General features: G+C 39.4%; 2 protein-coding genes and 3 non-coding genes across 7 annotated transcripts; 4 read left to right on the plus strand and 1 right to left on the minus strand.

Annotated features, from left to right (window-relative positions):
• Positions 1 to 280: 280 nt before the first annotated feature.
• On the minus strand, positions 281 to 20,318 carry SLC18B1 (solute carrier family 18 member B1). Of its 2 annotated transcripts, none has more exons than XM_045844253.1 (14): positions 20,098 to 20,318; positions 18,797 to 18,936; positions 16,669 to 16,764; positions 16,086 to 16,159; positions 15,827 to 15,974; positions 12,689 to 12,845; positions 9,573 to 9,709; positions 7,304 to 7,405; positions 5,876 to 5,967; positions 4,382 to 4,477; positions 2,413 to 2,487; positions 1,260 to 1,333; positions 1,091 to 1,143; positions 281 to 867 (listed from the first exon to the last, which is right to left on the minus strand). In XM_045844253.1, the coding sequence occupies exons 1-14, from the start codon at positions 20,138 to 20,140 to the stop codon at positions 811 to 813; spliced, it is 1,344 nt and encodes a 447-aa protein (XP_045700209.1). In that variant the 5' UTR covers positions 20,141 to 20,318; the 3' UTR covers positions 281 to 810. The 2 variants fall into 2 exon arrangements, with proteins under 2 accessions (XP_045700209.1, XP_045700208.1); XM_045844252.1 differs by having other exon boundaries at positions 1,240 to 1,333.
• An 8,536-nt stretch (positions 20,319 to 28,854) lies between these two features.
• Positions 28,855 to 32,494, plus strand: RPS12 (ribosomal protein S12). Of its 2 annotated transcripts, none has more exons than XM_045844114.1 (6): positions 28,855 to 28,994; positions 29,136 to 29,186; positions 29,355 to 29,471; positions 31,365 to 31,467; positions 31,889 to 31,990; positions 32,405 to 32,494. In XM_045844114.1, exons 2-6 carry the CDS (start codon positions 29,173 to 29,175, stop codon positions 32,465 to 32,467), a joined length of 399 nt encoding a protein of 132 aa, XP_045700070.1. In that variant the 5' UTR covers positions 28,855 to 28,994; positions 29,136 to 29,172; the 3' UTR covers positions 32,468 to 32,494. The 2 variants fall into 2 exon arrangements, with proteins under 2 accessions (XP_045700070.1, XP_045700071.1); XM_045844115.1 differs by having other exon boundaries at positions 28,932 to 29,017.
• LOC123822297 lies at positions 29,695 to 29,768 on the plus strand. The gene has a single exon (XR_006786268.1). It is a non-coding gene; the product is annotated as a small nucleolar RNA SNORD101 (small nucleolar RNA).
• LOC123822331 lies at positions 31,732 to 31,808 on the plus strand. Its single transcript, XR_006786299.1, has one exon. It is a non-coding gene; the product is annotated as a small nucleolar RNA SNORD100 (small nucleolar RNA).
• Positions 32,147 to 32,274, plus strand: LOC123822318. The gene has a single exon (XR_006786288.1). It is a non-coding gene; the product is annotated as a small nucleolar RNA SNORA33 (small nucleolar RNA).
• Positions 32,495 to 71,866: the final 39,372 nt, after the last annotated feature.

A 71,866-nucleotide genomic window follows, 5' to 3' on the forward strand; every position in this document is an offset into this window, starting at 1 on the left:
TCTCCCATCGCCAACGCCTTACCCACCTTTCAGGAACCCCTGGGCCCAGCTGCGGCCGGACCGTGGCATGAAACAGAGATTATGGGAAATGAATGTTACACCAAGCATTGTTTATAAATCCAGATCCTACTTGAAAATATGTTGCAAAAATGGAAGTCTCAAGTAATGCTATGCTATCTTACACACAAAATTTTTAGAAAAGCCGAGGGCCAGGGAATGTTAGAGTTTTTTGCATGGTAGGCAGGGATTTTGCCTTTGAGCAAAAACAAAACTCACAGGACACAGATAAAGTATATCTTTTAAAAACTGATTTCATAGTAATTTTTCTACATATATTGAGTTATTTATATTATCTGTAAGCATGTTATCTCTTTCTCTTAAGCACATCATTTGTTTCCTTGTTAATACAAAAAGGTACATGCACAGAATCAGTGCATCAAGTATAAAAAGTAAACAGAGGAAAACAGGAGACCTAGGGTCCAAAACCATCTTCAAGCCCAAGTTCTGTCACTTAAAAAGGCAAAGTTTTGTTGGTTTTCAACTACTCTTTTCATACATAATGCTTCAAATGTGGCTGGTTCTGCAGGCCTGCCTCGCAGGACAACAGTAATGTGCACCCCATCACGGGTCACCCAAAAACACGTGTTCACTTCCAGGATGCCATAGATCGTTTACTGCCAGGACAGTGTTCATGGAGCTCTGTGCGTAAAATCAAGAAACCCCTTCAGACTTTCCGACTTTCATGTTCAAGGTCAGGCACATCCATCTGCCAACCTTGCGTCAATCCAAAATTCTCAAGGCTGGTTTTCATCAGGCAAAAGAGTGCTTCGTTCCTCCTCTGTACCAAGGGTATTCTGAAGTTTTGATCTACATTGATGGCAAGAAAAGAAGAATCTCAATATTCCTCATCTTTAAAAGACTCAATACCTACATCTCTACCCAGCTACCCCCTTAAACGTGTCTACCAAGTCCCGAGGGCCGGAATGCCCAGAAATGTGCTGTCTGGAAGAATGGAGGTAAAATATCATTTCTTCTTCATTCCCTCAGGATGACTTTTAAAGGGAGAAAATAGCTCAAGAGTTGACCATACCTCCTTCTTCTCCTTGAGTACTCCAACAGGTAAAACAAGCCCATCACTAATCCCTTCAACACAATTAAAGGTACTGGTTAATGTCAATTCTCCAAGTAGCATTTCTCCACAAATGCAAGGGAAAGGGGAAAAAAAGACTGACTACTCACACTGGTCAGAGCCCACAGACCTTGCACAGCTGCTGCCCATTCAAAACCAATTTTCTCGTACAGCAATCCACCCAGTGTTGGTCCTACAAAGGCGCTAACAATGGAAAGAAAGGGTATTAAGTAGCGCCAAAAGAGAGAAAATAAGAGTTCCTTCCTAAAGGCTGCATGATCCTTCAGTCATAGGTCTTCATTAAATTGGAACCGAGTACCAAAGAAAAAAGACGATTCCTGGACATAGCATTGGAACTAAGAAAATACTTTTACTTCATAATGATGATGCTTAAATCTTTTAAACAAGTGTAAAATTATAACTGCTTATGAAAAGCTGATGCTTTATACTAAAAAAAAGATGACGGGCATTCAAAAAAATTTGTATAATATTTACATTATTCTCTCTACTCTTCTGAGTATTTGTATTAAAAATAACTTAATTCCAGCCCTGGCTGGTGTGGCTCAGTGGCTGAGTGCCAGCCTGTGAATTAAAGGGTCACCAGTTCTATTCCCAGTCAGGGCACATGCCTGGGTTGCAGGCCAGGTCCCCAGTAGGGGACGTGTGAGAGGCAACCACACATGGATATTTCTCTCCCTTTCTTTCTCCCTCCCTTCCTCTCTAAAAATAAATAAAATCTTTTAAAACAATAAATAAATAGCTTGATTCCATACACATTTATGGAGGATATCTACATTGCCAGCATACATTGGTGCCAGAATGCTTTGGCCCACACATTGATGTTTTTCTCCTTCTCTTTCTCCTTCCCTTTCCCTCGCTCTAAAAATAAACCAGTAAAATCTTAAAAAAAAAAAAAAGAAATACCAGAGGGGTAACTCTACTATACCGGAGTTACTAAAGGGGTAACTATACCAGTTACCCCTCTGGTCTAGTAGAGAGTAAAAGATAAATAAATTTAAAATACTGAGATATGCTCTTGATAAATGAACTTAAAAACATGATCTTTATGTGACAAAGTGCATGGGAACATTTTTATTAGATATTGAAACTTCTGGCATAACCAATGACCTTAGAGTCAGAGGCCATGGGTTAAAATTCTGGTTCTGCCCCAAATGAATTCTGTGCCTTTGGGCAACTCCTCTGGTATCTCAATTCCCTCATCAGTAATTTAGCTGAAGCATTTGCCACCTGGCACATGCAAATGAAATTCAATGGCTACTCACCCAACTGACCACATTGCACCGAAGAGGCCTGACACGAGTGCCAGCGTACTTAACCCTTCTTCAAATCCATTTTCACTGCAAAGAGAGGCAAGGGTGTGTCTGTGATTGAAAGGGGAGCCTCAGTGATACAAAAAGACTGTATAGTAGTTAAAGTAAACCAGGGATAATCTGGACAAAACCAACAGCAAGAACACTCCATTTCTAAGATAAAAAGCTAATCTAATTTGAAGGATTTTCATACTGATGTTTGCTTCATGGTGTTCTAAAAATTAATTTTCTTGCATATATGAGACATGATATTAAGAATCATGACCCATTTGCACTAAATGCTCACAAAAATATATAATTAAGCCCTGGCGGGTGTAACTCAGTGGATTGAGTGAAGGCCTGCAAACCAAAGGGTTGCCAGTTCGATTCCCAGTCAGGGCACATGCCAGGGTTGCCAGCCTGGTCTCCAGGAGAGGGCATGCAAGAGGCAACCACACATTGATGTATGTCTCTCTCTCTCCTTCCCTTCCCCTCTCTCTAAATATAAATCAATAAAATCTTTAAAAAAAAAGAAAAAGAAAAATATATAATGAAGAAATTCTTACAATGAGATGAACATGTAAAGAGAACAATGGGCAACTTTTAGGAAATGCAGGGGCAGCTCCTCATTTCTATGAGAGGCGTTGAATTAACACGGCCTACTACCAATACCTTTCCTGAAGGTCACTTTGAAATGAACTCCTTCAAGTTCCCTTTGTGTTCTACATCATCATGCATACTAAACAAAAGACTGATGGCCAAGTGACAAATTCCTGGTATGATATCGTGACTTATAATAAGAAATATATATTTGATCTTATTCCGTTTCTGGCACAGAGCTCCTAAAGTCCTTGGAATTTCTTAACGGATGGAAAACAATATAAAAGCCTTTTGTTATATTGATAAGTTGACTTTTGGAAAACACCTAAGGATGGTGACTGGTTGCCAAAAGAGCCATTCCTGTGATTAGAGGGTTGAAACTTTCAGTCCCCCCCCACCCTTTTACCCCTTCCACACCATCCACCCCTGAGAGGGGAGCAGGGCTGGAGGTGGAATCAATTGTCGATGGATTTAATTACTTAGCCATGCCTAAGTAATAAAACCTCCATAAACTTCCATAAATAAAACAAAAAGACAGGGTTCGGAGAACTTCCTGGAATGCTTACACATGCCATCATGCAGGGCCCCACACTCCATGAGGACAGAAGAGCCTTTGATCCGGACCTCACCATGTCTATCTCTTCAACTGGCTGTTGATTCATGCCCTTTATTCTTTGTTAGTAAACCATAATCTAGGAAGTAATCTGGTATCTGGAGTTCCATGAGCTGTTCTAGCAAATTAGCCAAGCCCAAGGCAGGGATCATGGGATCATCTGATTTGTAGACAGTCCAGAACAGGTGATAACCTGGGCTTGTGATTAGCATCTGAAGCGTGGCAGTCCTGTGGGACTGAGTGCTTGCTCAGCCTGTGAAATCTGATGCTAACTCTGGGTTGCCCGTGTCAGAACTGAGATGAATTGCAGGCTACCACGCTGATAGGAGAGAACGGCTTGGAAAACTCCCACATGTCAAAATTGGTACTAGAATTATTCTACCAATCACTCCATGCTTTTGCATGAACCTCTTCTATGAGGGAGGAATATGGCTGAGGCTTTTTCCATTTTGCTTTGTTTTTTAAAAGTACATCTGTACAGAGGCATAAACCAAGCTAAGCCTCTATCCACAACTCATTTCAGCTATTACTGTATTAATGTTACTATATATGATCACTCATATTGTATTATTGCACATACTATTTATATCACAATAGTTTGTGAGATGAAATCATAAAGATTTAGCATTGTGAAAAAATCAGAATCTTACAAAATTGAGACATTCAAGAAAACCTGTGATGCTCACAGCTATTCAATATACAGCTCTTCAAGCAATGGAAGTAACTTACTAGGCACAACTGAGAATCTCTGGGAAAGTTGGGATTATGCTCATTCCGGCAGAGACACCATTTATGACCAATACTAGCACCAGGAGCCACAGCTGACTGCAAAGAGGTTTTGGAGAAAAAAAAGTTAGCATTTTAAGAGACAGAAAGCTTCATGATAAGGAGGAGGCAGGATCCCAGAGAAGTTCCTTCCACAGATTCCAGGGCTCTTGTCCTCACTGCCGTCTGATCCCATTTCATTCAGTGACAGCATCATTTAGGTCCTTTTATTGGGGGGGGGGGGGGTGTCAATTATCCTGATATCTCAGTGTCTTTTGTCACATATATCACATGTCTAGAGTCAACCTTCCTTATCATCACCATACAAAATCATTTCAAAATGGGTGAATATGCCAGTACCGATGTTGTTCCATCAATTGCTTGGTTTTGAAATTCAGTTGACTAAAAAATGTCAAAGAAGAGAGGTGGTAAAGTGACAGGAAACTGATACTGGCACCATATTGGGTGCTGTGCCAGTTACTCAACATCCGTTACCTGGCTGAATCCCTCAGCATCCCTGTGATGTAAGGACTGTTTGAAAATGATTAAAGAAGACAATTTGGGTGATCCAAACAGTCTCCTTTCGGAGACTGCAAAAATGGGGTAGAAGGCAGGAAGCTTCGATAGGATAAAGTACAAAGAACATGGAAGAAACAACTAGAAAATATCTGATTGGCTGGTGCTACATAGCCAAAGCCATTTGTGGTGAGAAGGGCCAGGACTGGCTTGGCATTTGGGATTGGCTGACTGGCTAGCCTGTGCTTCTGGTTAAGGACACAAAAGTTATCTAAGTTTCAGTTTGATGGTGTGGGACCCCAGGCAGGAGCGGCTTCTTGAGCAAAAAAAGTTATTTCAACAATACTATTATTGACTCTTTTTTGTAGATTTGAAAACTGCAGTCTTGGCAGTTAAGTGGTTTGCCCAAGTTCACATAGCTAGTAAGTGGCAAAGCCAGGGTGTAATCTCAACCTGTAGGACTCTGAAATCCTTGCTTTTTCCACATTGTGCTCTATCCCAGAAGTAATGTGTTCACTGTATTCAGCAAATAAATTATATTAAACAAGTTTTAACGAGCAGCTACTACATGCTAAAGATGATACAGGAAATAAAAAGAGTTGGGCTCTGCCTTAAGGAGTCAGGAGAAGTAGCAAAAACAACAACATATTCCAAGAACTGTCAACCAAAGGAAGACAACAACAAACAAGCATATAATTGAAACACAAAGGGAAAATAAGCATATTTATCATTTGATACAGATCTTATGGATTCCTGTTTGTACCACTGCTAGCTTCTAGTAAGGTAAAATACTGTTAGTCTAACAATTTGATACAGTCATAAATCAAGGTAATTATTTCAATAACAAGGCTCAAAATACTAAGCTATATCCATATTACATCAATTTTTAAAAATAATTCTTAACCCTATTTGACAAAAAAATAGAGAAGAAGAAAAAATTACCTTTTAATGGGCAAGACTGGGACAGGTCCTAATAGCATGTAGCACCCTGCTGTGATTAAGTTTCCAGAAACCAGAAACCATTTCCTTAGATGCTGGTGAAGAAAGGGACCAAAGGAACTCTTAAAACCTGCTATGAACAAAGAATCTTAAAACAAATCACTGATGAACACAAGTCATGATATTAAGAAATCCAAATGCATTGAAGAAAACAAACCTCCACATTTGAGAGAAAATAGGTAGACAGTAGACACAAAAGCAAGGACAACACACCCCAAGACGGGGAGTATGCATAAACAAGGATTCCTCGGAAAGGGAGGGAGTGGATGGCAGATTTTGTGCACGATGAACTCTTCCAAATATAACAATTTAAAAAGTAGTAACTACAAGGAAAAGGAACCACCTAGCAGGGAAACATCTAGAAAATTTACATCATTAAAAAAGTACCCACTAAAAGTAGTCCTTATAAACTACTTGAATGCAGCCTAAACATTATAGGAGTATAATAGCTGCTTAGTTATATAAGACTATGTCTTAAAACCAAGTTTCAAACACTGTTTAAGACACTTGCTTTTCTTAATAATCTCCATGTGTGGTAGTTTACATCTGATAAATGTATATGCAAATCTAATGAAGAAGGGAAATGGGTAAATAAGCACTGAAGTCATAGAAGCTAAAGATCTGGTTAACAGCACTCACTAGTTCTGTACACTAGTTATCTGGACTGGGTGCCTTTAGATCTAGCAAAAGAAGAATAGAAGGGACTTCCTATCAGGATGGCTATGGGACCACCAATGCATATTGACACAGCGAAGCCTTTCACTCCCATAGAAAAACTAAACTATCTTCTCTCAGTTTGATCAAGTCCTAATACCTCTGGGACTCTGCTCTAATTACTAAAGTCAACCCTTTCTCATTAAGGGAGCTTTTTCCTTTAGAAAGTTTAATCCAGTAGTTTTTCAACAAGACTCCTCTTTTCCCAGATGGAGAAATTAACAGTGAACCTGCTCAGGGTGCTGGCAGGTTGGAAGTCACTAGAGCCTCACACTGGAACCTCTTCATAAGCTCAAAAACTTAACATATTAGAACTTAAATGTTCTCACCTCCCCCCAAAAAGATAAATACATGAGGTGATGGCTGTGTTAATCAGTAGACAGAAGGACTTCTTTCACAATGTGTGTATGCATACATATATACACATTATATTACAACATTATATATAATAACATATATATAGCAATTCACTATGTTGTACACTTTAAATATCTTACAGTTTTGTCAGTTATACCTCAATAAAGCTGAAGTTTAAAAAAATGAATATGCCAACTCTAATCAGTGGACCTCTAGAGCTCTAATCTAGATGTACAGTTCGAAAACCACTGGTCTAAACATACAAAAAGCAATTCTTAAATATAAGTTAAGTGTACGTACTGGCATTTTATCACTTAGTAGACCAAAGAGTGGTGAAGAAATGGCATAGGACAGTGCCAAACCCAGGAATACCAGTCCCACATATCCAGCTGGTAAATTAAACTGTAAAAGAAATCTTGTATTAAAGTTATACAATTCAGTCATTTTGGAAATACACATCTATTTTCTACCATCCCTTCAGATCTTGTTATCTACCATCAGTCTATTAATAATACTCAGCATCCTTCCTAATTTTTGTCTTGATTTTGAGAATGGATTACTTTTTCTCTGTGGCGGGAAACCTAACCAGAGGTCAAATGTCCTAGATTTTTTGCTTTGTAGCATTTGACATTAAACATATAATTTTGCTCCTACAAATCATAGCTTTGTATATGTAAATGAATGCTTTGCAAACTTTAGTGTGCATAAAAAATTACCTGGAGAACTTATTAAAAGAAGTTCTTGGTCCATCACCCTAGAATGTTTTATTCAAAAATTTCTAACAAGCTATTAGGTGGCTCTTATTATCCACAGACTGAGTGCACAGGTGTAAAAATCACTGATGATATCGTCTATTTAACCCATCTAGAAAGGGATATTAATATCTATTTAAATAACTCAGTGGTATGATATGTTAAAAGGCTTTTCAAACAATAACCTACCACATAACTTTGATACTGTTACTAACATAATATAAATACCTTTTTTTTTTGCTTATCTGAGTTGTTCTCATTTTCCTCAATTCCTTTAACTAATTTTTTTAATGAAGCCCATAAGATTTATTTACAAGTCAGTGTAAATTTTAACAGTGCTTATAATGGATATTAACTCATGCTAAAAATTAGTACTTTAAAGACAGGAGCAAGATACAAATGTCAGATGTGTCTTCTTCTGACATTACAACATGGCGGAGACAGGGTCGAGCCTCCTACCCTGAAAGGCTAGGCAACCACGACCCCATGGCAAATCACCAATTCAAACAATGGATAAGAAGTCAGAGGACAAAAGAATTCATAGTAAAAAAGGAAAATACATTCCTAAAGATGTCTTTTTTTATAAAAGGTTAAATGAGTTTCTTTACATATTTTTTATTTTTTATTATTGTTCAAGTACAATTGTCTCCATTTTCCCCCGACTCCCTAGTCCCCCACCCAACCCATCCCCACCTCCCACCCTTGATCCTATCCCCCTTTGGCTCTGTCCATGTGTTCTTTTTACATGTTACTTGATGATCCTTCCCCTTTTCCCCATTACCCCCACCTCCCTCCCCTCTCGACATGCATAACTTGGGTTTACTAGAGAATGGTTACACATTTTTCCATTTTCTTAGATACCACTTCTTGTGGACAGAAAAATGATTCTCACAGAGATACACTGTTGATGTGAGTGGAATGTGTCACCATAAACATAACATATTTTTCTTATATGGTACCACCTGAATGCTCATTGCTTAAGTGTGATATTCTATTTATTCTTTACACCTTGGGCCATACATTAAAATTATAGTCTCCAAGTGCATCATTATGGGTAGTTACACACTCAAAACTGTCTTTAGTGACTTCAAGGGGTATGTTTCTAGTAACTGTGCTTTTCTAATTCTACTGTTTCACCTATAGTCAGTGTGGGCTGCAACTGATACATTTCTGTCTTACACACACATATTAATTCTCCAATATAATTAACCACCAGGCTTGGTAATATACCTTATTGCATTATTCATAATCCTTTTTACAAATATCTAAAAACAAAATCCTATGATAACAAACTTTTAGAATTCAGCATTTATTTCTCAGCACTAAAAAATGGAGAGGCTCTGGGTTTCTCTCTTCCATCTGATTAATATAGTCCGTAGTCATTCAATTACATGCAATAGCCTAAAAAGTAAGTGGACTCAGAGGGGATCTGTCTGAGAAGGACACCTGCATTAAATGACACTGGGTGCCCCACACTCCCCACTGAAATTCAAACAAACAGGAAAAGTGTCCTTGTTAAGCAGCTGGGATGAAACACAAGCCAGACCTATGATAACTCGAGCTTGGCATCAGAGAGAAAAAAGGGGACAAATGTTGGGACCACTAAGTGAAAGGTTTGTTTCATTTACACTGAATCAGGCCCCTCCCTAGTTATAGAGACATCAATCAGATTGAGGTACAGACTACCTTGGTGTGCAGTTCTCACCTGGCTGCCACCTCACTGCCCCTCAGAGAACTTCCCACCCAGCAGGGCCCAAGAGCAAACTATTATGTCCACGTCCTACAATGCAGAGCTCTTCATCTATCAGGCTACTCACTTTCTTCAAAACAAAGAGAGACAGGGTGGGATCAAGGAAGCCGAAACACGCGCTGAGTGAGTTGATGACGAAGGATATAAGGGCAACCTTGGGCAAACTGATGAGTTTCCAGAATGAATGTTCACTTGGATCCGACTCTTCGGGGTAAAAATGAAAAAGGAATTAGAGTAATTAAAATCACTTAACTATCATTTAACCTATGTTGAAAAGTAAAATTGGAAAGGCAATCATTATATGGTAATCAAAGTAACTGCACCTCTGAGTTTGCCTAAATTGCTTATTACCTATATTTGCAGAAGTTATTCAAACCTAGAGGCCACATTCAGTTTTCCTAAAAATAGTGTCTCAGATTCAAAAAATGTCAACCAGAATGAGAGTATCATGAGAAGAAGTCATAGGTTCTAGGTTATAACCTAGAAGCATGTGTGGCCTTCCCCAGGTGGAATCCGAATCTGTAAGGTTTAATTTGGTGAGTGGGAAAAGCCAGATGCTTTATCAAGGAACAAAGTGTGTATGCTGAGGAGGAATCTGAGTTCATCATAGAACACAAGACAATTCTTTTCTCTATTAGCAAAGAAAACACTATTGAAAGGGGTGCTACTACTGAATCATGTGGGAAGTGCACTTGGCATTCATGGTCAGCTGAGCGCCAGCCTCCCTTCCCACCATTGCCTCAGCTGCTTCACTGTTTCCAAGCCTCTGGTCACACTCTATGCCTCCTTTCATTTCTCCTCTGCTAATTTTTCCAATTCTATTCCCTTTGTAAAGTCTAGCTCTGGCCCTAATTATTCTACAGATTTTACCTCTCTCTGGTTTCCTGCTGTACTTCAAAGTCTATACATTTTATTTATTATATTGTATTTATTTTATTTTATTTTATTTTATTTTATTTTATTTTAATCTTTATTGTATTTTCCCATTACCAATTAGTCCCCTTATATCCCCCTTCCCCTAGCAGTACCCACACTGCTGTCCATGTCTGTGAGGCCTTTTTCCTTTTTGCTCAGTCCCTCCACCCTAACCTCCGCCCCCACCACCACTAGCTGTCATCTGTCCTCCACCTATGAATCTGTTTCTGTTTCGTTCTTAGATCAGTTTATTCATTAGATTCCACATATGAGTGAAATCATATGGTATTTGTCATTCTTTGACTGGCTTATTTCACTTAGCATAATGTTCTCCAGGTCCATCCTTGCTGTTGTAAAGGGTAAAATTTTCTTCTTTTTTATACAGCCGAGTAGAATTCCATTTATACCATATATTTTAGAACCTAAGCTATATTTACTTTTTCACAGTTAACTGTTGTTTGATGGCTTTTCTAGCTTTCAATTAATTTACTAAACAAAATCTTTGCTGAGCCAGGTACCATACAAAATGCTGGGCATGCAAAGGCAAAGAGAACCAACTCAGACCCTGTCTTCAGAGAGATGTGGAGGAAGGTAAGATGGAGCTAGGAGGATGCCTACTGGGGCACATGAGAACATTTTCTTAAAACAAACAAACAAACAAACAAAAAACAAGGAAGACTATATAGAAAAGTCTTTCCAAAAGTAATATCTAAGTTGATGCCTAAAGATAAGTTTGCGATGAGCAAGCTAAGAGGAGGAAAGCATACTCCAGGCATACGGTTCCAGGGATGGCACAGTGCAAGACTCAGAAGTGAGGAAACTATTCTGTGTTTGCAGAAATGAAAGAAGAGAAAGTTGGAGGAGGAGACTGGGGCGGGGGATGTCTCTGCAGTGGGGAGAGATTGTACTGCAGGAGAATGTAGAGATGTGATTATGCAGGACTTTGCAAAATACGTTAAGAAACCCGAGAAACTCTAGGGATTTCGAACAAGGGCTGAGAATAAGATCTGTGGTTCAGAGAGAACTTTCTGTGGCCTTGTGGAGAATGGAGACAGGCACCAGTCAGGAGCTTTTGGCAGCGGCCCCGGCCACAGGTGGAACTGGCCAAGTCTGGACAAGGAAGGTCTCTGAGAGCCAGGATCAGCACTTGTATATCCTCATTTCTCCACTGGCACCCAGCACGGTTCATTACTCAATCAATGCTTGTTGAATAATGATCCAGTATGGAGCAAAGTACAAAAAACACAAAGAGTGGTTCAACTATTTTAAGTGCTTCGTTTAGACTTTGTCAGAAAATGCAGGATAAAGTTAAACCGTAGTGTTAGTTTCTTAATTATCGGCCAAATATTCAATGGTAAACCAAATCTGAGCACAGCCCAGGACACTCAACTGCTGAAGGAGCTTGTGTAGTTAGACTATAAAGAGGCCAAGCACCACCGTGTGGCTCAGTGGGGTAGTGTCAGCAGGGAGACTACTTCGTGTGGATTTTGAATTGTACATTAAAGATGTTTATTAGTCACCTTTAAGATATAAATTATAAAAGATCAACTTTAACCAGTTATATTTACTGTGCATATAAAAGGCATTATAGATTTATGGAATAAGACAAAATGATCTGGCATAAATGGTTCCCTTCTCTAAATCCAAAGTATGAAAAGGGGTCATCAAAATAGTAAGAATGTCCGTGAAAACAAACATACAATGAGTTTAATTAAGCTGTTGAAGAAACTTGGGTAATGGGAACTTAGGGTGATATCTGCTTCAACAGACACACAGTGGAATCTCCTGGGAAGCTCTTCCCAGCTACTTGGGTATTCTCTCTGCTCTCCTCAATTCGGATGCATTCCTCTTAGAAGACCAAGCTGCACAGATGGTTGCAAGGACAGTGGGGAGGAAGGTGGGCCATGCCCTCCTGCCTTCACAGCCTTCTGAGAAGACAGAGCCATGTTTGGTGTATGGTAATTTGTCATGCTGAATATTTAAGTCCACAGTGACCTTTGAGCACACTGCATATGGTGATGTTTTATGATGAAGAATTAAGTATTTGCTGGTCCTAAAGGTCAGAAAAATTTCTAATATACAGAAATGTACCTAAACTGATGGCTTACAGGGTATTTCTGAAAATAGAACCAGTTATTTCAGGGTGCTCTAAAAACATACTATTGGCTATATAAAATAAAAGTGAGTATATGTTAAATTGGTCTTCTACAAAGGCATGCAGATACTTAAACTTAAGGTTCTTAAAATGAGTAATAAATGTAGTCTTACCATAATTAGGTAAAATGTACATGTTTAGTGGTACCATCAGCAAAATTATGCACCCCAGAGAAATGAAAGGCACCTCATAGCCGAAGGACTGATACAAGAAGCCACCTAAAGGAGGTCCTAGCACCAGTCCCAGTCCAGAAAAAATCTCAAGACTTCCCTACAAATGGGGAAACAAAAAAATTGAGTTAATATATTTTGTATGAAAAATTAACAAAGATTTAATGGTCACGATCTGAAAAAATTCTACCTACTTCAAAATACACATGCACATACATGCAAGCTCAAGGCAGACACAAAATTTAAACATGCATATTGATATCATAAAAGTACTAAAAAATAAATATGAGGGCTTTTTTTGTTCTTTAATCCTTATGGTAGGGAAAATTTTCTAATGATGACACAAAAACTCAGAAAATACAACGGAAAAGATTGATAAATCTGGTTACATAAAAATAAGAAAAGCTATGCATGGTGAAACACATCAAAAGACAAAGAACAGAGAAAAAATACTGACAAAGGACCAATTTCCCAAATATATCAAGAAAGAAAAGATACTACTAATCAATGAGAAAAGATGAACAATGTAATAGGAAAATAGGCAAATGCTATAAAGAGACTGTTGATGCATAAAATGAAACACAGAGCTCTTAGGCAGGTAAAAAGAAGCCCACCTTCACTTTTCAAAGAAGTGAACACTGAAATGAACCATGTTTACCTATTGCCTGTCAAACTCTCTATACTCTCAAGAATTTGAGGAAAGAGGCACCCTCGGGCATTGCTGATGAGTGACCACCGGAGGGCAATTTGGCAGACCAGTCATTACAAATGCACACATTCTCTGACCAAGAACGCCACTTCTGCGAATTAAACTTCCAGGTACAGACGCAAAGGTGTGATGTGGTATATGTACAAGCTTACGTCTGTAGCACTATTTACAAGAGCAAAAGATGTAAACAACCTAGATATTCATCAAATTAAATAAACTAGGTTATAGCCATACAAACAGTGAAGGACTATATAGCCATTAAACAGAAGCAAAGAGCAAGGAACTTTTCATATATAGATACAGAAAGATCTTGAAGATAATTTCAATGTCCGTGTAATAAGTAAGAGAGGGTATGCTATCACAGGTGCAGAGAAAATGGAGGGAGTCATGCTGTCTCTCAGTGTGTGTGTGCATGTGTGCATGTGTGTACATGAACACACGGAATCACTGGGGAAGAAACCTGTAACAACATTGTTCTCTGAGAGAGCAACGCTGGCCTGGGTGCCTGGACAACAGGTGTGTATGAAAGCTGGGCAATATTAATGTATAGAATATATTCACTATATATTATATTTCCTTTGGTAACTTTTAAATTTTGTACCATATACAATTATTTTCTTAAAATTAAAATAAATAAAACAATGCTATGGAAAATAGTTCGCTATTGCAGAACTCTTACAGAAATTGCACCATTTTAAATAAATCTAGTTTACAGGCTTTAAACAGAGACCCATGGCTTGCAACCTAATATCCTCAGACCTCACAAAGACACAAAAGTAGTCCACTAATAATTTGCAACGTTTCATAAAGAATGTAGGAATTCTACACTTCATCATGACAATGTTATCCAGATCAACTACTGTGTCAGGTAGTCATCTTTTGGCTGCAATTTTATATAGAAAGTTGGTGTGCCAACACTGTTTTCCCCTGTCGATCGGAAGGACTATTGAATCATAGGAATTTCTTGGGCAGCATTTTCCAGAGCATTCTGCCAAAAACCAGTTCTTTAAAAGTCTTTAAGAAAAAGGGGTTGCATAGTCAAATTGAGTTTAGGAACATTAAATACACTATCTCCACTATAGAATTTCTCAGTCTTAACACACTCTATATGCACACTCAAACATGGTTAGCCACAAAACCTTGTTTTATGGACCATGTCAACAGATTAGTCTTCTGAATCCTCTTTGAGGAACATATTCCTAGGAAATGTAAACAGTGTACCTGTCACCATGGCCATGACCACATGCTGAACGGCTACAGAATAAGCCTATCCTAAAATCAACACATCCAGCTCTGTACATAAAATAAAAAGTGGAAGAACCATCTACACAGCAAATAGTTTATTTAATGGTCACAACTTTTTAACATGGATTAATATGGGTAAATGAAGGAGTGCTTGGTACTAAGCTGATTAGACCTGAGGTCCAGAGGACAATTATATGCTCTGGGGTGACATCTGGTCTCTGGACAGACCCAGGTTCTTCAGAGATGCATGGGTCCAAGAAGAGAGCTACAAGAAAGCCTGCGGTCAAGGAGGCAGAAGCCGAGAGCTGGGGTCAAGGAGGCAGAAGCCAAGAGCTGTGACAGGAATCTGGTATGTCCCTAATAACAGATCTCTAAGCACCTAGGCAATATATGAGAAGTACATCAACACCAGTGTCTGGGTTTTTATGGCAAAATAAGAGGGTATTCCTTAGACAGACAGCACAAAGGCACCTGTGAATTTCCAGATGGTCTTTCAGATCTCTCCCATGAACGTGGGGAAAGTGGAGGAAGGACTCGAGGATAAATCAAATGTTTGGCCACTAGACCACTAGAGATAACCCTTCTCTTAAGTAAAGGAAAGCTTCAGGCAGCCGAGCCCCAACCTTGGCTACAGAGTGACAGCAAAATACTACTATGGGAGTAACTTTAAAAAAAAAAAGTGAGTCCTGGCTGGTGTGGCTCAGTGGATTGAGCACTGGCCTGAGAACCGGAAGGTCACAGGTTTCATTCCCCATCAGGACACATCCCTGGGTTGTGGGCCAGGTCCCCTGTTGAGGGCATGTGAGAGGCAACTGATCAATGTTTCTCTCCCTCCCTTCACCTCTCTCTAAAAATAAATGAAATCTTAAAAAAAAAGTGATAAAAAGAATATTTGGCTTGGACTACATTTACCTGTCAAACTGCTTGTTCAGGGGATTCTAAGCCCAGGAAGAGACCTAAGTGAGATTAATGATACACTTATTGACAGCCTGCTGCTGAACGTACAAACACAGATTGTAGAAAAAAGAAGGCCTAAGAAAATGAACCCCAGCTTTAACTTGAAAGGTAAAACAAATATTTTAGCCTATACTAAAAATAGAATAGGAAAAAATTCATAAACTACATACCAGTACTGTAGCTACATTATTTGGGAAAGTCTTTGTGAGGATGGAAGAAGATGCAGTTATTGCTGCGGCAAAGCTTATTGCATCTATTATTCTCACTAGAAAACACAGAGCAATATATATTGGTCCTTCTGGAACTTGGTCCAACACACTAAAAGAGAACAGGGCAGGTCTCAAATGCCAAGCTGATGTTTATCCTTTTCTTTTTTAACAGTACTCATTGAAAAGAGCAGTACCCCACCCACACCAAAATACGACTCACCCAAAGAGAACTGTAACTCCTCCTGAGACAAACATTCCTGCTACAAACATAAATTTTGCTCCAATATGTACAAGCTATAATAAATATCAAAAAAGAGTGGGAAATTTATGACTGTCACAAGTCTGAATCGGCATAAATAAGTCCATTGTATCAGGAAATATACAATTTTGGAAAGAGATGAAGTTACCTCAATTATTATTTATTTTTAATAAATAAATACATTAATTAATTTTCTATTGTATTTTTCCCATTACCATTTAGTGCCCTTATACCCCCTTCCCCCTGCAATCACCACACTGTTGTCCATGTCCAAGAGTCCTTTATCCTTTCTGCTCACGCCCTCCACCCTCTAGCCTCCTCCCCACCATAATATTTAATAGCATAAAAACATACATCTCTTAAAACATGAAAGAAGTTAAAAGTCAACCAACCAATCAATCAACCCTAAGAATGGAACTGTCACAGTGGCACAATATACAAAGAATAATGGTTTCAGTATCAACGGAAATTCTACTAGTAAGTTAGAATAACTCATTATACAATTTTTAAAAATTAAAATGTTCATATGAACCTTAATACTTACATATTTTCCAAATAACAAAGAGGCTAGCAATTCAAACAAAGCATAACATCCAAAGATCATGCCAATAACCGTATTGCTGGCTCCTTTCTTTTCAGCCTTCAAAGAAATTGAAAAGGAAACAAGTATGAAAGACAAATTAGGATCAATGTAGAAAAATGGAGCTGATGATTAGATGAGAGCACCATCTTCTTATAACTTTTATCTGTGTAGCAATTTCAAAAATTATTATTCTAATATAAACAGGATGGTAAAGTAAGGGAAACTACTAAAATCTAGTCTTTGACATGAAAATAATTCACTCACCATGCTCCTAAAGAATTGTTAGCTTTACAATCTTGAGAAGAAAAACAAAATTGAAGGCAACATGCTTCCTAATTTCAAAAGTAAATATAAAAACTACAGCAATTAAAACAGTATGGCCCTGGCATGAAGACAGATCGATCAATGGAGCAGAATAGAGAGCCCAGAAAACCCGTCACACACATATAGTCCATTGATCTTTCACAGAAGCGCCAAGGACACATGATGGGGAATAAACATTCTCTTCAAGAACTAGTGATGTTCGAACTGGATATCCATATGAAACAGAGTTAAATTGAACCCCTAATTTACAGTATTCACAAAATCAACTAAAAACAAATTATAAAGACTTAAACATAAGACTCGAACACTTAAACTCTTCGAAGAGAACATAGAGAAGCACCTCTGCTGACATCTCACTGACTAAATCTCTGGCAGGCATGGAAGGACCTTTGCATTCTAATCCCAACCTGCCTCCTCGGGTCCTCTGGCGCCAACCAGGCCTCAGTCCACCCCAGGCCCAAGCCTCACCAACTCGGCTGCGGCTCCCCAAGAACACGGAGTTTACTGTGCTAATTCTGTGACTATCAAGCTGTTTCCTAGAGCACCTCACTTCTGTTGTTCACCTGGGGACCTACCATTTCTCAAGACCCACCTTGGATTTATCCTGTGAAGTCCCATTCAGTACCACCCCTTCTTGACCTTCCCTCCCTAACCACCCCCCTTCTGTATTCATGATAAAATTGACCAATTCTTCCTCTAGAGTCTCATAACATTTTGCAAATCCTCTCCTTAAAATATGTCCAAATACTCTGCAACATTTTTTTCATATTTTTTCACTCCCAACGGACAGACAAAAGAGGGACATTTTCCTGATCCTTTTTCTGATCTAGCATCCAAAGTCATTCAGCCTCCCACTCCCATTCAGCGAACAGGACTGGATTGGGCCTGCTTCTTTTCTGAATCTGTTTCTTCATTCACAACATGATGAGAATCTTACTACTCTGCCTATCTTATGGAGTAGCTGCAGAGACAATTGGGATAACTGGGAAAGTGCACTGGAAATGAAACATCACTATCTGGGAACAGGGTTGCATGGGTCTTTAGCAGAGAAGCCATGTTTATCCTTTTATTGTACAATGAATGAAGGCCACATTTTACCAAAGCGGTCAGAGGAACTGAGGGGCCAGTGCACCGAGTCTTTGGCAAAGAACAAGAAGTGAAACGTATGGGCATGTTACCTCCACTCAGCCAAGCCAGTACCATTCTTTTCCCACTATGTCCTATCACCCTCAGATTCCAGAGGGTTTTCCTTTTGAATCTGTGCCATTAACTATAGACCCTAACATCATATAAAAGGCTATGATTAGAAGGAACTAGTGAAGATTAATGAGAATTCTTCCTTGGTACAAACACTGCCTCTCAATTCCATAAGACATTCAAGTCAGAAAAGGAAATTTAGTGGACCATAGCTTCCTTTACTGTCTTAGCATGGACCTCTTGCAGTAACGTTAAAATCTGTTATTCAGTGCAGCCCCTTTTTTAAATAGCAGCAAGCAAATCAAGGTTAATCAAACTACACAATAAGCAAAAAAGGTCAATTATATTTAGGTGAATTATCTCCCAGGATGATGTTCTTTTGACTGGATCTTCTTTTTCTGGTACCAAATATGGTACCAAAGACTTCTGGTAAGAAGTCTTCTGTTGGCTGAAGATCTACACATCATCTTTACTATATGCACATCTTTACATTTTACATATTACAAAAGTAAATGATTAAAAAGGCTTTAAGTAATCAAGAGTTCATGAGGATATAAAAATGCCTCACCTCCTTGGGGAAAAAGGGTCCAAGGATAGAATAGTACATCATAGAGCCTAAGTTAATGGAAGCTGCTGATATCAGTGCAAAAATCTGTTCTCTTGAAAGCCGGTTGGGTGCCTCTCTTGCACTTTCTGTAGGGTCATCACCTAAAATGCAAACAGTTATAGCCATGTAATTGGAACTACTGATCCAAGTACACAAACACCACTTCTATGCATGGACTATGGACTCTAAATTAGACAACATTTACTGAGCTGAGGGCTATTTTCCATGTAGCATAAGTGATTAAATGTAACATAATCCTTGGACATCACTGCAATTTTGAAAACATTTCACTTTCATTGACATAGTGTTTCACATTAGAATTTCAGTACAGAATTTATCAAATCATCTTCTCTGTTTTGCCTTCACCATGAGGCCTAATTCCTTCACCTTGAATAAATTCAAGAAGGATGAGGTTACAGGGTGCTGTCCGAGGGGTACTGCTCTCTGAAATATAATGTAATTTCTCAAGTTACTAGCTTCATCTGCTACATGAACTAATAATGTTTTAGGCGTGTGATGTTAGCTGTTTATTAAGCATTCTAGGGCAGCACGGAAGTGAAGTGTAAGGAGAAAAACAAATGAAAGCATTCAGTTGGTGAATCATTACTTACATGGTATGCCCTGGAAAGGCAGGTCCCACACACCTGTAAATCACTCCTTTTTTTAAAAATACTAATTACAGGCCTTTTGTATCAACTAATTTGATACTTATTCCAAGGGCTAAATTTTCATTTAACTTAAAAACACCAGGTCCATTACTCAGTTTCAAACATCCAGTAAATCTACCAGCCACTGTTAAATTAAGTGGCTTGGAGAAATAAAGACATTTAAGTAAGAAAAACATGTTTGCTTTGCTTGATTTTTCCGTTTGACATTGCAGTGCAGGTGAAAAAAATCAGTGCAAGATGAGGAAGTCAAGAATCGTTGCAAACACTATGTAGTACAGCAGAAAGGGAACTGAAAGTTAGAGTGGGGAACAACAGTGAGACCTCCACATGTAATGCTTTCCGTCCATCCAATGGCACGCTTATTAAAATGCATTCATAAACACAGTACTTAAAAGCAGAGCTAAAGGGAAGTAGAGACCACACCAACGCTAGTGCCCGAACTTGAACCCCCTTAAGGGTTTTGCTGACCCCAAAACCCACAGTCAGTCCCCAGCTTTTTCGATTGTCTCAGAAACAAAACAAGCTAATTCAATCATTGATACAGAGACAGGACCCAAGACACTAGGCGCGTGCGGCCGCGCCCCTCTCGGTCACCTCCTGGGGCACTTGAGCCCTCGGGGTCCCCGGGAGCGTCCATGCGCGGCCCACGAATTCCGGAGCCCCGGCTCTCGGGTCGTTGCCTGCGCGCTGGGACTCCAGCTCCGACGCGAGGACAGCGGAAGACCGGCGTGGCGGGCGGAGGCTGCCCCTCCGTGACTGGGCATTCCAATCGCCGCGGGCAGCCCTCAGCCCGCAGCTCCTAGCAGTCCTCCCAGGCGCTCCTGGAGGAGGGGCAGGGCCTTTCTTATTTAAAGACACAGGCGATTATCATACTCCTCTGTCTGCAATACGCTATATGCTTTCATCCTGTGTAAAGAAAAATAAAACTGGGAAGGACAATCTGTATTCCATATGGTGGACCCCCTACTTTAAAATCAGTGAAATGTATTCCTACTAAAAGTAAGACAGGACACGTATGTGGACACAAAAGGTAGAGTATCTATGCCGAAAGACACAACTGTGAATCAGGAAATTAGGTTCATATCGACTCTTTTTAAAGAGTGGGTTATTTTTCACAGCGAGTGAATGATGTAGTGTAATCATGGAGGCCAGATATTAGTAAACTAGGAATGAATTAACTGATGTGAAGTCCTAGGAATGGAACATTATACTTGCAAAAATTACAATGAATGTTGAGGAAAAAGGGTGGCGTGGCTGGGAATAAGACCTGGTTTGTGACTTTGGGTGGCAGGTTCAGTTTCTCCATCTGCACAGTGGGGATGATAGTGCCTGCCTTGCAGGCGGGCTGTGGGCCCTGGTGATAAGTAAGGTGTGTGGAGTGCTCTGTACTTGAATGTGATGGCTGTTCCCTTACACTCACCCTCAACTTTCTGGCACAAAAATAGAGGTATCACTTTATCTTCACCTTACTTGCTGTTTGGGAAAGGGTAAAGTTTGTGAACTGAGAAATTCTTGATTTGGGGCCAAGTTAGAACAAAAGATTATTGAGTTACCACCATTGTGACTTGAAAGATGAATGAGCCCCACTCTGGCTTCTGCCCTCAAAGAGCATACCTCCTTCTAGGAGATAAAAGAGACACCAATTAATAATTTATTCTAATGTACTGAGTTCTATAACATGTTGGAAGAACTGTTTACTTTGGCTAAATGAGTCCAGGATGGCTTCCCTAGTCAGTGATGTTACCTTGGGTCTTGAATATTATGTAAAAAGTCCTGTCTAGGTTAAGAGAGCCTTGACAGCCATTCTACACAGGAGGATTAGCTGTAGCAAAGGTTCCTTAAAGCGACCTCCCAGAATCGTTATGATTTAACTGTGTACACATCTCCACTCTCATTCTATTCTACCTTCTCTCTCCAATCTAACATCAAACCATACAGGAGAGTTACCTTGAATTATTTCTTTGTTGTTTACATTCCCTTCTTTGTTCTCTCATTCTGGACTGTTTTTAGATACACATATAGGGTCTCCTAGACTGGTCGTCTTATTTATTACTCTTTTTCTCTTCCACTTTTTACCTCTTTCTCTTTTTTGCTCCATCTTATAGCAAGTGTCCCCAACTTTACCTTTCAAACTTTTAACTGAATTTTTCATTTCTGCTGTCATTTATTTCCCTCTGCCTGCACTCCCATTCCCCTTCCCATCAGCAATCTTTCTTGCATGTTTACTACAGACAGACCTATTTTCATGAAATTTATATTCTTGTGTTGTGTCCATCTATTTTCAACTTACACAAAGGGATTGTGATATATATTCATATTCCTATCTTTCTCCCCACTTCTAACCTCTGCCTTCCTTCCTCCCTCTAGATGATGAGGGTTACAGTTGAAAATATTATTGTATTAGTTTTCCGTAGCTGCTGTTAACAATTTACCACAAACTTGGTAACTTAAAACAACACAGTCCTATAGGCCTGAAGTTCAATATTAATTTCACTAAGCCAAAACCCAAAATGCTATCCTCATCTCAAGATCTCTAACTGAATCACATTTGCAGGTATCCTTTTCCCAAATAAGGTAACATCGTCAAGTTCCTGAGATTGGGGAAGTGGACATGTCTTTGGGAGCTATTATGCTCCTGCCACAATAATCTATTCACATTATTCTTTGTTCATCTAGATGTATATACACATATTGAATTTAGTTTTACAAATTAAAATGGAATAATACGGTGTGTTCAAATGTCACTTCCTCATTCTTTCCTCTTTATCCAAAATACAGCCTCAGTCACCCTTTGTCCCTTCATCCTTCTTTATTTTTCTTCCTAGTATTTGTATCACTCATGGTTCCCTGTTGTTAACAAAAGGAACGACTTTTGCTAATTTAAGCAGAAAAGGAATTTATCATAGATTGTCAGGTAGCACATAGAATCATCGGGAGGACTATACACACCACTGACAGGCTATGTGCCTAAAATCATACCACAGAAGTGGTCCAGTACACACACCTGTGCACCACCACCGGACACACGTCTGCAGAGTGTGATGCCAGTGGAGTTAAGCACAAGCCGTAGTAGTTAAAACCTTGTCCCCACTCTGCTGGAACGTTGCCAACCTCAGCGAAGGGATTTTAGTTGGTACCAGCTTCTTCCACTCACTTGCTTTCAGCACATAAGCCAGGTAGAGAAAATTTATCAACTTTGTTTTTCTTTTTCAAGAACAGTCTGACTATTCTGGGTCCTTTGAATTCCTGTAAAAATGCTGGAATCATTTCTCAATTCCTCCAAAATACCTGGTGGCATTCTCATTGCAATTTTGTTGAGTCTGTAGATCAATTAAGGGAGACCTGACATCCAGTCACTATTAAGTTTTCAATATTCAGTTTTTTAATCAATGAACATGATCTGTCTCTCCATTAATGTAGATATTCTTTTTTTAAAGGTTTTTAAAAAGATTTTATTTATTTATTTTTAGAGAGGGAAGGGAGGGAGAAAGAGAGAGAGAGAGAAACATCAATGTGCAGTTGCTGGGAGCCATGGCCTGCAACCCAGGCATGTGCCCTGACTGGGAATCAAACCTGTGATGCTTTGGTTCGCAGCCCGTGCTCAATCCACTGAGCTACGCCAGCCAGGGCTTAATGTAGGGCTTAATGTATTCTTTAATGTCTTTCAGAAATGATTTGCAGTGTTCGTTGCAGAGTTATTACATTTCATGTCAAATTTATTCCTAAATATCTTGGTTTTAGAGTTTCTTAGAAATGAAAATTTTCCATTTAAGTTTTCAATCTTTTGCTGATTGTATATTAACAGTAAATAATTTTAGATTCATTTTGAATCCTGCAAACATGTAAATTCCTTCATTAATTCTAATAGTTGTTTTATAGATTCTTTTAGATTTTCTACATGAACAATCATGCCATCTATGAATTTTACTTCTTCCTTTCTGCATTATATGCTTTTATGTCTTTCACTTACTTTATTTTCACTTATAGGATGACAAATAAACAAAAGTGATGAGAATAGAAATCCTTGCTTTTTCCCAGTCTTCAGGAGAAAATATTTGGTCCTCCACCATAAGTAAGAGGTTAGCTATGGGTTATTCATGTGTGCATTTTATCAAATTCAGGAAATTCCCTTCTATTCCTAATGTGTTGAGAGATTTTAACATGATTTGATATTAATTTTATCAAACATTTTTCTGCATTTATTGAACATTTTTTCTTTGCTGTTAATATGATAAATTTTACTGATCAATTTTCTAATGTTAACACAGCCTTGCATTCTTGGAATAAACTCAACTTCGTCAAGACATAGTATTATTTTTTAAAAGTGAGTTCAATTTGCTAATATTTTGTTAAGGATTTTTCTACATATGATTATGAGTAGTGTTGATCTGTAATTTTCTTTTCTTTTGTCAGATTTTGGTAGCAGGGTAATTCTCTCCTCCTGTATTTTTCTTTCTTTTTTTTTTTGTGAGTTTGTATAAGATTGGTATTGTTTTTTCCCTTAAAGGTCTAGTAGAATTCACCAGTGAAACTGTCTTCTTTCTACTTTCTTTGCATTTACTTTGCTCTTATTTTTTAAGTTTTGGGAGCTCATGTCATTGATTTTAGCCCTTTCCTCTGTCCTGATATTAGCATTTAAGCCTCTAAATTTTCCTCTAAACACTGCTTTATTATAGCCCACAAATTATCATTTGGTTTGCAATACTTTCTAATTTCCCATTTTCCCCCTTCTTTTACCCATAAGGTGCATGTTCCTAATTTCCAATTATTTGGGGATTTTCCAGATATATTTATATTACTGATTTCTAATTTAATTCTATCGTGGAAGATTTCTATTTTGGAAGATTTTAATCTTTTAAAGTTTTATGAAACTTGTTTTATTTCCTAGCAAACATCTTTGTGAACAGTCCCACATGTACTTGAAAATAAGTATATTCTATGGTTGTTGGATATAATATTCTCTAAAAAACAATTAGGTCAAAGTGATAGTTTTGTTAGTATCTTCTGTGCCTTACTTATTTTGTCTCACTATTCTAGCAATTGCTGAGAGAAGGATGTTCCAATATCTAACTATGATTTTGGACTTATTATATCATTTAATTCTGTGTGTACGTCTGTGTGTGTATGATTGTTATGTCTCCCCAATAAATTTACTCATTTGTTACTGTGAAACACCACTATCCCTAGTAATACTCTTAAAGTATACTTTATCTGATATGAATACTGTCACCACAGACTTTATGTCTATTGGTTGGATGGTATATCTTTTTCAATCCTTTTAACTTTAATTTATATGCTGTGGCTATCTCTGTATATTATTTAGTGGCTGTTTAGGAATTATAATACACATTCCTAACTTTTCTGTTCTAGTTAGAGTTAACATTGTAGCACTTCATGTAAAACGTAAGAACCTCATAATTGTACGGATCCACTTATCCAGTACTTTCTCCAATCATTTATGCTTTAGCTTTTACATGCAGTGTATCTGCAAGTGATATAAAGTCCATAATGAAATGTTATAATTTTTGCTTTAAAGCCATGTTTTTTTAATTAAGAAAAAAGTATTTTAAGTTTACTTACATATATACCACTTCCAGTGTTTTTCATTCTTTCCAGAAGACCTGAATTTTATATTTGATATAATTTTTCTTCAATATTAATAACTTTCTGTAAGATTTCTTCAAGTGTAGACCTTCTGGCAATGAATTCTGTTAGTTTTTGTTTATCTCTGACATCTTTATTCTTAAGAAATCTTTTTATTAGATATAGAAATATGGGTAGAGAGTTGTTATCTTTCAGCCCTTACAAGACATGGTTCTTTGGCCCCTATCATATGTCATGGTTCTTTGGACCCTATCATATGTTAAGAGAAATCGGTAAAATTTGCATTATTGTTCTCCTGTTTGTTACGCGTACCCCGCCCCCCTTTCTTTTTCCGCCTGCTTTCGGAATTTTCTCTTTGACTTTTAGCACTTCATTTATGATATGTCTTGGTATGTGTGTGTTTGTATTTATACTTCTTGGGGTTCACTTAGCCTCTTGAATCTGTAAATTTATGTGTTTCATTAAATTTTGCAAGCGTTTGGATATTATTTCATTAAATATATTTTTCTATCTCATTTTTTCTGGCATTCTAATTGCCATTATGTTAGAACTATATCCTTAATTACATCTACATTAGGTCTTTTAATTTTGTACTACAGATTGTTGCAGTTTTATTCATTTTTTCATTTTTTTTCTCTGTTCTTCAAGTTCGATAATTTCAGATTTATCTAGTTTGAATTGAACTGTCTTTTTTTGTTGTCTCCAATCAACTGCTAGCCCTTTCAGTGATTTTTTGTTCCTCATATTTTATGTTTTATTTCTCAAATTTCTATTTGGCCTTCTATTATAGTTTCTGTCTTTCCTATTCATTCATTGAGAATGTTTTTAACATTCTCGAGCAACCCTGCAGACACCTTAATCACAGGCACTCACCTCCAGAACTGTGAGACAATAACTCTCTCTTGTTTAAGACACTTAGTTTGTGATATTTTGTTCTGGCAGCCCCAACAAACTGATACAACATCTGTACTTAGATGATACAGAAACCCCAATTTCAACTGCTTCCTCTTTTTCTGCCTAACACTGCAATATCCTCTTTCTCCCCCTATGCACCTTTTCTTTTTGTTTAGCACCATGAGGTAGAACCAGTTGTATTATTGACAAACATAAGATGTCAAAGAGTTTTTCTTAAATTCTCAGTGGTCTCTCTCCCACATTTGAGCAATCGTCCATGGCTGATAGGTTAGAAGCATGAGCTTTGAAGGCCACTGGATTCAAATACCAGCTTTATTTACTGGCTGTGAGACTTTGGGCAATTCGCTAAACCTTGGTTTCTGTATCTGTTAGAGGGGGCTAATACCACCACTAACACATAGGTCTCTATGATACCCAAGGAAGAAAATATGTGATAATAAATTAGCACATTGACTAGTGCATAGGAAGTGCTAAGTAAAATTATCTGCTACTTTTTATTGTTCCTAAAACAAACGTTAAAATTTACTTATTTTTATATGTATTTCAGATGCACTTTGTGCTGGTATTAGACTGACTCTGGCCATTAGCCTCTATTTCGTAGTCTTTCACATTTGGCTACATCTAAAGCTGGGAAGAGATAACTTAAAAGACGCGAACTAGGAGAATCCACGTTGAAGAAGCCTCAAACCGCCACTGTGCCCCTTAACTTCACTTCTGGGATTAGAACCCATTATACAAGTAGGATTTTTTTTTTTAATCCTTACCTTGAGACATGCTTATTGATTCTCAAGAAAGGGGACGGGAGGGAGAGAAAAAGAAAAAAAACATTGCTTCAACAGAGACCAAGCCCGCAAGGCAGGTATGTGTCCTAACCAGAAATTCAACCCGTGGCCTTTCCGCTTACATGACTGTGCTCCAAGCAACTGAGCCACACCAGCCAGGGTCTAACTCGGATTTTTTTTAAGTCCAGTTCTAAGGGGGGAGGTTTACAACTGATAGAAAAGGTATTTATAACATGAAATATCAAGGCATAGGCCCACTGACACTTGTGTTTACAAAACAGATTATGAGCTGCTAGAAGACAAACTAACCACAGTGTAAGCTCAAAGGTACTTAATCATTTTCCCCTATGTAAATATGTTGCTTGGCAATGATTACTTTCCCCATTTATGTTTCTCCATCCTTTACCAAATTTCCTGGCTCCTTCCTAATATTTTAGTGGGTGGGAAGTCTACTATATGCTCAGCATATTAATTTGTATGGATTTGATATGATGGGAAACTTGTTGGCATACTATTTACCACATTCTCTTTCAGAAATACCAATGTATTATGATAGCTTCCAAAAAAGTCAAGGAGGGATCAGCGCTTTTGCCCTTTGTCTTTCCTTCACTTGCAGTGCCCTGACTTTTCCTCTCTCTCGTCCTCCTGTTGGAATCCTTTCAGGTTCTTGTTTTTATTTATTTATATTAGCCCATTTCAAGTGCTGCCACAAGTCCCAAGTCTTTCCTTACCTTCCCACATCATTCTCTCTCTCTCCAAACTCCATGCTACTTTGTGGCTCCCCCGTGGCCTGTAGATATTCTACTAATATTTGACTGAAATCTTCGTCTCACCACAACCATGAGAGGGCTAGGAATAAATCTCATTTTTATAAACGCCGCAGCTTTAAAAAAATTAACCATTGAACAACTAATGAAGTGGACACCTTTTAAGGATGAGTTATGAATGGCAAGAAGCAGATTCAACACTTTTCAAAATGAAAATTTGAAAGCGTTTAAAAAGCTAAAAATGAACTATAACAACTTATCAAAATTCCAGTATATCTGTTACCCATTTTTGCCTCCTTCAGGGAACAGCCTGACTTTAACTGTTCGCTGTTGACTATAACCAGGGTGGGCTCCTAGCAAACGCTTAACGACTGCTGTTTGGCTCGTCAGGCGAGGAAGTTAAAACAGAAGGATAAAACTGTAACGGGAAGACTGTACTAACTAAATTCGTCCATATTTAATGTATTTTCATTGAAAATGTGGGTGGGGAGATGGCCCATCTTTGCAAAATCCAAAATGTTGCTTACAGGCAAAGTCAGAATTTAGCATTGTCGGATTCTCTCCTAACAACCAGTCCTGGACGGCGAAATTAATGCCGGGCTTCTCAAAGACTACGTTTTATTTTCCACATTAACAGACCCTATCCTTGTGTCAGATACATTGTGTTTTACATAGACCTATCGAATCCCTATTTGAGCGAGATAACGGATTAAGCGAGTAATTTAGCGTTAAAAAAAAAGAAAAAGAACTTCAGCTGGTACCAGGAAGATTGAGAAACAGAACAACCACGTGGCTGAAGTTTCCACTTTACTAATCGTCGTTGGGAAAGTGGAGTTTGCAGTGTGCTTAGATGCCGTGAAAACGCGTGGTCTGTTATGAACACGCATACACACGGATGACGACCACCCACAGAATGACATATTCACGGACACCTAGAGTGACTTATAAGCGAAGAGAGTGTGCCACTCAGGAAGGCGCAGTTACTGGCGTCCACAGGAATCAATATTTTGTCTTCAGGGTTAAAACTGGCGTTCTAACGCAGCCCAGACTTCAGGTATCTTACAAGACTAAGCCCAAGCGCGCACATGGCCTGGCCGTTCTCGCGCTCCGTAGAATGGCTCTCCGGGCCTCTGCAAGCCACGCCCCTGGCGGGGAAGGACTGTGTGAGGCTGACCATGTTAGTGCCTGTTTCGCGTCCCAGTGATAGAGCAGAGTTAAGAGTTACAGTATCGTTGTCAAACAGCCTCAATCCGGAAGAGAAATTCTCGAGACCCGGCACCACCAGAGACACCTCTTTCAAGGAGAGGAGTACACATGCGCATGGGGGGGGGGGAGGTCCTGGGAAACCCTTAAATACCGTCATGCGGGCGCCTCCGGTCTCTTTCCCTGCCGCCGCGGAGCTGCGCGGAGGCGGAGGCTTGGGGTGAGAGGAGCTGGGCGAGGGTGGTGAGTGTGGCGCGCGATTCGGTGTCACTTTTTTTCCTGCTGGGTTTGGCCATGGGTACCAGGTCCTAAACAATCCTGTAGTCAACCAGGGTCCTTTCTTTTTATTTTTGTATTGCAGTGCGTTCAAGATTCGGCTCCACCCATAACCCACCGCCATGGCCGAGGAAGGGTGAGCCCGGGGTTGGGAACGTGGTGCGGAAAGGCGCAGGTCGCGGGCCGGCATTACGGGCTTTGGGTCAGCCGTGGCGTCTTAAGCCTACCAGATTTATGATCGTTGAGTACAAGTCATTAGATGATGTGTGAAATTTCCTAATAGTTTTGACTTACTGTATTTTAGCATTGCTGCTGGAGGTGTAATGGACGTAAATACAGCTTTACAAGAGGTGCTGAAGACCGCACTCATTCACGATGGCCTAGCGCGCGGAATTCGCGAAGCTGCCAAAGCCTTAGACAAGTACGTGTTTCGATCTCAGTACTATGGGTTGGAACCGGAACAAAACTGCAGCCAAGGGAAGAAAGCGTGAAGTTCACGGTGTTAGTACAAAAGTTGCGAATGGCATCCGTTCTGCAGGAAACCTAGGAAAAGGTATCATTTCAGATTTACACAACCCACTTAAAGTTTGTGGGTTTCTGTTTGGAATGGGGATGAACAGTTTATTCATAAATTAAAACTACAGTTTTGAATGATGACTTAAATTGTCGGATACCCCTTCACTCCTATTATGAGTGAAACATAGTAAGTCTGACAAATCTGTAGGTCGTGGGGCTAATTTCGCATCATCTACGGGGCGAATAAAAGCCTTCATTTAGTAGTTTATAAGTTAAGCCATCAAGTTAACTTGATGGCATTTCAATTTGTTGCAGAAGCCTTGGACTTGAAGATAAGTAAATGAATTTTGTAAATCAGTTTAGATTCGGGCTGCTTGGTACATTGGCAAAACTGCATGTGTTAACTATTTGAGGAGAATTTGAATGCATTTTAAGGGTACTTTAAGATAGTTACATTTAAACCAGTTTAATCAGTGAAACACTTGTTGGAAGCACTTTGTCAGGTTTTGCTGTGAATCTCCTGCACTGTATCTTGGCAGTAGTGCACGATGTTAATGTTTGGGCCAGGAACAGGGAACAACTCTGATGGGAACAAACCAAGCAGTTTGTTTCATAGTGGTCTTTGTTAAGACTGGCTTGCAAAGGAGCCTGTTTTTGTTTTTAATTTTTTTAGTTTTTAATTTATTTTTATTGGGGTGACATTGGTTTATGAAATTTTATAGGTTTCAGGTGTACAATTTTATCACACATCTGTATATTGAATTGTGTGTTCACCACCCAAGTGAAACCTCCCTCTGTCATTGTCTCCCCCACCTCCTTTTCATCTGGTAATGATCCTACTGTCATTGGTCTGAGGTTTTTTGTTTTTCCCTAATCTTTACCTTTTTCACCCAGCCTCCCACCCCCAGAAGACAGCTGACAATCTGTTTCTGTATTTATGCATCTGTTTCTGTTTTGCTTGTTTTCTTTAGATTTTATGTATAAGTGAAATCATACAATATTTATCTTTCTCTGGCCTATTTCACTTAACGTAATACTCTCCAGGTCCATCCATGCTGTCTCAAAGGGTAAGATTTCCTTTTTAATTGTGGAGTAAGATGCCGCTGTGTAAATGAGCCACAGCTTTTTTTTTTCTTTCCCCCCCGCCAAACCACAAATCTGATGGGGCACTCGGGGCTGCTTCCAAATCTTGGTTATTGTAAATAATGCTGTAATGAACGTGGGTGTGCATAAATACTTTTGAATTAGTGTTTTGGGGTTTCTTCGGACAAATTCCCAGAAGTGGTACTATAGGGTCATAAGGCAAGTCCATTTTTTAATTTTTTGAGGTGTCTCCATATTCTTTCCACAGGGGCTGCAGCAGTCTGCATTCCCACCAACAGTGCGCTAACGTTCCCTTTTCTCTATGTTCTCGCCAGGGCTTGCTGATTGATTGATAGTAGCCATTCTGACAGATGTGGAGTAACACCACTTTGCGGTTTTAATTTGCATCTTTGTTGATTGGGGATATTGAGCATCCTTTTATATGTCTGTTGGCCATCTGTAGGCCACAAAGTGGTAAACTAATTCCCTTGGATGATCTTGGTAGTTTTTTTAAGAGTTTAGGAATATTTGGTGCTTATATAGATGAATATGTGTGGATTGTAACAGGTTCATCAAACTGAAGCCATTTTCGCCAGCGAGTGTGCTGCTTGTGTTCTGCCAGCATTGCCATTGCAAAGCCAACTCCCTTGTAAAGTGCAGATGTACTGACCACTGGCCTGCATTTTAGCCTTTACTGTTGGGTTATGTGTTTCAGGCGCCAAGCCCACCTTTGTGTGCTTGCATCCAACTGTGATGAGCCCATGTATGTCAAGTTGGTGGAGGCCCTTTGTGCTGAACACCAGATCAACCTAATTAAGGTATGTTGTGCATCTAATTTATCTGAGCTGTTAAGAGATAAGTTTAGCTCAATGAAAATTGGGCCAATGTGTCAGGAGCAACATTGAGTGATTTTGGTCATGTGAGAGCAAAAATGTCAAGTTTTCTTTCTTTGTGGAGGTATGAAAACATCACGTAAACTTGATGTTGGCTATGCTGTAGGTGATTGCAAAAGCAAGTACTTTATTCCTGTAGTATTAAATGCCAATTTTGGCGTCGAAATACCAATAGGTTGTTATCTTGGTGCTGTGCATGATGACAACTGGCTCCCTCTACCGAACTGCTGTGAGGAGACTGCCATGTCACCCTATCTGACTACAGTGCCTTTGGGGTTTGATTTATTGTCAGTACAGCAGTGTTAGTGCCTGCTAATACAATGATATTTTAAATTCCCCCCAATAGGTTGACGACAACAAGAAACTCGGGGAATGGGTAGGCCTCTGTAAGATCGACAGAGAGGGAAAACCCCGTAAAGTGGTTGGTTGCAGTTGTGTGGTGGTCAAGGTGAGTCAGTATTTATGTCTGGGACAAACGTTGTGTTGGGGAACGGGTGTATTGAAGCTGCATGTTAAGTCAAGAGCTTCCTTAAAGGAAAAATGGGATTTTTGACATACTTTAAAAGTTTTCTGCATTTTATAAGTGGAAAATAAGCCATAATTCAAGCCAGTCAATGAGTCTGCTTACCTGAAGGTGTTTCTGCAGAAATGTAGAGAGCTGGCGATAGTATAGCCATGTTACGAGCCTTAAAGACGCTGCAGTCATTAAGGTCCCTGAAAATGGCTACATGAAATCTTAATCATGAAACCAGTGTCATAAGATGAGCTAATTTTAAAGCTTCCCTATAACTAGTGCTGATGACTTGGTGGAATTTCTAAATGCTAGTTAAAAAAAAAATCCCATGACTTTTTTCTTTTTTAGGACTATGGCAAAGAGTCTCAGGCAAAGGATGTCATTGAGGAGTACTTCAAGTGCAAGAAATGAACAAATAAACTTGGCTTTTGTTTCTCATCTCTGATGTTTGTGTGTGTGGTGGCTGGGGGTGGTGAGTAGAATAAAGTCCAAGTTAGTAAAGGGCAAAAGATAATGGAAATCATGGCCAAATAATTGGAGGCATGCTCTTTGTTCCCTCTTGTGTTTCTAAATGAAAGCCTACTTGTACGACCAGTAGCCAACCTCTGTGTTGGCAGTTGAAGGGAAAGACAGCAGTGTGTTGGTGAGAGTGAGGAGGGTCTCTTGGGGTGGACACTTATCATGACTGATTTGGCCATCCTAGAACCTGCAGCAGGATTGGATTCAGGCTGTGGGACACCAGAAAGAAATACGTGTCCAGGGTGGCTTATGGACAGGCCTGTTCAGAAAGATCAGGATGTCCATTGGTTTTATTGGCTTGAATGTTAGACACAAAAGAAAATTATGCTTCAATGTACTCTAGTCCCTAAGAATCTTGGCAGGGAGAAATGACCTGTCTATTGCAAGATCAATTTGGGTGTTTTAGTATGAGGATAAAGCATCAAAGAAGTCCAAGAATTGGAAGTTCTCTGCCTTGGCCTGGCTTGCTAGACAGGGCACAACTGAAGCTGAACTTGAGCCACGTTTGGTTTTAAATGCTTAAACAAAATCTGTGGAGATTTTTTTCCCCCCACTGTAGGAATATACAGGTTTAAGCCCTTTTCCAAAATCTGCCTTTAAACACCTAGCAACTTCAACATCACCAAAAGCTGGTTGTTCTCAGCATGGTACCTGCTGGTGGAATGAATGGCCTCAAATGTGAGCTCTAGAGCTAATGTGGTTTATAAGGCATGAATGGGTCCCTTGGTTGTAATTTGGGATTATCTGCTGCCATTAAATGTCATCCTGAGCTATTTGGCATTACTGAGGAAAAATGATAAATTCGAGTTTATTCACTCTGAGTCTTATCTGCCATTGTGTGAGCTGTTGCAGTAGCAAAAGAACCATGTACACTGTAAAACTACCTTTTATGGGAAGTTCAGTAATTCAGGCTCTTAGGAGAAAGGTATTTTTATTGGTGCTCCGAGCATTTCCATTTTTTTACTCATGTTTCTTTTTAAGGACTGTGTAGTGAGTCCTCTCAAATCGCACCACCACTGGCATGTGTCAAAAGGAATTTTTCATCCTTGGCTCTGCAGCCTCCATAAGTGCTTTGTTCATTCATTGTCTGCAGAGTACAATGTGCTCATTCAATCTCTTCTGGCTTTTGTCCTGGTAAAATAGGGTCAAGTGCAATAGCCTTTTAATCAGCCTTTCAAGTCAGTCCCATCTATCCCTTCAGAATAATTCAGAGTTCATGCTGTTGTCCTGTTTCTACAGCCTTGGGGCACTGTCTTACCAAGACATCCACCCTAGATTCCTGTGATGTATGAGGTCCTTTGTTTATTGGTTTTGATCAGTAGACGGAGCAACATGTCTGGCTACATGTGAACATCCATCTTTTATCAGGCAAAAGCATGTAATGAAACGAGTTGCTGTGTGCACTTGCAACCTTGTTGTGGGTGACCTGCATGCTCTCCAAAGGAGATGAAACGGAGCCAAACACTTGATAACGGTTTTCTTACTCCCGTGGACAATGAGTCTTGTGCTCCAACCCAGATATCCCCCTTTGTTTTATTTTTGCCTGTTCCTGGTTTTTTTTTAAGGATTTAATTGTATATGTACTTTTGGTAAGCCACTTTAAATGCTTTTTAAAAGTGAGCAAGGGTATCCATAGAAAAATTACGGAGAGGCTGTACTGGTGGTGTCTTAAGGGTCGTCCTTGTTGCTCAGTTGGGGCATTGTCCAATGTGCCAAGGTTGCAGGTTTGATCCCTGGTCAAGGCATGCACAAGAATCAATGAGTGCACAAGTAGATGAAACAAAAATCAATGTTTCTCCCCTCTAAGAATTTTTAAAGTTCATCTTGAACTGGATTGTTGAGGCAGTTGAACCATTGTGTTCAGAGGTCATAAACTAGAAGTGTGGAAACATCTATTAGTCTTACTGAAGACCAATCTAGCCTTTAAAATGGAGCTTGATTCTCACCCTTCCCCCCCTTTTAAATGAATACATAGAGTTGTGCTCAAGGAATATATTGAGCAGAAGCAAACTTGTAATGCCCCTCGAGACTTGGAAGGGGAGGGTACTTACCCAAGGAGGGAAATTAAGATCATAGCTTTTACTACTCATGGGCTGAGGACGGGGCAGGTTGATGGCTGAGAGGGGTAAGACATTGTCTTCCCAGCCAAGATCCTCAGCTCAAACAAGAGCCAGAAGACAGGAACTTTCCAATACTAAGTTCTTGCAAGAGCAATGGAAGCATCACGGCTGGGTAAGGAGGTGCCTGAGAGGCTAGCAGGCTCTGCTGTTCTAACATGGAGACCAAGTGCTGGTGGCGGGTCATCGAGGTCAAAGTTGATAAGTCTTGCAGAGAGTGATCAGCTACATAGGACTTTGGGTATATGAATCCAGGCATATCTCAGACATCGGGTTTGGTTCCAGCCCACTGCAATAAAGCAAATCACGTGAATATTTTGGTTTCCCAGTGCATATGAAAGTTGTTTATACTACGTTGTAGCCTATTAAATATGTAGTAAGTGCCATTGTCTAAAAGAAAACAATGTACATAATTAAAAAATACTTTAGCCCTGACTGGAGTGGCTCAGTTGGTTAGGTGTTGTCTCGCAAGGCAAAAAGGTCACCAGTTCAATTACCAGTCCGGGCACATGTCTGAGTTGTGGGTTTGGTCCCCAGTTGGGACGTATACAAGAAGCAACCGATCTATGTTTCTCTCCCTTTTTCTCCCATCCCCTCTCTCTAAAAGTAAATACATTTTAAATGACAATACTCTCTTGTTTTGGGGGGCTATGTAAAAAAGGTGAAGGGATTAAGCAGCAAAAACCGATTGTCACGAAACAGTCGTGGAGATGTAAAGTCCAGCACAGGAAACATAGTGAATAATATTGTAATAACTGTGTGGTGCCTGGTGAATACTTGACCTACTGGGAGCCAACTTTGTAAAATATGTCATTGTTGAACCATTATGCTGTACACCCGAAATAACACAAACTAATATTGAATGTAAACTGTAGTTGAAAAACTATTGCTAAAAATTCTAACCATCGCCTGAGCCTGTTGGAAAAGTGCCTGTAGGCTTGCCTGTCCTGACTCCTTGGAAAGACTGGGACTTGAATCCCCCCACCAACCGCCCCCTTCCCCCGCAAACATAAGTCATGAGTACTTAAAAAATGGGTTACACTTCAAATGGCATATGCACACCTAAGTGGAAACTTCTTTGTTGCAAGTGAGATGTTTTGATCAGCTTCTATCTAAATCCTTAGAGCCTAATCACAGTCTGACTGGTTAAAGTTGCATTTCAATCTGGGTTTTGCTTGGAAAGGCTTGGAAACCAGGGAGAAGAATGTATTTTTAGGACTATAAGCCACACCGGGCCATTAGACACAACTAGGTTTTAGAAGAGGAAAATAGGAAAAAATTTTTTGAAACAAAAAATATGGTAAAATATTTAATAATCTGTGACCCTGCTCCACCACCACTCCCCGCTCCCCCACCCCCCACAGCGGTGAGCCAGGTAACCTACATTTGGACTATCAGACGCATCCCTTTCCCTCCCGAATTTTTTGGGTTAAGTGCATCTTACAGTCTGAAAAATACTGTACTTAGACTAAAGGCGCAATTTTCTAAACTCTGAGCTTGTTAGCATGAAACATCCTGAAGAGCATTTCTCTACTTTTGTTCCACATCCGCTGACCATCTTCATCGCCTTGTTTGCATTCCTACTTAGGTTCCACAGCAAATTGGCTTTGGAAACTGAGTGTGCCAGAGAAGTGCTTTTATAGGTAGAAACTTGGTGTCTTTCAAGTTTCTCTGTTCTGTATGGACTAGAAAGGGCCTGGTGATCATTCTGTGGTCCTGCCAACTGGGAGGTTCTGTTACCCTTGCAGTTTCTTGATACAAGGAGAGAAAAACTGTAAAACATCAACTGAGAATGCCTTTGGCTAAGAGAAACTATTTATTACCAATTACAGATGAAAGAGTGGTTATAGCTGTAAGTACATTTATCACAGAGCTGTTAGTAAAACTTTTGTTGGTTGAAGGAGAATGATTATGTAAAATGGGGTACACTTACATAATGGGATATTATGGTGCCATAAAAATGGACAGCATAGAAGGGTATTTGTTAATATAATCTTTATAAAGCAATATTTATAATATGCACAATAGGACCACATTTTATTTTAAAAATGAAGGAATATAAGGGTGCATGCTGGCAGAGAATAGAATGAAAGGATACACATCAGGTTTTAATGGTTGTTTCTGGAAAGGGGGTATTTTGGTTTTTCTTTTGCTTGTTTTTCTCCTTAACATGTATTGCTTTTGTCATAACAAAACACTTTAAATTAAATTATGCTATAAGATATGATTGCAGTTAATTTTAATTACCATTAATATAAAGCTTTTAAAAAATGTTTTGTGAAAAGTGAATTTACTTGTGTAGTAAAATTAAATTGTAAACTCCAGAGCAGCTTAAAAAGACAGAATTCAGACCTAGCCAGCAGAGGGCAGTAAGATGCTGGTGCCTGGTGAGGGACTGATAAGTCGAAAACAGAAGCTAAGGTTAAGACGCAGTAAGGCTGCCCTTAGGAGAAGACTCATCTCTTTAAAAATTGCTTGGCTTTAGTTTGCTGTTTCAGGTTGCATTTGCTTTATGCCTTGTTATTAACAGAATCCACCATCCCTACCTGGTGAGGTCCCTTCATCATGTGCTTTGGGAGGTTGTCAACTGAGGTAATGTAGTTACTTTATACATAACTAGGAAACTGAAACTCTGACATATTCCTAGAAGAGGTTTTGATCTGTAACAGTGGATTGTATGCTCCCTTCTCTCCTACTATTGAAGATTTGTCTGGAGCTACCTGAAGATCAAAAGGCATCAGAGCAGGCCTATTCTGAAAACACGGGCATAATTTGGAGAGTATCCAGGAAACAGATGTGCTTTGGAGATTATAATCTCTGCAGAGTGGCTCCACGGAAACACTCACTTTGTTCCATGTTATATCTGTGGTGCCCAGCTTGGCGTGGTAGGCACCCAGATCTTTTGTTGGATGAATAGATTCAATCTGCCCATTTATTTACTTGTTTATTAGCTATTAGTTAATTTGTGGGCTTTCTTCTCAGGTTTAAACTCCCCAGCCTATTTTGACATGAATTTCTCATGTTCCTTTTTTTCTGGCAACAGCAGTGGAATTCTCAAGTTGGGCCTGTTTTAGGCGAGTGTGGTGCCAAGCTGTCTTAACGTCCCTTCACTCCAACACACTCTAGGGAGCAGGGCAGAGAAACGTATCACAATATGGGGTCCATAGCTCTAACAGTCTGAAAAAATAATTTTAAAAGCCATTTTGAGACCTGGGAATAGTAAAAAGCATGTGAATTCAGGGAAACTATTTTTACACTGCAATAATTTCTTTTTGAAGCCTATTTATCGAGACACATGCTAACAGCACAGTATTGGAGGAGTGATGTGAATTAAACCTTACACAAATGTAGTATTTGTCTTTTTATTTTTCCTTCTTTCAACTGCCCTCAACTAAAATTTACAAACGAATATAAAAGTCCCGTTTGTACCTGGTTGGCTTGTTAGAGAAAAATACTGAGTAAAAGGCCTGTGATATTTCACAGTGCTGCCACCAGGTTAAAAGGAGCAAAATGCACATAAAAAAATAAATATGAGCTCCATAAGGGGAAAATAAAATATTAACATAAAAATGCTACAAATGTAAAACCCTGTCTTTCAGATTTGATGCTGGATATACTTGCCGAGTTCCAGGGGTCAGCAGATGTTTTGCTAAATGGATGCATGTTGTGTCTTACCGGGAGGTATTTACTCACACGTGGATCATAAAGTGATATAGCTATGCCATTATTTCAGGAGGGAGTACGTGTGTGATTTTTAAGAAGAAATTAAACCCTTTTCTGTCCTCACCCACAAGCTGCATTTTGAAGTAAAATGGTCCAGTTTAACATTTTATGTTCCAAATTTTGGTTAGCTAAAAAGTCTAGAAATTTCACTCTAAAATACACATGAAAATGATAATGATGCTATAGTGCAGATGTGGAATTCGGAGCCCTGTGTAGACACAAAACTGTATTAAATCGAGGATTTTTAAAAAAACAGTCATGGTCAAGGCATAGAGAGCACCCTTGTTGTTACCTTGACTGTTGCCTGGTGCTGCCACGTGCAGTGAGTCTCCCTCAGAGCATTCCGGCTCGCATTGCTGCCATCTGGAGTGCTCGCTAACAGAATGCAGGGCAGATGAAAGTTCAGCGAACATTCTGTTACACTTTGAAACTATCCTGTTGGGTGGCAGTAAAAAATGAAAAACAAGGGAAGGAGCTGGTCTTCAAAGAAACTTATATGTTGCAGTTGTGGCAGTGGGCAGCAGCAGCAGGACCTTTGATGAAGCAGAAACCTGCCTGGCCCGTGGTCCCACCCCTCCAGCATAACAACAATTTGAAAGTGTTATTTGTGGTACATGGAGGGAATATTTTAAAAGTAAGCAGTTTTTCTGAGGGGAAGAGGAGAGAGAGGAGAGCAAGGAGACAAAAAAGGAGAGGGAGGGAGACAGGGAGAGAAGGGGGAGGGAGAGAGAAAGAGGGAAGAAGAGGGAGAGATACATGTGTTCAGGTTATCGTAAGTTACTACAAAGGATGTTTTTATTTGTTTTTTTTCTATATTGATTATTTTCTTAAGTCAAAAAAGGGAGAAAATGTCAGCACTCACCTTAAATTTTGGAAGGTCAGCAATCACATAATATTACAAATTCTTAGCTGAAGATAAATATAAATGAGCGGAGTATTGACGGACTGGTTCTGCTTGTACTGCACTGGGTGGAGCTCTGGGAGCTGTTTTCCCTGGTGCTCACAGCCTCAGCTGCAATGGTATCCATTGAACTGAAAGTGTTCGTAACCATTGCCAGCCCCCACACTTGTGTGATGAAAATTTTTCTAAGCAGAAAAATAGATTTTATTTTAGCTGTGCTTTTTAACTCTATCTTCCTAGTAAGGCATTCAAATTTGGAAATTAATAGCCAGTTTGGATGACAGATGCCAAAGTCTTATTTAAGGAAAAAAATACATTTAATAACACATATTGCTTTATCTAAACTGGAAAATAACCTAGCAAAAATCCTCCCAAAATATAAATAACATACAAACTGAAACAAACTCCCCATGTAGAGTTGAGTGGGAGAGCATGTGGAATTTTCCCTTTAACCCTGTAATTTCGTGGTTCCTTGATTTCTGCCTTATATCTTGATAATGAGAGTTAAACCATTGTACAAAGAAATAATAGATGTTTCTTTTATCCTAACATTTTGCTATTTTAAGCAATTTCCATATTACTTCATGTTTGATTTTAGTCCTTTGAAGAGGGTCTAGAAGGAAGAGGCTCGTATGTAATTTTTAGCTCTCTTTAAGACTAAAGTAAAAAAAAAAAGTATATAATGTCTATCATGAGCAGCTCCCAAAATTAGCTTCTTGCTAAATGATACAAAAATTAGGGAAATCAAAACAAACTATTATAGTATTCTACATAGTGATGTAAGTATATTCTTTAATACTGTCACATAAAGTAATTATCAATGGCAATTGTGGTAAAATATTTCCAGAGTCCGTACCTTCTGTAATAGCTACTGGTTGTACTTTTTCCTAAAAGTAACTGTGTGGGCTGACCAAAATGTGATCTTCCTGCTTCCTTCCGATATGTCCAGGGAAGATGCTCTTGTGCACCTAGAGAGAATTTAGCTGGGAGTTAGCTGGGAGTTAGATTTTCCCATGGCAGACTCCACTTGCAGTTAGAATCTGAATCTTTCAGCTGGAAGGGCCTGAGAAATGATTTCATCTGATTCCCACAGGAGACTGACCCCACATCCCAGGACATGCTCCAAGAAGCCTTTGTGCATGTGGGTAAACTGAGTGATTATAGGATTTTGATGAAGAGTAAAGATTCTATATTTAATGTATGTGGAAGGAGCCCTGGTTGGTGTGGTTCAGTGGATTGAGAGCCGGCCTGGGAATCAAAGAGTTTCCAGTTCTTTTTTTTTTTTTTAAGATTTTATTTATTTATTTATTTTTTTTAATAGAGGGGAAAGGAGGGAGAAAGAGAGAGAGTAACATCAATGTGTGGTTGCTTCTCATGGGGCCCCCACTGGGGACCTGGCCTGCAACTCAGGAATGTGCCCTGACTGGGAATCAAACCTGTGATGAGTTAGTTCGCAGCCCGCACTCAATCCACTGAGCTATGCCAGCCAGGGTGAAAGGGTCTCCAGTTCTATTCCCAGTCAGGGCATATGCCTGGGTTGCAGGCCAGGTCCCCACTTCGGGATGTGCAAGAGGCAACCACATATTGATATTTCTCTCCCTTTCTGTCTCCCTCTCTCTAAAAATAAATAAATAAAATATTAAAAAACCCCAATATATGTGGAAGGAGTATATTTTGTAAGTTGATGTGGGCATATTGGTAAAAGTGATCTACTAGTGATGAGGACCATAAACATACCATGAGTCTCTAAACATGTTTTAGTGCCTGAAAAATAAGCTGACAGTGGCAATTTAATCAGCTTCCACTGCGGCATGTACAGATGTAGAAGAATGCTTATACAAAATTAAGATGTACAAGCATAGTTTTCCACAGGCCATCATTTGCAACGCTGTGAACTTGGAGTTTGTGCAATAGTTTCTTGATCTGCACTTACTTCGTATGATCCAGGCCAACCACAGGGATGCAGAGTGGTGAAGTTCCTGGAACTAGGGACCTACAGCAGAGACCCTTGCTGGTCCCTCAGCATGTGGTGAGCTAACAGGTCCCAGGATGTCTCTTTAAAAAGAAGGGAAGGCAATGAGAGTTATTTGTCCAGAACGGAATGTTTTGAAGGAAACCTGTCTCTAAGTATATAATGAGGGTGTATTTTACAAAAGATTGCAACTGGCTGCTTTGCTTTGTCATTAAATAAACAAATTAACCTTAATTTTCAGAAGCAGTTATAAATAACTTAAAAGGCGGAGTGTTGCCATCTATAATTGACTGGTAGGCTTACTGGGCTTTTCTTTGTAGAAATAATCCTGAATTAGTTATTCATTCCTCTGGTATACAGTTGGCAGAATGTCGCTAATGTTTGCAGAGAAAAGCCTGCCTCTTAGGATCTATCTCTTTAAGGCTACTGAGCCTAACGCTTGGGTTCCCATCCTAGACTAGAATGCAATTCCTATCCACAAAAATCTGGGGAGATAATCGCAGTAACACATTAATGTTATTGATTTATAGCAATAACAAGAGCAAAGGGAAAGCTACTTTTGAAGATATGGAACTTGCAGGTTTGCAGATTCTGAAATTTAGAGATGAAAAGATACTTTTGAAAAGTTTATTTTTTTGGTCTCTGTGCTTTGGCAAAATTCCAAAGGAAGACTCATTTCTGTTTTTGTTAGCCTTTGTCTTTCACGTATGCCCTCCTCTGAGAGTGTTTCTAAATTTGGAATTGTTGGGGAAAGATCACTTTCCTGGGAACAGGTTAGCTAATAATAAAATTTAGTTTTCAAATTTTTGTTAGGTTTAATGTTTTAAAATGTTTTATATTTACATGGTACAAAACAGATATTGACATTTAACTTGTATGAAAACTGCATTCTGAAATACTAGAACTACCAATTTAATATATAGATAAAGATTCCAAAACTTCTCTAAAATACCTGCTATCTTAAAACACTTCAAATGTAAAACAAAATTATTATGGCATTGCCACTTTTAATAAAATTGATTTTAATCTACTGGATAAAACAGTTTATAAAAACCAACCGCCTGACGTTCATCCAGCTCCACTTCCTTGCATTCCGTTCGAGGGTGATTTCGTTCCCGTCTGTGCAGCGAGCAGGAGATGGCAGCATTACTTCAGCTGTTCCAAGGCACCCCGCACTAATCCCTTCCACAAAGAGAAGGTTGGGAGCTGATGGAGAGCAGAGTTATAGCAGCAGGTGCTGCAGTGTGTGTCTATCAAGCAGAATACATAGGAAACAAATGTGAAATAAAACTGTTTAATGCCTCTGAATGCTGCAGATTTTTACGCATATTTTCCAGGGTAATAGCCCCTTCCCTTGTAAAAATGAAATGGGTCAGATGTTGAGATTTTTATGGGATTTAGAAAGCTGTACATGCCTCACAAAAAACTTGGCTCTACAGCTGTGGGATTTTTAATCTCCATTTTTTTTTTTAAAACAGAGTAGTAATTTTCTAAGAACACTGGTCACTCATCTTTCTTATTTCTTCCCCAATTTCTAAACAAATTTTAATAATATTGGATAAGAAACCTGGCTCTCAGGTCAATAAAAATACATGTAATAGGCACCTGCACTACTTCTATCTGTTTTTTAATATGTTAGTGCAGGAGAGAACAGTTTAGATTGGCAAATGCCTGGCCCTCCGGGTCTCAAGGACTCAGTCTTTCTAGCATCCAATTTGGCACTTTTCCTTGTGGGGGCAGCTCCCAAGAGACACCAACCCACAGTGTGGGACCTGGACGTGCAGGGTCCCGCAGAAGTAACGCCGGCGTGAGTGTGCTTGGTCGGGTAATAATACGGGTGTGATAATTTATAGTTTTAATTTGAACATTTCACCTAAAATATCATATAGTGTGCTTGAGTGTGATAGTGTTATGTTACAGAAATACATGCTTATGATTTTGTAGTTAAAGAGTATGTAATAAAATAAAAGGGGGATTATTTGTGCTGGACCCTGTATTTTGCTGAAATACTTTTTAAAATATGTATCTATGAATAAGTGTATATATATATATTGCATATGTTAAGAACTTATCCTTTATTAGCTTCCTTCAGGAAATTTAACCAGCCATTGGAAGAGTACCTGGAGAGTCAAAACTTATTGACTGCAAGAAAAAGAGAAAATGAAGGCCAAAATAGGATGTTTTTTGGTTACCTATGTTTGGTCCTCACCCTGGTTAAGAAAGAAAAGATTCAAAGGTTTATTTTAAATTGGAATATTGCATTTCAACTTTTACCTACATTTTAAAATTCTGTGTTCTTAGAAGTCTTGTTTAGGAGATATTTCCCCCAATCCTGCTTTTATAATATGAATTTCTGTTGTTCATTTTCAATAACCTTTGAGCTTTAATTTCTTTATGCCTGCATATAGTCTGCTTTGGGCAATGCCTGCTTTCTCTTTATTTTTCTTTTTTCCCCAGTTTTGAGAAAGCAGCCCCCCATAATGGCATAAAGTTGACTTGTGTGTACTAAACAGAACATTTTATTAATATGCTCACTTTTTTTTCATTAAAATCCTGGGTTAACAAATACATATATATAGCTTTTATGGTTCACCAGAGACCCAAAGGCAAACCTGAAATTTAGTCTACCAGCTGGCAGTGTGCATCACTTATTTCATGTCAGAAACAATCACTTGAGTGTGAGTTCGAATAAGTGAAACCTGTAGTCACTTAGTCAGAATGCAGTCAGAGGTTTACCCTGGCCTGCATAAGTAGTAGGAAGGGAATATCTGTTCTTAAAGCCTACCTCCCCTTTTGTTTTTAATATGCAGGGTCTCCTCATCAAATACTTGTGAACAGAGACACTGGTACTAATTTTCATCCCTTTGGACAAACTAAGGGCTTTATAATGGGATGTGACATAGATCTCTGGTGAGTTTGTAGGACCAGCTACCGGGCATCAGACTGGTTAGCAGAGAGTAGAGGTTGTTATGATGTTCATACTGATCCATTTGAAAAGTGGCAACTCAGAGAGGAGAATGCAATGCTATGTATATAAGTAAATATGGAGAGAACGAGGTTGTACAGCCCAACCTGGCTTTACAGTCAGGGGGACCTGGCATGATTCCTGGCTTTGGCAGTTGCCAGTAGTGATTGTGAGACACTAGAGAAGTCATTTAACTTACATAAACCCAAATTGTTTTTCTCCAAAATAGGAATACTACTAATACTGTCTCACGGTCTTTCGGTGACGATTAAGTGAGATAATATGTGCAAAGTCTTAGCCCAGTGTCCAGAACATAAATGGTGGTGGTTACTATCATGATGACACAGAATTATCACAGCAGAATTAAATCTATATAAAAATAGTCAGGTTACCATACTTTTTCTTTGCAAAGCCCTACCCTATATAAATATAGTTTTAAACTCTATAAAAAATCTAGGATATCCCCAAAGGATTAGGTTATAACTTTTAGTTACATTGTGCTTGAGACAATATATTTGTGTAAGCTTCTCAGAAAAGTTTTATAAATCACTTTCCTAGTCATGGGCTTTATTACTATCTCAGTCCTAAGGGTTTCATAGAAGGTAGTCTAAAGATTATTTAGGAAGATTGTAGAAAACTGTTCTGCCCAGTGGGAGTCTATTCAGACTCCTGCTCTTGGCTTCGCTCTCAGCTGTGGCGTTGTTGCTTCCATAGGTGTTGAGAGCCTCGTGTGTTAAGAGCCTTGGTTGTGGCCATTTAGAGCTGTTAGTCTGAACAGCGTGTCCCGAACAGGACATCCATTTTTGCACACTACTTACATACTGGATGTCTAAACAGAAGTTTGCTTGTTATTTCTGTAGACTATCCTTTGTTACCTAAGAAACAAACTGAGTTTAAATATTTCCGATACCTAGGACTTTTGCTTGGAAAGCTGGTCGATAGTGGGTCCTGTGTGTATGTTCCTCTCCCTTAGATTTCTGCCCGGAGGACACATCATCATTATAGAATTCCCTTGATCACCCTAATTAAAACAGAAACCTCCTTCTCCATATTAGGACTCTTTTCTCTCTTTTCCACTTTCTTCTTTACTTTGTCTCTGTACTGTTTATTGCCATCTGACACCCTATATTTAAATTGCTTATTTGCATTTTATATGTCTTCCTCTGTTAAAATTTGATTTTAATTTTTATAAATGAGGAGATAAGGGAGGACTTTCTGAAGAAATAATTCTTCAACTGTGATGTGGAAGAGGAGGAGATGATAAGTAGGGTGACAGAAGAGAAGATTCTTCTAGGCAAAGGGAAACACATGGGCAAAGGCTTCCCTCCTGTTGGAGGAAACATGTGAGAACAGGGGACATAGTCCTCATTCCCTCTCACTGGTCTCCTCCTTGATTGTGGAAATCATGGCCATTGGAGTTCTCAGGCTCAGTTCAACATACTGATGACCAGAAAGTGACTATGTTAGTCTCTTTTGTTCCAAGTTCAAAAATTCCAGGGATGGACTGTGATGAGCCCTCTTGGGGCAAGAGACTAGTTGGAGGAGTGGAGCAGCATGCCTGGGCCAGCTTGGCTGACTTTCTTACCCCTGGACCAATTTCTATGATCAAAGAGGTTGGGGTGAGGGGTGCATAAAAAGATGATAAAAAGATGGCAGTCGCCACTGAGACTCCATGTTACAAAGGTGGAAAGGCACGTTTCTCCCAGAGAAAATGAGGATGCTCTGCCAACTAGCCAACTAGGTGGGTGGTATCTCATGGTGGATGAGATACCACCCACCATGGTAAATGCTTATGAGGATTAAAAAAAATTTTTTTTGCAGTCCAAGAATCAAGAGGTTGGGGACATATCATATTCAAGGAAGCAAGGAGATGTCACCATGCGGGCACTTTGGGGAAACAAAATACCTTAGAAATTTCCTGTCACAGGAAAAAGAGTAAACTTTAAGAGCGGTGATATTTTAGTTGATTTCTGCTCAGTTGATAAATACTCTGTACAATTACGAGGGAAATCTGTTGTATATAAAATGTTGTGTTAGTGAGCCTGATGGAATTAACAAGGTGGGATGTGTCCTCCTGTGAGGAGAAGAGGTCTGATAGAAGGTAGAATCCTGCAGGAGCAGTTGTCAGATGGTGTGTGATGGCTGCCCATGGACCTGGGAGCTGGAGTTTTTCAGAAAGAGAAAATTTTACACGGATGACAGGAAACCATGCAGATCTCAGCATTATTCAGACTTGTGCTCGCAGTTTTCATTTTGCTCACTTACATATATTCTCCGAGTTTGTGGAGAGACCGGCCCAAATGAACTGTGTTCATGAATATCCCTGTGTTCTACCAATGAGAGGTACCAGCAGGGCGCAAAGGCGGAAGTCTGGGGTGTTTAGTCTGGGTTTGCATGTTGGTTCACTGCACTCCTGTACAATGATAGGGCAGTCCCTACTCTCTCTGGGGGAAATAACAGCTTTCTGTTATTGCTAGTCCTGGGATCCTGTATCATTCCTTACTGTTTCTCCAAACCCTGGTTATTCTTTCTGTAATCAATCCCTTCATTAAACTCTGCTTGGTTATCCAATCCAAGTGTGCCATGTATTTCCTGTTGGGACCTGGACTGATATGAAGATGTAGGGTACTCTGACAATAATTTTTGGGGGCTAACGAGGATTGGGAGATGGCAGACTGTTTTGTGGAGTTTGTACAGAAACAGGCAAACCTGAGAAGACCGAGGTGCTAATGCAAAACGCTCAGCAGAGAACAAACACCTGTACTCACTCAAACTAGATATCTGCAAATCCAGTATAAAGCAGCCTGATGACAAATGGTCCAAGTCCATGCTGATCATCACAAAGGCAGGAGGTTGAATTAGCGTACATTTTGGAGAAGTGTAGAGACTAATGATGCCCTTTTCTCAATATTAAGCTCTGGTCAGTTCACTGTTCATGGGAAGGGGGTGATAATAGCTCCCTTTTTTGTGATACTGGCTTGTAAAATGAGATTGACAAACAGGCCACCACCAGTTCAGCTGCATCAGAGGAGCTCTGATTGGGGAGGCATCTGCGGAGGGTAAGTGAGAGGCACTTACACAGCCAGAAGAAACCAAAATAAATGGAAGGAAAAAAAATAAACCTGAGTTGCCACAGAAGTTAGGAAGCAATTTATATACCAATCCTCAATGGCAGAGGGACTTTTGGAAGAAAAATCAGACACTTACCTGTGATGGAGACAGAGGTAGCCTGGGCACTCAGGGGACCAATAGGCATAGTTTCTTGGATGTGTGTGCATTGATCTTGCAGTTATTTGTGAGTGTGCACAAGTTGATTGAATATAAAGAATAAGTTCTTGTTCTTTATTATCCTTGATTTGTGTGGCACCTAGCAAAGGACTTTGCATGTTGAAAGTGCAAGCAAGCATTAGTTAAATGAATAAATAGAAAATAATCTCCTGAAAAATGAAACCAAACCACCAGCATATTAATAAATAAACACTTTTGTTCGTGGTGTTATGTTTTGCTTATTTAACTGATTTTTGTTTTGATTGGGATTTACTAATTGACAATAGTCTATTAACAGTCAATTATTAAGCCTGTCAAAGAGATGAGTATGTTTGCTAAAAATTAATTGCTGTGATTTCAAACACTTTTTGTAGGCGTTACAAAAACATTTATCAGTTTGTTAAGCATTATTACAGCCATTGTGACTTGTGTGTGTAAAGTGCAGACGAGATGCTCATGCTGTCAAGTGACCACTTATTTCTACTTTGGATCCTGTGTCATTTGGGCCGCTTCTAACCTGAGCAAAGGCACCGATGATGGAGCAGTGGGAAGTCCAATGCCCCTCCTGAACGAGAACAAAGAAGACCTCCCCCGATGGAGCATCACAACCATCATCCTTACATATTTGTGAGTTTGCCTGTAAAGAATTCCATTTCAGTTGAATTACGAAAATTTTAACAGTTTGCTATAGTTCTTTTAAAAGCTTATTTTGTGCTATCTGTGGTCACCACATTTGAGGAAAATGAGAATGTGTTTCACATGTTAGACTCATATGTAAATTTAGCTGCAGCTCTAGGCTTGAGATGAAACACTGGGCTTCCATAGAATTTTTACACACCGAACAATAAAAGTCTGCAATCTGATCCATCACACATCTCCATAAACCTCTGACATCGAATTTGTTCTATTCTGATTGTTTTTGCATTGATCCAAGTGTTCGGTGAGGAATTAAGGGGCTTTCCTTCACAAATATTTTGCTTGATTTACAGCGTCTTGGACTGTGATATTCCTGGTTAGAATATTTTACTGTTGAAATATTTGAAAAAACCGGTTGAGTTTCCTGAAGGATAAGGTGCATCAATTCTATGTGAAGCTCTTTGTTCAGACTTATTATTTCAGCCTCCAAAATGTGTTTTCACTAACATAATAGTGTGATAAATGCAAAAAGTGTGTGCACAGCTTTAAGACATTTGGAAATGCTTCTATAAGTTGCTTTTATACTGGTTGGTTTACTTTTCCTATAAAGGTATTTCTAGTCCACATTCTACTGTTCACACATATCTGAAAGGTAAGCATGAACTGTGTGGGCATTCTCTTTGTGGGCTTAAAGAACTGGAGTTACATGGGACACAGTTTTACTCTTGTCTAATTGAGTTCTCCAGCTCCTTCCTTCTTGTGTACCTGGACATCAGTTTCATTTGTTTTCCTTTGAAAGTTTATGTGCGTTTCCTTACCTCACGGTGCATAAACTTTCAGTCAACCAAGAGTTAAGTGTCATGTTTGTCCTGGATTTTCTATGCTGCTTCATTCTCCTTTTGACCTCCCTAGTCACTTCCTTATCTCAAGCACTTCGTTGTGAGCCCCCAGAGTAATAACCATCACCAAGACACCTGAGGACAGCACTAAGACAGTTTACTGCTTTGCGCTCTGTGTCTGCTCTTCCCAGCACGACAGCCAGCAGCCACGCTAGCAATGGGGCTGGTCCAAATTGAGGTGTGCTTTAAGTATAAAATTCACACTAGATTTCTAAGACTTAGTGCAAATAAAAAGGATGTAAATCATCTTTTCAATAATTTTCATGTTGATTACATATTGAAATGATAGTATTTTGGGTTTTATTAAGAAATGAAAATGTATTAAACAATTTTTTTTAAATGAGGTTACTAGAATATTCTTTTTAAAATGTGGCTACCAGAACAGGTGGCTCATATTCATGGCTTGCATTATTTTAGATTAGACAGTGCTGCTGGACATCAATTTCTCTCAAATGTGGATGCTACCCACTAGAAGCCTCTAGGAAATTTAGAAACCCCCCACAGTTTTCTGGGTCCTACCACAGATCCACTAAGTCCAAATACTGGACATGGGCCTTAGGATCTTACTTTTACAAAGCTCTCTTGGATATGTTGAGGCCACCAATGCGCAGAACAGCATCTGAGAACTTCCTCTCTAGGCCCCTCTTTTGCTGCCTGGTGACCGTCTTTGGACCTGGATCTCAGGTTTTATGACTGAAGATGGCTGTGGGTAAACAGCAAAGAGCAAGTCCTCCCTGCTTGCAGAAGTAGTTCCCTTCCTTTAACTTACTTTAATTTAGAATCCTTTTAGAATATTTTTTATAATAGTATAGGAACTGTTTTGCCCTGACCGGTGTGCATCAGTGGGTTGGGCATCCTCCTGCAAACTGGAATGTTGCTAGTTAGATTCCCAGCCAGGGCACATGCCTGGGTTGCGGGCCAGGTCCCAACTGGGGGTGTGCGAGAGGCAACCGACTGATGTTTCTCTCACACATCCCTGTTTCTGATGTTTCTTTCCCTCTCCTTCTCCTTCCCTTCCCCTCTCTTGAGAAGAAAAAATACGTACGATCTTAAAAAAAAAAAAAAAGAAACCCTTTTATCTGATTCAGCGGGGCCCAGCAGTAATCATTTTTTATTTTTCAAGGATTCTTAAATTATTTTTTAGAGCAGTTTTAGGTCCACAGCAAAGTTGACAGAGAGGCACAGAAATTTCCCACATCCCCTCTGCCGGACACGTGCACAGCTTCCCCCACTGTCAACGTCCCCGACCTGGTGGGCACACTTGTTACCGGTGACGGACCTGCATTGTCACATCGCCGTCACTCAGAGCCCATACTTCACTTTAGGGTTCACTCTGGGTGTAGTAGTGTTCACTCTTTAAACACCTCTGTGGGGGAATGACATACAGAACCAGCGGAAGTAATGCCGTTCGGTGCGGTTGGTGAGGTGCGTCAGTGTCTCGCACGGGACAACAGCTATTTGAACATTTCACCTCAAATATCATGTGGTGTGCTTGAGTATGATGTTGTTACGTCACAGAATTACATGCTTATGATTTTGTAATAAAACACTTTTATGTAATAAAAAGGGGGTGTTATTTGTGCCAGACCCTGTGTTTATATATCAAACATTTTATTCTAACTTAAAAAATATGTACAGGCATCCCATTATCGATCTTTTGGTGCAGGGCCTGTGTGTTCTCTGGACGTACTGGTCTGCTGACTAGAGCTCTCCTGTATCCCTCTTCCATAGGCGACGTCCAGAACACCGTTACAATTTCCACTTCCATCTCTTTACAATGCAAAAAAGATCTTAAATAGACTTTTGAGGTACTTCTGTAGTTTGGTCACTTAATTTGGCAGAAATCCTTTTTCTGCATATCTTTAAAGCATTTAACTTAGTTTCCACAAAGGTAGCCGCTCTTTGTTTTTGCTCTTATGTTTCATAAGTTTACGTAATATTTATTAAATTACAAAATTCCAGTACCCATTGCACAGGTCTGGTAACCAACTTACTCGATGTAGTGAAGTATCAAACTCAACCGGCAGGAGCAGTGTGGCCTAGGCCTTCCCGGATGCGGTCTGATGCTGAGAGCATTTAGAATTTCACTGGCATCCCTCTCCATGCTTCACTCAAGGAATGCAGAGCATGGTGAATTAATCTGGCAAATCAGTTAATTGAAAGTCATTAAAAGCTCTGCTATAAAAAATAATATAATAATAGCAATAGTAACTGATATTTTACACTTACTATGTGCCAGGCATAGATACTATATATAATAGCTCACATTTGGCTCACAAACATCCTTTGAGGCATGATTTATAATTAGCTTCATTTTACGCACGAGGAAGTCAAGGCTTCCAGAGGTTAGGTTACTTAAGGTCATACAATGTTAAGTTTGCAGATAGAATTCAAACCCAGGTCAGTCTGATCCCAGAATCTAGGACCAACTGTCAGCTTCAGAAGCCTAACCCTGACGAGAAGGTTCATGCCGCCCTGTGTTGGAGAACTCAGTCAGTCTGACAGTGATCTATGGGCCCGGGTCAAGGGCAGAGACTCTGCAAAGCTAGCCATCACCATAACAAATAACTTGCATGTGTGTCCTAGATCAGAGAACAACTCTATAAACCTCTTTAGAATATGATGAAGCATCGTGTCATTAATATATCTACATCTTAAACCAATGAGTAGGTTGGGTGTTTTGAAGCAAACTTTGCTGAGATTATTACTTGCGCTAGAGCCCAAGCTTCAAGGAGATGAATAAATTCTTATCCTCGTTTCTGGACACTCTATCCCGGGATCCTGAAATCAGGTATTTGTCATGCTGTCTCCTTTGTGGTACTTTTCCTCGGCGTGATGAATGTGGCTTCCTGGAAAGGTCGCTTTCAGCCAGCCTCGAGGCAGAGCCCTTTCAGCTCAAAGAAAAATAAATTGGCTTCAGAAAAAAATAAAAAATCACTGTCAACATTTTAATCCTTTCCTTTCTATCTTTCTTTTCCTGACTATGGTACCATGCATATTTCAGTCTTCAGGGGTCCATCGTTCATTCCTGGAGAGCGTCAGGTGACCGAGATGTGCACCTTGGAGTGCGCTTTATGTGCTTTGTCACACCCGTGTGTGTCTGTGTTCATAAATCTCTCAGGGGTCAGTCTCCTGAAACACTGCCCCAGGTTGCCTCTGTCCCCACCACATACTTTTCCGCACAGAAAAGCTGGGTGGATCCCTTTGCCGAAGTGATTTTTGGTAATAAAATATTTTACCAAGAAGTGTTTTTAGTGAGCTATGAAGCACTTACAGTGATTTACACCTATTTTCCTGTCTCTGCAAGTGAGTAAGGGCATTTACTGTCTTTGAAGTACAATGACACATAGCAAAGTCATTGTATTTATTTGGTGGTTCTAGATTTGCTGAGAGTTTTTACTTTTGCAACAGCTGCATAGAAAACAGTTTTTTTCCTAATGATAATTTTGTTCTCAGTGTTTAAACAAAGTAAAATCAAGCTCTGCAGCTTCCCTTTTTACATCGGTAAAAGCAATCAAAGTTGTCCTGTGGAGTTTTCAGCTCATGAAAACTTGCTGCCAGGGAGGTAAGCAACGTCGTTCGGCCCTTACACTCGGTTGGACACAGACTGGCTGTGTTGTGCCACTGGAAATGAAAGACTTTTGGCTGCCAGAAAATAAGCAGCTGCCACAAGCAGGTACACAGGGAACAGGACCACTGAAGTTTCTCTTCTGTCAGGCCCACGTCTGGGAGGCAACATTAAACATGAGTTTTATTTAATTTCAAAAAAGTTCGCTTCATGGTGAGAAGATTCTATCACTTTCCCCATAGCGTTTCAAGATTGGGAAATCAATTGAATATCAAGAATAGATGGAAAGTGTGGACATGTCTTTATAGATGGACAAACTCAAATAATTTGCAGGGGACACTGGAATGTGGACAACAGCTCACGTGCCTTGTAAAATAAATGTTGGCGATGAAGCAGATTAGTGGTTCTCAAACTGGCCCCCAGACCAGCAACATCAGTGGCACCTTCATCTTAGAAGGCAAATTTTCAAGCACCACCCATGTTTTCTTAAATCAAAAACTCTGGGGTGGGGTTCAGTGTCCCGAGCTTAAGCAACTGTTCCATGAGATTCTCAACACTAATATTTGAGAATCAACTGCCGTATATAATTACTTTAGTGGGAAGGAAGTTTTGGCACCATCTCTCCAAACTTATCATTTAAAGTATGAAGATTTGAGGCTTAGAGAAGTCATGTGGTTCATCTAAGGTGTTTCAAGTTGCAAGGAACAAAGTCAAACAATAGCTGTTTAGTTGATGGAAATTTACTGGAGGAATTTGTAGGACATCCCTGATATCAAGTCTTAGGCTATGATGTTGTGTACCCAGGCATCACTCTTTCTGTTATTGCTAATACCTGTAATGGCCTTCTCTCTCTCCTGCCTCTTGGCTTCTGCTTACTTTTGTTGCCTCATTGCTTTTGCTTAATGCCTTTCCTTCAACTGGTGTTTTTGGTCTTGTTTTTCAGTTTCTGCATCAGTCCACCTCCTGTATGCCACTCTTTGTATTACTATTTAAAGCCCCTAGGGAAGAGGATCTGGTATAAATTGTTAAGTTCCTCTATTGGGCAGAGCTCTAGCCAGATCTTTCTTTCTTCCTCTCTTTCTCCCTGCCTTTCTCCCTCCCTCCCCCCAACTTCCTTCCTTCCTTCCTTCCTTCCTCCCTTCTTTCTCTCTTTCCTCCCTTCCTTCCTTCTTCCGTCCCTTCCTGTTACCTCTTTCCCTTCCTTCCTTCTTTCCTCCCTTCTTTCTCCTTCCTTCCTTCCTTCCTTCCTTCCTTCCTTCCTTCCTTCCTTCCTTCCCTCTTTCTTTCACAACTATTTATTGAGATTTTTGTGTCTTTCATTATTCTAGATTTTGGAGACACAGAAAAAAATAGACAAAATATTCATGCCTCCACAGCTCTTAAATCCTGGTTAAGAGAATGGACAGGCAACAGACAAAGAGTAAATATTTACAGGCCCACAATCTTTTATCTGTGATTCTGAAATTCAAAAAGGTCTTCAAGCTGAGAGGTATTTCCTAACTCAGTTGGCAGCAAAACCTGACCTGATTTGAACTTCCCTGGCAGCAGATCATGACCTGGAGAAAGGTGAAGCTATTTGTAGTCTTTGTTTATCACTCTTCTTATGAATTCCCATGCACTGCATTGAAGAAATACTAATGTCTGAGTGCAGAGAGCTGTCACAGACCCTGACGGGGATATACCATAAAGCCTTCATAAAAATTATTTTAAAAATTGAATTCTGAAACACAAATGGTTCCAAGCATTCTGGATAAGGGTTGTAGACCTGTAATGAGGGTTGCTAAGTGCTATGAAGAAAAATTAATCAAGGTAAGAAAATAGACAGAAATGGGAACCGCTGTATAATATTTTAGATATATAACATTTATCTACATATTTAATGTTTAGATATATAACAGTTATATATATATATATATATATATATATATATATATATATATATATACATATAATTGTTATGGTTCTCAGAAAGCATCCAATGCTAGGCGCAGCCACTGCTGTGGGGATGAGGGAATATAACTACTAGTAGAGGATAAAGGGACTTTTGCAAATAAATCATTAAAAAAGAACTTAATTTTAAAACTTCTAATCATTTCTTACCAATTTATTAAATGCAGTAGAAAATATTATTAAAATTATCGGCTGATGTAGTAGGACATTAATGCTCTGAAGTATGTAGAGTCCAAGGTCATGGATTTAGATTATGTTCTATAATGAGGACATAAATAATTGTTTAGAAAAATGATGACTAAATGGATTAATTAGTGACATGGTGAAGAGAGGGTGAGGAGCAAGAAAATCTGACCTATCCCTCTGTGTGTGTGGTCCAGCCTAAGCGAGGCTGTGGCCTTCTTTACATGCAGAAATGATATATGGAAATCCATGCAATGTTAACCATAGCGTCAGTTGTGCCAACTTCAAATTTTGTGCCACTATTTATATGTAGGATTTTTCTCATGTTTTACTGCATGCAATATAGTCTTCATCTACTAGGAAAATTCTTTACTAGACTGTTATCAACATGTTTAAAAATATAAGAGATATTTGAGTCCATTGTCTATCTTGATTATTTTAAGTGCATAATTTGTAACACTATTTAATGTGCATTGAATTGTGTCATAAGCGCAGGGTAAACTTAATGAATATCAAAGTTTGCATATGTATATTGTCATATTTGGATTTCAGCTTTTAAGTGATTTCTGGTTTTTTGATCTCTAAAATTTTTAAATAAAAAAGTTATATTTGGCAAAGGATCATGCTTGGAGATCTGACAGCGTTGGCTGAAAAGTGAAGAATCTCTTCATCCTCCTTCTTGGCATATGATCACACAATCTCTGCTTAGCTGTTCGAAGTCCTACCCAGCCACCCTATTTCTTTTTACCATCCTGTTTTTGCTTTGTGTCGAGTAACATGTTGTATGAGCAGAACTTCCTAGTTGTGTTTTTGAAGTTACAGAGATTCATCTATTCTCCCAGTCTTTGACATATACTATTATATTCTACCCTCATCTTTTCTTGCCCAGGTTGTCACAAAAGTTAGTTTTTGCAAGTTTTCTTCATAGCTTAGGGTTTCTAAACCAATTGATCTCCAGCAGATGCTCACATTTTGTGTTGTCCCTTTAAATCATGACACCCAGATACAGCCACCATAATCTAGCAGTGTTCTGATCACTACAGAATACAATGACAATAAAAGTTTCCTAAATCCAGAGTCATACAGTTATTTTGCAGTCCTGTCCTTTATTTCCTTGTTTAGTTTTTTACCCACAACTGTTGTCTTTGCCCCCTCTTTGGCACTTCACTTGAGCTGCTCTAGATCCTAGATATTTTCACTCTGTCCTGCAGATTCGCGGCTGGTTGTGTAAGTGATGTGCAGAAACTACATTACTACTTACTAGTAAGTTGGTAGGTTGATGTGAAGCTACCCACAGAAATAGTCCAAAGTGACCAGAAAAACTCTGATCACAATAATTGGAGCTTTAAAAGCAGAGTTTTCATTTTGACTTAAATTTTGAGGTGGTAACTGTTAATGATGCTCTCATCCCTTTGTGTCCTACATTAACTGACTTTAGAAAACGTCAGCCAGGATTCATGTTCAAGACGCTCAGCCCTGAACCGGCGAGTAATAGCTTCAAGTAGTGTTGATGTATATTGAAGTTTTCTGAGAAAAAATACAACTCCTTGGTATTTGTTTTCTAGAATTGACCATAAAAATGTTAGAGAATTTTTTTTAAACTGTGGTTAGAAGAATGCGTTACAGTGTTGAGTACAGGTCTCCAATGCAGACCTTCAGCTTATGAGGTTAGGAGAGTGATTTATAATGTTGACTATAGGTCAGATTGTCTTTGAGAAAGCTGTGCTTTCAACACCACAGGATTAAAAGGAAAAACTGAAAGGAAAAACACTATATTAAAAACAAGCCCTCCTTCCAGCTCCTATTCTCAGCCCCCACGCTCCCCAATATCCTGCTTCAGAAACCTGTGCAAAATTGATGCTGGTGACTGATCGTCTTTGCCTGCATGTGTCGACTTCCTCCCCTACTGTTTCCCTCTCCCCAGCCTCTCCATCTACGCTCATGACGACGTTTGCTCACTCTGGTGCTCTCATGATTATTAAACTGGTTGGGCCTTGCTTTGTTGTCTCCTCCGAAGGAAATTCCTAGCTACAGCCAAAGACAGCAGAGGAAATTTCACTTTCCTGGTTTTAACACCATATTGCTAAGGGAGTTACATTGTCATGAAAAATTCTTTGGTTACCAGATTTCTAAGACTTCACACATGGATATAACCTTTATGAAATATCAGTAAAGGCAAGGATCCAAGAAAGCCATACTAAACTCCCCAGAGGGAATTATATTTTCAAGATAGTAAATTTTTGAATGTATTATGCATGATCCTTTAAAATGTTATAATTGATTTCCTGATTATAGAAAGCAAAGTGGCCAAAAACACAAGTAAAAATGTAAAAAAAATGATAGTTTTGAAAAACTGCCATGTAAGTATTCACACTGGATGTGGCAATTTGTATACTGCATATTTTTCACAAATTAATTTGGCATTTATTTTAGATTTAAGTGGTCTTACTTTTTATTTTTTATTCCATCTTCTTCTCTCTAGAGTTTTCAAATTGGTGAAAACTTCTTTAATTGCACTTCTAACATAAATAACTTAGAAAGTAGAAATTCTAATTCATCTATTATCTTAATAGAACTAAGTTACCAACATAAATGTGTGATATTATTTTCCATAAAGATTACTCTCTTGGGAAAAACCTATTGACAATGATAAACTGCCCAGATTTGGCTTCTATAGTGGGTAATATAATCAGAAAGACTGTGGAGTCAAGTTCTTAATAAATGTTAAGTATATCTTTGGAGGAGTCTAATTATTGACAAATTATAAGAGTCTTCAGATGTGCCCCACTGCACATGTAGACTGTAGTTCCACTGAACTTGCCTAATGACTTTGTAAACTAAACGAGCAAAAGGTGAGTGGTTTATCAATGTCAACAACACTCTAGCTGGATGAACTTTGAGTCACCTTGAAGGTATATATGTTTTTCATTATAATAATTTGCTTTTTAGAAGGCATATCTGTATTAAATGTACATGTGATGTAGAATGTATTCTGTAAAGATATAACCAACTAGTTAAGTACAGGCCAGAGAAAAATTGAAGTGTGGGTTCTGGATGATGGTAGAAGACATTATAGGAAAGTCCAGTGATCAGAGAGCTAGGGAAGTAGCATTTGGGATGATTGCTGAATGTCCCTTTAAGAAGTTTTATAGTCTCTGTGCTTTCCCTGGGGATCATGGTAAAAGTTTTTGATTCAGACCAGGGACAGAAAATCTGTGGCCACTCAAACATGGACTAAATTTTATGCAATCTTTGCTTTGCCTGTGAGAAAGTAACTCATTAAAAACACTGAACAGGATTACAATGGAAATGTGTATTTCTTAAGATCATTCTAAAAGGGGTGCAGCTAAGTGAATTTTTCCAGTCACACATTGAGCTATGCACAAGTCTTCCTGAGTCTCTCCTCGAATTAAAATTATTCAATTAAAACTCTACATATTCTCTCTTCCTAGTTCTAAAAGCATCATACTCATTCTTAAAAATAAAAACAAATCCTTTATATTTTTGCTATTTGCTTGTGCCAGTTTATTGTACTAATTTCCATTATTCCCAATATTCAAGTTCTCCATTTAAGATGGGCTGTGTTCCTCTGTCACTGACTTAGATCTCCATTTGGGTGACAAAGACATTAAAGCTTGGAGGGAGAACATGGTGGGGACCGGGTTGGGTACCCGATGGTGAGGGAAGGAGGTTCAGAAATGGACTAGCCAGAAGTTAATAATCTCCCAGGTCGAAATGAGTCCTTTACTTTTTATTTCCCCAAACTTCCCCTCTCCCTAGTTGTTTCCCCCACCTTGGGAAAAGGTCAGTAACGAGACCAAGTTCAAACAGGGACAAGACAACATAGCCCAGGTCCAGTACAGGCATGAGAAACAATGGAATACCTCATAGGCCTGGTGTGGGAGCTGTCCAGGGTTACAGTGAGGAGCAGTGTCAGAGGCGGAGCTGCATCCTTCAAGCATTTCTTTTCCCCTCAGACTGAGGGGAAAAAGAGAACAGGCTTAATCCCAAAGAGTTTCAAGTTGGATAACAAAGTGGGCACCATGGAGTGTTTGGACTGAAAGGAAAGGAATGTGGCCTCCCTGGGAATTGGAAGAATGTACAATAACTTCAAACAACATGAACACTCCTGATTTCGGTCCACGGTTAGTGCTTCTCCTTGCATGTCTCACTGCAGCCCCGGAAGTCTACCAGAGCATTATTCTGGGCTCTGAATTCTGAGATTCTTCCTTGAAATGGATGCCAAGGTGCTGATTTTTATTAAATGAGTTACAGTAAAAAAATGTTGTCAGATTTTCTTCCAAATATCTGAATATTTTCAGACAGCAAGAGTCCACTTAGAGAACGGTTTTGGACTCATTGCAAGTTAAATCACACCCACGAGCTATTATGTCCCCGAGGAGCACTGGACTGAGTGCTGTGGGTTGAGTGTGGGGGGCTCAGTTGCACTTTGGTGCAGAAAACAATCAGTGTTAAAATGGGCTTGGTTCAAAAGATGAATGTCATGGAAGTTCAGAAAAGAGGAAGAACTACATGGACCTGAGTGGTCAAGGGGCCTGCATGGAAGGTGTCACTACAGCATTATTAAGTATTATCAGAGTATTCAGAGAGAAAAACAGGGGTAATTTTATATTACTAGGGGCAAGGAAGTTATGTTAAGAGAGGTGGTAAAGAATTTTGGCTAAAACAGGGACAAAAATTATATAGGGCTTTGAAAGTCTTTCTGAAGAGTATAAACTTTATACTGAGGGCCATGGTAAACTATTGATTTATGGAATGATGTTTACAGTACGGTGTCCTCATGAGCGTCTCAGGAAGATGTCTAGTACACATGCAGCTTGGTTTGCAGATTAGCAATGCTGGAGTGAGGAAGATACTGACGGGAAATGCAGGTGGGGCTGACAGAGGCCAGGGAAGGGAAGAGGGGTAAGAGGATGAAGTGAGGTAGACCTCTCTCTGTGCTGCAGCCGTTATGAAAAGTGAAGACGGGCCCCCTGTTAAGAATGATCATGGCTGTGGGAAATGACAATTATAATGCTCAACCTGAGATAAGAAACCAGCTTATAGTTTTGGAGAAAGAGATTGAGTGTCTTCATTTTTTGTGGTGGCTCCACTCGACACAATTAGTTTCAATACCAAGGCTGTGGGCCCTAAGTGGTTGCACTAACAGGCATTCTGGAAAGGTTTTTCTAAGAAATTAACTGTATGGAATTCTGAGGCCTGTCGCCTCTCTGTTGTTTCTAATCCTGAAATAGTTTTACTTGCAAAAACAATGCATGTCAATTGCGTTTTCATCACTTTGGATGAAAGCGCATAGAGCAGGGAAGCCAAATCTCTGACCTGTCCTTTCTAGGTACATAGATCTCAGTGGCCTCACATGCTTGCCACGCCTTAGTTCCTGCAGCCTCCCCAGCTCCTCGTCTTTGACCTCTTTCAAAACAAGTCTCAGAACCCTAGCAGATAGTCTGAGCAATCGATCAGCCTGCCTGCTCATTCCTCTTGGTCCTAAACTGAATTAGCATGATCTTAGTCACCCTCCAGACATTTATTGACAGGCTGTTTTGTATCAGGTTTGTCCCATGAAGATCACAGTGTAGTGAGGCAGTCAAACAACCAGAATGGCAATTGAATGAACCCTCAAATATACCCCGAAAGGTACATTATAGCATAGGGCTCTGGAGTCAGACTGCATTTTTTCTACTTATTTATTTAAATTATATTTCCTTGATTATGCTATTACAGTTGTCCTGAGTTTCCCCCTTTTCCCCTCCCTCCACCCAGCAGCCCCCACTCCCTCAGGCAATCCCCCTATCATTGTTCATGTCCGTGGGTCACACATATAAGTTCTTTGGCTATTCCATTTCCTATAGTGTACTTTACATCCTCATGACTATTCTGTAATTACCTGTTTGTAATTTATAATCCTCTCACCTCTTCATCCACTCTCCAATACCCCCTCCCATCTTGTAACCATCAAAACGGTCTCCATATCCATGATTCTGTCTCTGTTCTTCTCATTTGCTTAGTTTGATTTTCATATTCAATTGTTGATAGATTTGTCTTTTTTGCCATTTTGTTGTTCATAGTTTTGACTTTCTTTTTCTTAAATAAGTCCCTTTAACATTTCATATAATAGTGGTTTGCTGATGATGAACACTTTTAGTTTTTGTTTTTGTTTTTATTTTTAATCTGGGAAGCTCTTTATCCACCCTTCAATTCTAGATGATATCTTTGCTGGGTAGAGCGATCTTGGCTGTAGGTCCCTGCTTTTCATGACTTTGAATATTTCTTGCCAATCCTTTCTAGCCTGCAAAGTTTGTTTTGAGAAATCAGCTGACAGTCTTATGGGAACTCTCCTGTAGGTCACTAACTTCTTTTCTCTTGCTACTTTTAAGATTCCCTGTTTACCTTTAACCTTTGGCATTTTAATTATGTGTCTTGGAGTGGGCCTCTTTGCACCCATATTATTTGGGATTTTCTGTGCTTTCTGGACTTGCATGTCTATTTCCTTCACCAAATTAAGGAAGTTTTCTTTCATTATTTTTTCAAATAGATTTCTAATTTCTTGCTCTTTCTCTTTCCCTTCTGGCACCCCTATGACAAGAATGTTGGACCTCTTGAAGTTGTCCCAGAGGCTGCTTACACTATCCTCATTGTTTTGAATTCTTTTTTTTTCTGATTTTGAGTGGTTGTTTTTTGCTTCCTTATGATCCTAATAATTTATTGTGACCCTTGGCTTCATCCACTCTGTTGTTCTTTCCTGTAAATTGTTCTTGATTTCAGTTAGTGTATCCTTAATTTCTGACTGGATCTTTTTTATGGAGCTGAGGCTCTCACTAAGTTCCTTGAGTATCCTTATAACCAGTGTTTTGAACTCTGCTTCTGATCGATTGCTTATCTCCATTTTGATTAGCTCTTTTTCTGGAATTTTGATGTGTTCTTTCATTTGGGCCATGTTTCTTTGTCTGCTCATGTTGGCAGCTTCTCTATGTTTGTTTCTATGTATTAGGTGGAGCTGCTTTGACTCCATGTCTAAGTAGTGTGGCCTAATGTAGTAGCTGTCCTGTAGGGTCCAGTGGCACAGCCTCCCCTGTTACCCAAGCTGAGTATTCGAAAAGCATCCTTTGTGCGGGCTGAGCACACGCTCCTCTTGTCCTTGAGCCTTGATCACTGTTGGTAGGTCAATGGGAGGCATTTACCCAGGCCAGTAGGCTGCAAGGACTGGCTGTGACCACTTACCACCATCCTCTGCCCTCCATGGAGTATCAGCTGTGCAGGGGCAGGGTGGTGGTACTCCAGTGTGGTCTGTAGCTGCCCACTGGGTATGCTGGCCCTGGAGTTTCCTGGGTGGTACAGGCCAATGTTAGTCCCCACCTATGTTTTCCTTGGGGCCACCCTGCCTGAGCTATAAAACAATCTGAGATGGCTGCTACTTGTGCTGGTTTTGGAGATTTCCTGGGGAGGCCAAGCTGTGAATCTAGGCTCGTTACTGCTAGTGTTGGGCCTGGGGCTCACTGAAGCCAGCTGTTGCTTGTTTAAGAGGATTTAGGATGTTATGAGGCATGAGCCAAGAACAGCTATTGATGTGAAAAAGCAGCTTGGGTGGTCCCATGAGTTGGGTGGGGCAGAGTCTCTGGGGATCTCCAAGGCAGTGTTAGCCAGGTTGATGGAGTCTCAGATATGGCACCAGCTTGCTGGTTCAGTCTGGATGGATGTGGCTTTTTTAATTCCATAGTTGTCAGACTTCCATTCAACTTCATTTCTGATGGTTGTGAGTGACAGTTATTCTGTGTTTTAGTTGTAATTTTGATGTGGTTATAGGAAGAGTCAGCCATGTCTGCCTATGCCACCATCTTGACTAAAATTTCCCAGGCTGCATTTTCTTTTAATGTCATATTTTATTTTTCAAAGGAAATTGATTTTTTAAAAAGATTTATTTATTTGCTTATTTTTAGAGAGAGAGGAAGGGAAGGAGAAAGAGAGGAAGAGAAACTTCAATGTGTGGTTGCCTCTGACGTGCCTCCTGTGAGGGATCTGGCCTGAAACTCAGGCATATGGCCTGACTGGTGATCCTTTGGTTCGTAGCCCACACTCAATCCACTGAGCCACACCAGCCAGGGCCTCAGACTGCATTTTTGACATCTCACTTTGCTCAGTGGCTATGTGACACTAGACAAGTGACTCAACATCTCTGTGTCTTGGTTTTGTCCTTTGTAGATAAAAATAATATTAGCACCTAATTTATAACAATATCTTGAAAGTTAATTAAGATGGTATAAGAAAGCTATTGAGCCCTGGCTGGTGTGTCTCAATGGGTTGAGTACCTGACTACAAACCAACAGGTCACTGGTTCGATCCCCAGTAAGGGCACATGCCTGGGTTGTGGGGCAGGTCCTCACTTGGGGGCATGCGAGAGGCAACAGATCCATGTTTCTCTCACATGTTGATGTTTCTTTCCTCTCTTTCTCTCTCTCTTCTCCTCTCTCTAAAAAATACAAAATAAATAAAATCTTAAAAAATAAGAAAGCTATTAGAACAATGCTTGCCGCAAAGGAAGTACTCAATATATATGTATTCCAGCTCATAGGAAGGGTGGGGTAATGAGACATGGCCTAGGGACAGCGGATTGTAACTAGTACATACATGTACACATGAGAGATTGATAGCCAGAGCATACTTTGATCACTTATGATGTGTTCTGATTGGTCACTATGTCCATCTTGATTGGTTGGTGACTGAACTATATGGGTTGTTTATTATTTTTTATATTATTCTAGAGTCTAAGTCATTGGTCCTGAAACATTATTGCACATTAGGATAAATGGAATGCTTACTAAAAATGCAGTTCCTTGGATCCCAGCCCAGAGAATTTGATTCAGTTAATATGAAGTGAACCCAGAAATATTTTAAACAAGCCCTGCAGGTCTGCCCTCTGGGAAACTCTGGAGGGTCAGGAAAGGTCATCTGGAAGAAGTAACATTGAAACCAAGACCTGAAATTCTAGCACTGTTGACGAGAAGGTGGGGAAAGCAGGATAAACTAGGAGATTGTTCTCAGAGGAACAGCGTGGGTGAGCACGGGGGTTAAGGGGGAGAGGTTCAGAATGGCGTACTGAGGTCAAGGGTGGAAGGCAATGAGCCCTGGCAAAGGCTCTGATCCAAATGGTGTTGTGAGCCATAGTTTGTGTGCTTGTTTGTTTTTTCATTTTCAGAGCAATGACTGAGACATCACTCTGAATATTTTAAGGAGGGGTGACAGGACCATGTGCATATACTGGAGGAGCTCTGGTTTTACGTAAAGGGGAGAAGGACAGGAGGCCAGCCAGCAGGGTCCGTGGTGTGAGCCGTTCGAGTGGTGGCCTGGTAGCTGTCCTCACTTTTGCACTTGGCACTCTTCCTGACCCTTTCCCTCAGGACTTAACACCTGACTCAGTCACTCAGGCCTCATTGTTGTTCTTCATGCCAAGTGTGGCCTCCCTGCTCCAGTTTCTGACAAGGCAAGAAGAGTGGCCAGGCGCTGGCCTCGGCTCTTGACCACACAGGCACCTGAGGAAGAGGAGGAAAGGATCAGGGGACTGGAATGTAAGGTATGAGAGGCAAGGCTCTAGCTGTTTTGTCCATCTCTCTGTGGCCAGCAAAGTGGCAACAAATGTAGTGATAGTGCCTCGGGGAGCAGTATACAGTAACTGCTCAGTACGTAGTTGCCAAGAGAATGAGACCCCTGTGCACAAATACCAGAAGGTCTAACTTCTACAGATACCATGGAATGAGCTTTGATGACCCACCTTGTCACTGTTGATTGGTAGTCATCCTTTGGATCATACTTTCTCCTCTTGTTTTCTCCTTATTCTTTGCATACTTTCTAACAGGAAAGGGGGATGTGATCTTGTTATTAGTCAACCTCAAAATACTGAATTTTAGTTATACCAGCTGTCCTGTTGTTGCTTCTTTGGCTTATTAGGAATTACCTTGCCAAACCAGAGAAAGTACAAATCCTAGAAACCTGCTACTCACTACATGCACTCCACTAACCCACCCAGAGTCACTTTCCACAATGGGACCAAAAGAGAAAGAACAGGCAGAAATCAACTGTAGCATTGATCAGTATGCCCTTCAGATCTCTCCCTGTGCCCCCACTGTGGTGCAGGATCCAGGGAGAGCAAGAAGTAGAGAAAGGGGGTTAAGTATGCTTCTAACATTCTTATATTTCTCCAAGGGCCATGTTTGAAAACCCCAGAATTAGTCCCCAGAAAACCATTTATTCAATTACTAAAACAAAGTTACAGATAATGCTCTTCTTTCCACTTAGCAGCCTGGATGTTCCTTAAAGCTGAGTTGTACCCACTGATAACAAGGATGAGCGAGGGTTTGTGATTTAGCACCAACTGCGTGTTTAATCGTCTAAATGCAAGAAAAAAATATAACTTACTGGTAAACTGCAGAATTCGAAACAAAGTACCCTTTTTACTTTTGTAGGAATGTGGATGCTAACCAAATGTGTCCGCATGGTTTCAATTAAGCAGAGGAATGTTAAATGTAAAGCTAAATTGATGAAAATAACTTTCTGACAAACCAATAAATTGGAGTCTAGAACTCACTGCCCATACTGTATGGCAGCCAGAGAAACATTGCTAGATCATCAATTTCTACTTCATTTTTTGAGTTAGTTTATACTTGAAGAGAAAAAAGGAATGCTAGGAAAGTAATTTAAATTCTTCCCAGCTATAAACAGAGAATATGCATGTTGGACGTGGACCTTATTCTTCACTGTATGCAATTCAGCTGATTGTTTATTCTTTCAGCAATTTCCTCGGTGAAATTTTTGGAAACTTAAGATAGCTTTCATGGAACTCTCATGTCAACATTTTGGCAAATGATCTGGCAAAATGCGAGTCATTGGACTCTTTTTCTAAAGTCCTCAGAACTACCCCATGGCATTCCTTGTTTTTTAAAAATGATGTTTTAATTTTCCTCCCCTCAAATTTTTTAGTCTTCAAGTTGCTGTCTTACTGAGATGACAATGTACTAGAAAAATTACGAGTTTGGAGAAAATTCTAAAATTTCCTGCTGAAAATAGAGGATAAAATTACAGAGTCAGAAATCTAACTCTTTGCACATTTCTGCTTATGTCAGAAATTTCCATTTCTAATAGAAATGTGTCTCTGAGTAGGTGTTTTATTTTGGGGGAAGTGGCAGGAAATAAACCTTTTAAACAAACAAAAACGTGGAAGTTGAGGACATCTTCTTTACCATTGTGCTTTCCATGTGACATGAGATGGGCATCCTTGGTCTAGACATCGCCCCAGAACTGCACCCCCGCCCCATCTTGGTCTCTGCTGTCCTGTAGGTTCAGATGTCTCCTGTGGTCCTCTGTGATCCTCTCACTTAGACAGCAGACTGGTGCCAAATGGAAGGTGGCCCCTCTTGGTTTTCATGGCCCTGTCCCAAACCCAGAGTCCCTGATGGGTCCTGTGCTCCCATTTGGTGCATTTCCAGCTAACAACCTACTCAAAACCCATTCAGACTATAGTTTTAACAACACCAGAGCAGGATCAATTTTATTTGAATTAGATGTTCTTCACTCAAAATTTCTTTGGTGGCCACTCAACAAATGTTATTTTTTTTTTGCAAAATTATTTTTTGGGGCACTGTCATGAAATGGTTTCTATTTGTGTTTTTAGATAAAGTTTTTGAACCTTTAAAATGTTTTCAAATTAATCTAAAATTTAAAATCAGACATGACTACAGTACTTATTTACTTTGAGTTTATTTCCAAATTTTATTGTATATTTAAATTTCCTGGTGAAAACAGGAAAATTTCCTGCTGAAAACAGAGGATAAAATTACAGAGTCAGAAATCTAACTCTTTGCACATTTCTGCTTATGTCAGAAATTTCCATTTCTAATAGAAATGTGTCTCTGAGTAGGTGTTTTATTTTGGGGGAAGTGGCAGGAAACAGATGGTATCTAGAGGGAAAAATAATCTTTTTTTTGAGAGCAGGCAGCACAGTTTATCCTAAATTTATCTTTTTAAAAAAAGATTTTATTTATTTTTTTTAGAAAGAGAGGAAGGGAATTGGACCAGTGACCTTTTGGTTTGTGGATGACGCCCAACCCAGTGAGCTACACCAGTCAGGGCCTGAATTCACTTTGTATTCATTTGTTTCCAGTGGTTCTGACTTCATACAGATGCTCAGTGAATATTGCTACCCGAGTTCCCATTAGCTGCTGTAGAAGATGTGTGGTGGTCCTCTATCAATCAATCAAGCACTTACAGATTCTTATATAGAATCATTACTATTCCTTCAGGCTTTGTGTCATGCACACATTTGATTAGCTTAAACTTGTAAGGTATTCATTCATGTTTTGATAAAAATGTTGAACAACTGAGTTCTGTGACATGCCCATGGATATCTCCCTCCTAGTTCACTTGATTTGAACATATTTCTTGTGTACCCTTTGCTCAGCCTTGGGATGAAAGATGAAGACTATTACATGGTCTCTGCCCTGAGATACTCGCAGTAGAGATAACAGTAATGCATCCATTGATAAATATATTTCAGCCAGCTCCAACTATGAATCTAGTTCATATGGTCTTCCTTAAGTCACATTCTTCATTCTTTCAATTTATTAAGTACCATCTATATATCAGGCAATATAATAAGCCTTGGAGATAGATAAAACATCATATCTGATTTTTATTTCTTATACAAATTTATGCTGAGAGACTTTATCCAGTGTTTTGCTGCAATCTTCATCCACTGTAGTAGTGGACAGATAGTTTCAGCCACATGATTTTACCAAGTTCTGACAGGCATAGCTGGCAAAGAGCAAGCTTCACTCTCAAGTTCAGGATGAGACCTAAAGCTTTCTGATATGCTGACTCCTTAGTCATGTATTTCTCTGATTTTAGCATTCTCTTTCCTGGGGTCGATAGCATTTTTCTAATTATTTTGATTTTAGAAAAATCCATTGTGTTTTTCTGTTTCTCATCCACCCTTTTCTCTCTTGTCCTTCAAAACTCCCTGCCCTCCAGTTCTAAGTACTGTGCAATTTTCACACTAGTGCTCAGCTTTTAGTCAATTTATTGCCCATTCCAACATTAGGTCTTTCAAAAGATATGTAAACATATCTAATAAGTGTGTTGGGCATCATTATACATTATCACTCTCATTACACACATTTGCTTTTTATACCTGAGATAACTTGTTTCTAGATGAAAGAAATTAAACCATGTGTAATATAAGGTAAGAAACATGACTCTTTATACCTCAAACTCAAGTGGGGTTTTCAGGAAAGTCTGTATTCATGATTCTGCACAAAATATCAAGAGACCCATTTCATCTGGTTTGCCCCTTAAGGCCAGCCTAGGGCACCGATGAACCATCCTATCCCCCCAGAGAAGGACACTTCTCTGGAGTTCTTCCACGTGGGCTGGTGGTTACAATTGTGTGCCATCATTTTGTTAAAGAAGGAGTAACATTCAGGTTCAACAATCACTTCCTGATAAGGGCAGATTGTATATGGGCACCGTGACAGGCACTTTTACAGTAAATTGTTATTTTTTATTTTCAAAAGCATATATTGTGAGGACTTATGTGCAAGTTTTGTGTCACCATATAGAAGATTTGATATTTGGTCTCAAAGTGAGGGGAAAATCCCATCAAATACAAACGATGAAGTGAAAGGCCTCAGAAAGCTCTTTGTGTTGATTCTGCCAAAATAGTTTGATGAAATTGTGCCATATTCCAGAATCTGTAGATACAAAACAACAACAAAACAAAATGAGAAACTTTTCATATAGGAATGTTGTTGCTACTTTGATTTTTCTTCTAACGCAACCTAGACTAAGGCAAAGGTCATACATGGGGGGAAATATATGCATTTTTTCTTTTCACCATTATTTCTTTTATCTTCATTTTTTCCTGCTTGTGAGTCATGGTGATGTATGGTGAATGTAAATTTGTAATATAATTAATAATTTTGTATTATGCATGAGTCTTAATGAAAATAGTCAAATTCAAACAAAAAGTGTTAGATGAATCCAATTCATATATTAATAGTGACTTACATAATTTCAGTCAAAAGGTAACTTGTATAACCCACTTGTTGGTGGGTTTCCTCTATGTCCTCCTGTCAGAAGGGCTGACTTTTCAATGTTGGGTGAATTCTAAAAGGAGATCAGAATGGAACCTGGAATAGGCTCAGAACTCAGGTGGAAACCTTGTTCCTAGTTTTAATTTAGCTGTCGCATTCGCTGTATTCCTTTGCTTCTCCATATTCAGCACTGGTAAATTTCAATTGAGTAGCAACCTTCAGGAATTCACTAAAAATCATTCTAATTTTAAGGGCTTTAATAATGATAAGGACAATAAAAACAATAGCAACACCGTCAATACTAGGGAACATTTCTTAGGCCAAGTGTTTTAAATGTATCCTCTTTTAATTCTTATAACACTCTGTGCTGCAGGTTCTACTATCTCCATTTTACAGCGGAAGAAACTTCAAGAGATTAAGTAGGTTTTCCTAATCTGTTCCATTCTTAATGCTTATTTTACTGAGCCACCTTGGATTTTTTCCTCACCATTTGGTATTTGTTTTTCATGAATATACAGTGATAATAGGCACATCTGTAAACCCAAAGACAGTTCAAATCACCAGTGTTTGAAAGGTTTAGTGTAAACAAGTGCAGGCATCTCTTTCTCCATCTCCATCTCTATCTCTCTATCTCTGTCCACACACATGCCTATCTAAATAGTGTATCAAGTCTGATGTAACACATAAAGACAATAAAAAATGCTAATTCTGAATTTGAGACTTCAGATAATTTTGTTCAATTGTCAGAAGCATTAGAGAAACATTGGGAAATATTATAATAGAAGGTTAAAAAATGTGGTTACAGGGAGGGGTTACACTGGAAGGACAGTCCCAGAGATTGAGTGAGAAACCAATAGGGTCGGTGGGACAATTGTTAGAAAATGCTTTTGTATACGGCGACTTCTTTTTTCGTTTTTGGGGCTGTGACAAGGGCGTTTTGTGAATAGAGCAATTTATGTCAAATCCCTTATGGAGCCTAAGAAAACTAGCCTTTGGCTTCCAGGTTATATTTCTCTCATCCTTCCAAGGCCAAGGTTTGAAAAAGCTCTAAAAGCAGGATTCAATAAATACATGAGCTTGCTTGCTGGGAATATTTAGCCACTTGGTCTTGTGACTGTGGCAAATCATTCACTTGAGCAGAACCCGAAGGGCTTTTATTTCCCGTTATAGGAAATATAATCTGGGTGAAATGAAGAATGTTCTTTAAAGGGAGCTGTTTGTGGGTCACTTCAAAGTTGCCGGTGCTTACCTAGGGCTCTCTCCTTGAGGAAACTTTGTTAGCATCAGCATCCATGCTTCTGTTTTTAGTTTAGAACTCGCATTTCTCCTCCCCACTCACCCCTCCTTCCTGTTTTTCTGGTAGCTTGGCAGACTGAAATGCCTCTCTGAGGACTTAGTGTAGAGGCCTGGGATGTGGTGCCAAACAACCAGTCGTTATTTAGAGCAATTGAGCCCCTTGGATGTACTTTTCTGCTTTACCAGCAGTTTGATAACCAAGGACCATAAAGCTTGAATGGTGATTCCAATTCCCTGTAGGTTGTCTGGCTCACAGTTCGTTTTCTGTGCTGTTTTATGGAGAATGACACTGGCTCCTGCCTTAAAAAAAAGTGATTTTGAAACCTGAAAAGATAATGGAGTCCAGGCTGCCCGTCACTACCAAACCCAATAAACAATGACAGTGATTGAATCTTTATGCACAATTTATTCAGATGACTGCTGATCTGAGAAGATGGTGGGTTCATACCTTAACAGACCATCTTGTCTTTTCTTTCTAGGCCAGACTTTTCATAACGGGGGAATAAACAAGGTGCAGTGGGGGCTTTGAGATTCAGAAGCTGCAACATTCCTGTCCTGGGCAGTTAGCTGTTCCCAGGGGAGGGTGGTCCTCTGTCTCTCCCTGGAACACAAAGGTCCAGATGCCTCCAGTTGTCCCCAGGTGGTAATCTTTAGCAGTGCCCCAGGAGGTCAGTTGTTTTCCCAGGAGCGGGAGGGGCCTTATCTGTAGTTTCTGAAACAAAAGCTTTAACCTACACTTTACTTGCTAGGTTTACAACTTTTTACCGTAAGCTAAAATTTTCCAAGTCTTGAGTCCCCTATCAATTTCTGGTTGTTTAGAAATTAAGACTATACTTTCAGGGATCATTTCTATTGTTCATTAATAGAAATATTGACTTGTTATATTTTCCAAATGTTGAGAAACTTTGATGGAGGAAAAGTCTAAATTGATTCTTATGTATAAATTCCTTTTTAGAATGGCTTTTCCTTATTTATTACTTACAGTAACAAACAATCAGCCCAAATGACTCATTTGAATGTACATATCTGTTACACAAAATCTGTTTAAGGACTCTTTGTGTCCTTTTGATGTAGAGTGAGAATGTCTTTCCTAGTGCAAAAATGGGTTTTATTTTGATTTTTAAATATGTAGCGAACATTCACTGAGACTTGGCTTAATGCCTCGTACTGTGCTAAATACGGGATAGGATTGTAGAAAACACAGTTCCTGAAGTCAGGAAGCCTCTGGTCTAGAATAGCTCACCCCCGCAGGTTTGCTGTTATGGTTCACTGTGCTTATTGAGATTATAGCCAATATTATACACAAAACAGACAGTAATTGTCAAAGTATGTTTTTAGTGTGACTATTACTTAAGCTGCAGAATATTATTAGGCAATACCTAAGAAAGTGTTCTGCAGTCAAATAAGTTTGGGAAATGAGTGATTAGGCAAAGTTAAACAAGGTGTGCAGGCCCTCAAACTTACTTGAGGTTAAGATTCTTTTTCTTAAACATCTCCAAGGGCAGGGGCCCATGGAACACAATTTTCAATAGGCATAAGGGTGGGCAAAAGGTAAGCTCACAGTTGTGAGTACAAACCGAGTGTATTCTTGTAGTATTATTAATTACATTTATTTGTATTACAACTGTAAACCTACTTTTTGCCCCTCCTGATATATTAGCTTTCAATAACTTTAAGACTTCATTTGAAGGAGGCTTCCTTGGCTAGGAAGTTCCAAG

This window comes from Phyllostomus hastatus, unplaced genomic scaffold (assembly GCF_019186645.2).
Source record: "Phyllostomus hastatus isolate PE091 unplaced genomic scaffold, TTU_PhHast_1.1 phas_contig_40, whole genome shotgun sequence".
NCBI classification, from domain to species: Eukaryota; Metazoa; Chordata; class Mammalia; order Chiroptera; family Phyllostomidae; genus Phyllostomus; species Phyllostomus hastatus.

Excerpts from the sequence above, each read along its gene's own strand:
- SLC18B1 (XM_045844252.1), bottom strand. The coding sequence starts at position 20,140 with ATGGACGCTCCCGGGGACCCCGAGGGCTCAAGTGCCCCAGGAG. Across the intron at positions 12,846-15,826 it reads ATAATGTAGCTACAGTACTG|GGAAGTCTTGAGATTTTTTC; the intron begins GTATGTAGTTTA and ends CCCCATTTGTAG. Across the intron at positions 4,478-5,875 it reads CCAGTCTTGCCCATTAAAAG|TCAGCTGTGGCTCCTGGTGC; the intron begins GTAATTTTTTCT and ends ACCTCTTTGCAG.
- RPS12 (XM_045844114.1), top strand. Across the intron at positions 29,472-31,364 it reads GCTGCCAAAGCCTTAGACAA|GCGCCAAGCCCACCTTTGTG; the intron begins GTACGTGTTTCG and ends TATGTGTTTCAG. Across the intron at positions 31,991-32,404 it reads GCAGTTGTGTGGTGGTCAAG|GACTATGGCAAAGAGTCTCA; the intron begins GTGAGTCAGTAT and ends TTTCTTTTTTAG.